Source organism: Xyrauchen texanus, chromosome 41 (assembly GCF_025860055.1).
Source record: "Xyrauchen texanus isolate HMW12.3.18 chromosome 41, RBS_HiC_50CHRs, whole genome shotgun sequence".
Taxonomy (NCBI): Eukaryota; Metazoa; Chordata; class Actinopteri; order Cypriniformes; family Catostomidae; genus Xyrauchen; species Xyrauchen texanus.
Window position 1 is genome coordinate 20499984 of NC_068316.1, and position 70503 is coordinate 20570486.

General features: G+C 38.1%; 7 protein-coding genes and 1 non-coding gene across 8 annotated transcripts in view; 2 read left to right on the forward strand and 6 right to left on the reverse strand.

Moving 5' to 3' along the window:
• Positions 1 to 566: 566 nt before the first annotated feature.
• On the reverse strand, positions 567 to 6279 carry LOC127633974 (B-cell receptor CD22-like). The gene is made up of 8 exons (XM_052113347.1): positions 6162 to 6279; positions 5811 to 5883; positions 5270 to 5653; positions 3456 to 3773; positions 3054 to 3317; positions 1589 to 1673; positions 1313 to 1373; positions 567 to 1213 (listed from the first exon to the last, which is right to left on the reverse strand). The coding sequence occupies exons 2-8, from the start codon at positions 5872 to 5874 to the stop codon at positions 995 to 997; spliced, it is 1395 nt and encodes a 464-aa protein (XP_051969307.1). The 5' UTR covers positions 5875 to 5883; positions 6162 to 6279; the 3' UTR covers positions 567 to 994.
• Positions 6280 to 11393: 5114 nt separating this feature from the next.
• LOC127634498 (flap endonuclease 1-like) lies at positions 11394 to 18969 on the reverse strand. The gene is made up of 12 exons (XM_052114088.1): positions 18905 to 18969; positions 18495 to 18593; positions 17850 to 17952; positions 17464 to 17566; positions 17281 to 17344; positions 17090 to 17199; positions 16794 to 16930; positions 16391 to 16457; positions 16144 to 16275; positions 13693 to 13844; positions 11883 to 11997; positions 11394 to 11626 (listed from the first exon to the last, which is right to left on the reverse strand). Exons 2-12 carry the CDS (start codon positions 18574 to 18576, stop codon positions 11549 to 11551), a joined length of 1143 nt encoding a protein of 380 aa, XP_051970048.1. The 5' UTR covers positions 18577 to 18593; positions 18905 to 18969; the 3' UTR covers positions 11394 to 11548.
• Positions 18970 to 19522: 553 nt separating this feature from the next.
• On the forward strand, positions 19523 to 30888 carry LOC127634323 (transmembrane 9 superfamily member 1-like). Its single transcript, XM_052113818.1, has 9 exons — positions 19523 to 19783; positions 20775 to 20995; positions 21555 to 21686; positions 21979 to 22101; positions 22983 to 23341; positions 24498 to 24652; positions 24972 to 25157; positions 25676 to 25949; positions 28897 to 30888. Exons 2-9 carry the CDS (start codon positions 20783 to 20785, stop codon positions 29288 to 29290), a joined length of 1836 nt encoding a protein of 611 aa, XP_051969778.1. The 5' UTR covers positions 19523 to 19783; positions 20775 to 20782; the 3' UTR covers positions 29291 to 30888.
• A 621-nt stretch (positions 30889 to 31509) lies between these two features.
• LOC127634520 (homeobox protein Hox-D9-like) lies at positions 31510 to 35933 on the reverse strand. Its single transcript, XM_052114117.1, has 4 exons — positions 35329 to 35933; positions 33183 to 33520; positions 32699 to 32818; positions 31510 to 32450 (listed from the first exon to the last, which is right to left on the reverse strand). Exons 1-4 carry the CDS (start codon positions 35678 to 35680, stop codon positions 32121 to 32123), a joined length of 1140 nt encoding a protein of 379 aa, XP_051970077.1. The 5' UTR covers positions 35681 to 35933; the 3' UTR covers positions 31510 to 32120.
• LOC127634700 (small Cajal body-specific RNA 11) lies at positions 32527 to 32658 on the reverse strand. The gene has a single exon (XR_007969395.1). It is a non-coding gene; the product is annotated as a small Cajal body-specific RNA 11 (non-coding RNA).
• A 2631-nt stretch (positions 35934 to 38564) lies between the features above and the next one.
• LOC127634315 (importin-4-like) lies at positions 38565 to 50941 on the forward strand. Its single transcript, XM_052113807.1, has 30 exons — positions 38565 to 38914; positions 39181 to 39267; positions 39379 to 39458; positions 39548 to 39589; positions 40369 to 40498; positions 40817 to 40996; positions 41185 to 41250; positions 41485 to 41586; positions 41729 to 41812; positions 42509 to 42658; positions 42748 to 42801; positions 42965 to 43074; positions 43166 to 43274; positions 43362 to 43491; positions 43593 to 43706; positions 43787 to 43900; positions 45631 to 45754; positions 45850 to 45961; positions 46208 to 46335; positions 46426 to 46503; positions 47055 to 47112; positions 47211 to 47316; positions 47656 to 47849; positions 48482 to 48532; positions 48658 to 48783; positions 48988 to 49214; positions 49330 to 49462; positions 49959 to 50063; positions 50145 to 50214; positions 50308 to 50941. The coding sequence occupies exons 1-30, from the start codon at positions 38849 to 38851 to the stop codon at positions 50436 to 50438; spliced, it is 3261 nt and encodes a 1086-aa protein (XP_051969767.1). The 5' UTR covers positions 38565 to 38848; the 3' UTR covers positions 50439 to 50941.
• Positions 50942 to 50992: 51 nt separating this feature from the next.
• On the reverse strand, positions 50993 to 55027 carry LOC127634316 (uncharacterized). Its single transcript, XM_052113809.1, has 3 exons — positions 54726 to 55027; positions 53898 to 54127; positions 50993 to 51534 (listed from the first exon to the last, which is right to left on the reverse strand). Exons 1-3 carry the CDS (start codon positions 55022 to 55024, stop codon positions 51422 to 51424), a joined length of 642 nt encoding a protein of 213 aa, XP_051969769.1. The 5' UTR covers positions 55025 to 55027; the 3' UTR covers positions 50993 to 51421.
• A 14253-nt stretch (positions 55028 to 69280) lies between these two features.
• The window catches only part of LOC127634144 (meiotic recombination protein REC8 homolog), a 21020-nt gene continuing 19797 nt past the window's right edge, over positions 69281 to 70503 (reverse strand). The window contains exons 16-18 of the mRNA XM_052113539.1: positions 70321 to 70437; positions 70079 to 70185; positions 69281 to 69381 (exon numbers count right to left, since the gene is read on the reverse strand). Of these exons, the coding sequence (XP_051969499.1) occupies positions 69305 to 69381; positions 70079 to 70185; positions 70321 to 70437 (301 nt within the window). The 3' untranslated portion in view covers positions 69281 to 69304. The remainder of the gene's footprint in view (positions 69382 to 70078; positions 70186 to 70320; positions 70438 to 70503) is intronic.

Sequence of the window (70503 nt, forward strand, 5' to 3'; positions counted from 1 at the left end):
TTATTTCCCCATCGCGGGTGTTCCTTTATGTTTGTTTAATTAATAAATATACTGCGTTTGGATCCTCAACCTTGTCTCCCTCGTTGTCCTCCCGCTATTCGTAACATTAAGACACAGAAGTGATTTGGAGAATAACTTTTTCCAGCAGAGCCCTTCATTTCTGGCTCCAATTTCATATGAAAAATGTAATTAATCAAACATATTTAAATAGCCACATTTCTATTTATCTACACAGTGTTTCTATAATGCTAACTTTGGTCAAAACAATTAGAAAATTTTATTTATTACTTTTCTAGGGATGTAATGATCTTGTTCATCCATGAGTATACTAACTACAGATTTCTTAATTAAAGAGCATTTTTAGAACAGTGAAAAGACACTCAGGGCTCAGGAAATACAGCAGCAGTCAAAGGTTTAGGCACATAAATCTGTAATTTACTTTTACTATATTCCACATTTTAGACAGATAAATAAATGAAAAAGAAATGGGATGGGATGGAGAAGAAAAATGACACGGCAAGTGGCAAAGGCTTAAAACAAGATTTATACTGTATGTTTTATTTATGTAATAGAATCATGGAAACCTGCCTTTGTTTTCATTACAACTAGTTGAACATGGAGAGGTTTTTTTTTCGACAGGCACTGCGCTCCAGTTGGCATAGATGATGCCTTCGCAGACTGACTTCACACACTATGTGAAAATTGTGAACAACTATGTGGATATACAATATTAGCCCTATGACTTGTAACATAAGCAATATTACACAGATGGGAACTACAGGATAAAGTGCTTTACATTAAGAAATATTTTTTAATTAATTATTTCAATTTTATTTTTAAAGTAAAGCATTAAAATTTACATTAAATTCAGATTTCTATCCGGATTAAACCAAAGTTGCTAAATATTATCTTCCCACAATGCACAAAATACACATGAGACAATCTAAGCTGACAAAATCTTCTACTGATTATGACCCATTTTATCTGATATAGACTAATCCATGTTCATCTCTTTCCCTGGGCTGCAAACCAAAGCATAAACCGTCTCTTGACCTAAGCCTTTCTCTGGAGTGCAGTTAGTTTTGAGGTTGGAAAAGTCGATCTCTCCATAGTGAATTACATCATTCTCATCCTTTGGAATCTCTCGCTCCACACTTGTCATGTAAGTACTATTATTATAAATGGAGCTGATCTGTACATGTTTTTTCTGGTCCTGAAAAAGAAAAATGAAAGAAAAACAGTACTGATATCTGCTTATGACAGTCCCTATTACCGTAATAGTGGCAGTAATCTGATAGAATGTAGAACATACCTGATCTGAGAGTTCCGTTTCCCCTATAATGGATTCATTAGATGCCTTTGTTCGTAGTAATCTGTATCAATAAGAAATACATCTAATACTGCAATAGACCATTATATTGTGGACACCATATTTTATTTATGTTGGAAAATGAAACTAGATAGCTCAGATTTGCAAACTGTTGATAAGGAGCTGAACTACTCCTTTAAGATTTTATGCCTTTTCTTTACACTCCTCAAATGACAGTAAATCAAATAGAATCACTTTTCAAATAATATAAGTCTCTACCTTCTGAAAGTCATTGCCAGTAGAAATAACAAGAATAAAACTAAAACTCCTCCGACACAGCCTGCAACCAAAGGTATGAAGTATCCTAAAATGAACCAGTTTAAATAATTAGGCAAAATTAGTTAGCTTGGATCAGTACCCATCATAAATAATATCAAATGAAAAAGTCCAATCATAAAACTGGGGCTACTGATGAACCTTAGTTAACATTTATTACACATTTCAATACATCATAAAGTTCTGATTGTAAATTCAGTAATATGAAACCAATCAACAGCCATCATCCACATACCAAACTACAGGTGCACCTCAAAAACAAATTCTATTGTGGAAAAGTAAAAAAAACATTTCCATAATTTAATTCAAAAAGTGGAACTTTCATATATTCTAGATTCATTACACATTAAGTGAAATATTTCAAACTTTTTTTTGTTGTAATCTGGATGATTACGGCTTACAGCTAGCTCATGGAGATAAAAAATCCAGTCTCTCAAAATATTAGAATAAAGATTTTATAATACAGAAATTTCGACCTTCTGAAAAGTATGTTAATTTATGCACTCAATACTTGGTCAGGACTCCTTTTGCACAAATTACTGCATCAATGTGGTGTGGCATTGAGGCAATCGGCCTGTGGCACTGCTGAGGTGTTCTGGAAGCTCAGGTTTCTTTGATGGCAGCCTTCAGCTCGTCTGTATTGTTGAGTCTGGTGTCTCATTTTCTTTTTGACAATACCCCAAAAATTCTCTATGGGGTTCAGGTCAGTAGAGTTGGCAAGCCATGATCAGCAAACCAGTTACTAATAGTTTTGGCACTGTGGGCAGGTACCAAGTCCTTCTGGAAAAGGAAAACAGCATCACCATAAAGCTTGTCAGCAGATGGAAGCATGAAGTGCTCTAAAATCTCCTGGTATACAGCTGCATTAACTCTCGACTTGAGAAAACACAGTGGACCAACACCAGCAGATGACATGGCACCCCAAATCATCACTGACTGTGGAAACTTCACACTGGACTTCAAGCATCTTGGATTCTGTGCCTCTCCCTCCAGATTCCAGGACCTTGATTTCCAAATGAAATGCAAAATGTACTTTCATCTGAAAAGAGGACTTTGGACCACTGAGCAATAATTATTTGCAGTAATTTGTGCAAAAGGAGCACAAAGCCATGTATTGAGCGCATATATTAACATACTTTTCAGAAGATCGACATTTCTGTATTATAAATTCTTTATTTTAATATTTTGAGATACTGGATTTTTGATTTCCTTTAGTTGTAAGCCGTAATCATCAAGATTACAAAAAAAAGTTTAAATATTTCACTTGATGTGTAATGAATCTAGAATATATGAAAGTTCCACTTTTTTAATTAAATTATGGAAAACCTTTTCCACGATATTCAATTATTTTGAGATGCACCTGTATACCATAAATATGAAGTATGTCAAATGTCTTTTATAAACTCACCTTCCACGATCAGCTGGACCTCTTCTGACTTCTGGGCACCATGATTGTTTTTTACCATGCAGAAGTACCAGCCTCCACTGGTTTTACCTACATTGAAGGTAATTTGCTCCCCAAAAGCCAGATGTTTCTGCTCTCCATGTTTGTACCAGGTGTAGTTCATATCATTTGATGGATTGGCTTTGCTTTTGCAGGTCAAAGTCACATTAGTGCCAACAGAGACTGAAGCAGATGGCTGAATGGTGACATGAGTTTCTTTTGGGGGAACTTTGGAGGCAAAAATAATACATTTCTTAGTAGATCCTTTACACATAAATCTTTGACAAAACTATTAAAACATTTTACATTACAGATTTGGAGATAATAAAGCTTATGAAATAGAGTAAACTCCTTCAAATCTCTTACACAGAACTCGCAGCATCATGGTGGTCTCCACAGTTGTGTCATTAGATGTATTTCTTGGATATGTAACAGTGCAGGAGATGTTCTTTCTGTGATCCATGTATGAAGCTTTAAAGGTGATTTGTGAAAACACTGACAGGGTTTTATCAGGTTTCTCCTGTAACTGGTTTGTATTGATGGCAGGTTTGGGGATGTTTGTCCAGGATAATGTAGGAGGCTCTTTGGGACAGGGGGCTTCAGCAGAGCAGCTTACATTGACTGTTGTGTTCTCCATTACTTCCTGCAGATCATTGGGTGTAAGATTAGGTGGCAGTGGCACATCTACAGAGCAAATAAAACACTGTTAAAAATACTGTTAAATTTAAGAAAACAAATAACAAAAACAACATTGTAAAGAGAAAAATGGAAAGGAGGAGGCGTGAACCAGCTTGATAATATAAATAATATTTTAATAAAACTAAACGAAAAGACACAAACACACACATAGGACGGACAGCTGCCTGTAAACATTCTCTCTCTGTCACACCACCATCCGCAGTCAGACTTTATCCCTCTCGAAAGCTTGATTAGGCTTAAAAGGGGCCGGCTGTTTAAAATCACAACCCGTCCCTGCCCTCCACCCTGTCACATTCCTCCCTTGTTCTCTCAGGCTGGGGAGCCTCCAGCATGAAGTACATCCCCTCCCCCTCTCTTTCCCTGGGGGAGGGCGTACCTAATGCCCCGTCTGCCGGCAGGTCATCCCTGCCTTCCTGAATCTGGGAAGGGACAGGGGGAGGGAAACAATAATGATGTTCTCATTCTCAGGGAACAGAAGGGGTCTCCCCTGCCCCTGGCAGTGGTTCTCCTGCTCCAGGTGGTCGGCAGTGAGCCCCTCCCCGCTTGTGTTTCAGCGGCTGGTAGGCGTCTCTTCCGCTCCTGGCAGCGGCCCTGACCACTCCAGGCGATCGGCTAGGAGCCCCTTCTCCCCTCACAGTCGGCGGCCGTTCCTCTGCTTCCAGGCGGCCGGGCGGCTGCTCCATTGGGATGGATGGTAGCGGAAAGAACTCCACTACGGTGTATCCCTCCTCCTTCCCGGGTTTCGGCACCAGTGTAAAGGGGACAATGGAAAGGAGGAGGCGAGAACCGGCTTGATAATATAAATAATATTTGAATATAAACTAAACGAAAAGACACAAACACGCACATAGGACGGACAGCTGTCCGTAAATGTTCTCTCTCTGTTGCACCACTGTCCGCAGTTGGCTTTTATCCCTCTCGAAGGCTTGATTAGCCTGATAACCTGTGTAAAATCACGACCCGGCCCCGCCCTCCGCTCTGTCACAAACACATGAAATGTACACTGATGTACACAATTTATAATAATAATATTAAAGCAGTTTAGTTTAAACTAAATATAAGTATTAACTTAAGTAGCAGTCTAGATGTGATGGGTCTTAGAGATCTTGGAATGCCCCTTTATTGTTTTTCACTGTAGTTCATCCAAAAAATAGCATTACCAAAAATGCATGTGATGTCTTTTTAGATACAGTGAATTGTTCATGATTATTCAATTCACAGTTTGCTAAACATTATTTGCATCATTCTTCCAGTCATGTCTTTTAACAATATTTTATAGTGTAAATAAGGTTAATCACAGTTCATAAAATGTTCAGGCATGTTGCAAATGTAACCAATACTGCAACACGTTTTAATTGATACTAAAAAGTTGTGATGAAACCCATGTCATTATGAGTGGCTCCATCTATTCTACAGACATGATTATAGATTATTTTTAAAGATATTATAAAAGCACATTATAGTTTTCAGTGAAGCTTTACCTGAGACAGATATGATGATTGGACTGTTGACAAATGTTGCTCTAAAAATATTATTCGGCTCCATTTGCACCCTGAAGAAGTACTTGTCTGAATGAGTCTGCCTGATGTCATAGAAAACAGTGGTGCATTCACGCCGACTAACATTTCCAAGCATCTCTATGTGACTAAATCCTCTGATGATGTTTTCACTACCATTGAAAACAATATTGTCTGGATTTGTTAGGTCGAAATGGTCTGTCGTCTTTAACCAGCAACCAAAAGTACTGTCCGCAGTCTGCAGACTGTTTTCAAAATCAGACACGTTGAATGTACAAGGTATCTCCACACAAGAACCGCTCAATGCTGTTATGCTACTTGGCAATATTGCATCATATGTTGGCTTTTCTGAAAACAGAAAATAAATCATACACAAATCTGTGAGACATCTTCAAAATATTTAAAAAATAAATTTGTGATTTAACACAAATAGTGCATAAAATAATTAATAAGTCTTCAGCTTTCTGATCACATTAGTTTCCGTTAGACAGCACTACGAACTCACCTGAGGATGAATGTAGCAGCTTAGAGGTGATGACAATAAAAACCATGAATGCAAAGAGAGGCATCTCGAGTGTCTAACAACAAACACAAACATTGAAACACTTCAGTTCTCACTATATGAAAGCATTCTACTGAACTCCACATGGGTGCCACACCTTTTTATAGCCATCCCATAAAAAGTATTATTTCTCTTCATGTCACTTGTTGATTTTTCATAAGCATTCTCATCTATTAAATAATGTGGATTTAAAAAAAAATTAAAACAAGACAAAATAGTAGCCTTGCAGACTGTCACTCAAAGAAAAGCAGAAACCCAAAATGATTTCTTGCTAGAACAGTAGATTACTTGTACCTTTACAACTATTAAGCAAATGTTTTCAGACTCAGTGATGATGGAGAGTATCTCTTTCCTGGACTGTGGTTTCCGCAAGTAAAGCTGTTGATATCTACAAGTACAAAGTCCAAATGAATCACCCACCCAATTTCACTAAGTGTAAATGCTTCAGAGATGCATCTAAACAATGAATGACATTTATAGATACATTTCCATCATCCATACTTCTTGTTTTCAGCATTAAACTGTCAGGCAACACTTATTATTCTGCCCACAACAGTCTGTTCTTCTTCCTCATTTGCAAACCTGTTTTTCAACCCGACAGCATAGACACTTTTCCATGGAGTTAATGATTATTAACTTTAAAATAATGTTGTGTTGAAGTATAATGGTTAAAGATCTGGGTTAGCAACTTAAAGGTTAAGTTGTGCAGTACCATGGAGTGTTATAAAAACAATATTGCTGTGACAAACTGTTTAGAAAAGGATGTAATGAAAACAGCCTGATCTCACATAAAACTCTGCAAGTGGGTGTCAATTTTTCTTTAGCCGAATTTAGTTTACGTTGACCGAATTTGAAAACAGGGTTATTGTTTCAGAGCATATACACAAGTACAACGTGCTAAAAGTTGTGCCACAAGGGAACGTTATTGTTGTTGAGCCATTCCAAATATGTCAGATGGGAGATAGGGCATGTCAGTGAGATGGCATACTGTTGCAAATCCTAGGGTACCGGAACATTAAAAATCTAAATTCAGATTTTAATTCAGATTAAACTAAAGTTGCTAAATGTTATCTTTTCACAATGCATTTGTACAAAATGCACTTGAGACAATCCAAGCAGGCAAAACACACTACTGTTTATTCATAACCTTGCTCTAAATTTTCAATCATAATCATAAGATTTTATGCGTTTTCTTTACACTGAATAACTGACGTAAACAATTCACAATCACAATTTAAACAGGTTATGAAATTCTTCTGAAAATCATAGCCAGCTGAAATAGCAACAGGAAAGCTGAAATTCCTCTGACACTACCTGCAATCAAAGGCAAAGAGGATTCAAATGATCTTAAAATGAACCAGTGTCAAATTGAAATCAAAAGTCAAAATGAGTCAGATTGGTTCAGTAAATAACATCACATGAGGTCAAGTCATTTGCAATGACAATGTCATATGATGTCCAGTCATCACTATGGCTACTCATGATCCTCAGTTTATGTTTAGTGTCTGTACACACTACACATTTTAATTGTTGATTTAGATACAAGAAATCAATGAGCACCATCGATATCAAGCTGTATACCACTCATAGGAAGTTTGTCACATGTCTGTTTTAATTTCACTTTCCAAAATCAGCTGGACCTCTACTGATTTCTGGTCACTATATTTGTTCTCTGCCATGCAGAAATACCAGCTTCAACTGGTTTTACTTACATAGAAGTTAATTAGTGTCAAAAGGGACTACAGTACATTGATCAATGATGATATGAGTTTCTTTTGGAGGAACTTTAGGGTAGAAACTAGGGGGCTTCAGCATAGCAGCTTACATTGACTGTTGTTTTCTCCACCACTTCCTGTAGAATCTAGATAATTGGATGTATGTTCAGGTGGTATTGGCACATCTACAGAGCAAAGAGAATAATGTTAAATAACACTGTTAAATTTGTTTTTAAAGTAGCGCATGTGAATGGTCATACAGATACATCTAAACATGCCCAAATGTTTTTCACTGTAAGTAGAAAGGCAATTAATCAAAAAGTTAACATTACCATTAAAATACATGTGTTGTCTTGTTTATTATATAATACAATTCCCACATTATATTGCCCATTATTATCCAATTCACCATTTATTCTGTAAAAATGTGTACATTCTTTTTTCCAGTCATTTCATTTAACAATATTTTTACATTGTAAGCAAGGTGACAGTTCAATTTCAAAGCATGCAATAAAGATAACCAATAATGCAAAAGAAAAAATTCTAATATTTACTGTATTTGTTATGAAACCCATGAAATCTTCAGTTTCTTCGTCTATTCAACATGATTATAAATTTGTTTAAAAGACATCAAAAGCACACTTTACATAGCTTGGCCAAAAAATTTTTGCATAGGCTACATTTAATATTTTGTTGTACTGCATTTAGCTTTGATTATGGAGAACATTCGTCGTGGCATTGTTTCGACAACCATATGCAACTTCATAGTATTTTTTTCTGTCCAGATTTTTGGCCGAGATCTTGTATTGATGACGGGAGAGTTGTAACATGTTAAATGGGGTTAAATGGAATTCCTCATGCTCCCTGAACCACTCAATCACAATTTGAGCCCATCAATGGAAAAAATCCATTGATGGGATAACCTGGTTATTTAGTACATTCAGGTACTGAGCTGAATACATTTTATTTCCGCATAACGTTGCTGAGGCTAGACCTGACCAGTTGGAGCAACCCCAGATCATAACACTGCCTCCAGAGGCTTATACAGTGGGCACTATGCATGATGGATGCATGCTGTGGAATAGGGTTAATCTGGACTCATCATACCACATGACTGTAATGTTTCTTATTTAATTAAAGAAACAGGTTTGTAACAGAACTTATATTTTATTCACTATCAGGTCGCGAGCAGGAACATTCACAACAACTTCAATCTTCTGACTCTCGGTCTGCCGGTAAGTGTAATGCTACTGACACCTAGTGGTTAGTGTCTGTACTCACATCTACAATTGTACTATCACTACAATGACCTTTTCCCATTGCTCCACAGTACAATCTTTATGCTCCTAGAAAATAGTTATTTTTCCAGTTCTTCACCCAATTCCAGTGATTTCAGCAATCTCTATAAATGTTTTTGTGGAGCGGAGGGGGGCGTGGCCGGGCTAGAATGTCTCACGCCTGGTCCCCAATCGGCCTGATGGGGCGCGCGAGGGATAAAGGCGGCCGATGACGACGGACGGGCATGTCCGTCATGTGTTTTGGTTTAAGTTTTCATTAAATTATGATTTATATTGACAAGCTTCACCACGCCCCCGCTGCCACAGTTTTGTTTGCTTGATGCAGGCCAATAATTTGCCCCTTCTGAAACACAGTGGCATCTTTTCCACAATCATGGGATACGTCTTACGACATGGTTGTTTAAGAAATGAGAAGCTACACACTGCATCAGTTAGGGTTAAAATAATTATTAGAAACATATTAATCACAGCAATAATGATCCAATCATAGGCTCTAAAGTATCTGCTTTTTTAAATCCAAACAGCAACTTTTTTTGGCCAAACAGTGTATGTAATTTCTTTCACAGGGCTGGATTATTGACTGAGGGCTAGTGCTTAGGGGCTCAAAGCCTCCCAAGAGTGCCAAAAGAAAACTGAAAACCAGGGCCTTGATGTGTACAGTGGCCCCTCTTTTAAGTATCTGCTTATTTAAATCCAAATGGCGACTTTATTTTGGCCAGGCTGTGTACTTTTCATTGGTGCTTTACCTGAGATTGAGACTAGACTGTTGAAAAATGTAGTTCTAAACACATTCTTTGGCTCCATTTGGACCCTAAAGTGACATGACACAAAGTAGATGTCTGAATGATTCTTCATTATGTCACACTAAACAGTGGTGCATTCACACCGACTAACATTTCCAAGCATCTCTATGTGATTAAATCCTCTGATGATGTTTTGACTACCATTGAAAACCACAATGTCTGGTTTTTCTAGAAAACTTATACATCATCTTTAGGCAGCAACCAAATACAATGCCTGTATTCTTCAGTCAATCTTGAATGTACAATGTATCACCAGACAAGAACCGCTCAATGCTGTTATGCTCCTTGGCAATATTGCATCAAATGTTGGTGCTTCTAAAAAGAAATACACAAATATTTGTAAAACAAATTCAAAAATCTTTTTGCATCACAACAAAATTGTGATGCAACTCAAATCATGCTACATTATTTAAAGTCTTCAGCTTTCTGATCACTTCAGTTTCTGTAAGACAGCAATAGAAATCTCTTACAGGAATCTCAAATCTCCTACAACAGACACAAACATCACAAGACTTTGGATCAGTACATGACAGCATTCTACCCATCTACCCACTTATATATATATATATATAGACATCTTTAAATGTGCACTCAGCAACTTTTGTATTTGTGTCATCTTGGACATACACCGACACCTAGCAGCTTGAATGCAGCATCATTTTAATTCACTAGTTTTCAGTTTCAGATATCATTGTAGAAATGTAGTATTCACTGTCAACCATGAATACTTTAATCAATGAGTGAAAGTGTCAAATTACTGAGCGGTTACTGAGATTAAGCGAGTAGTACGCGAGTAGTACTCAGTTGGTCATGTGATTTTAGCATGGCAGCCCCCATGTGTGGACCCTCTCCATGTAGAATAAAACTGATTTTAGAAGGTTACTGATATGACGGGAGTCTTCATTTTAATGTGAGTGGTCATAATGTCTTACATATATTGCAAAATTACAATTCATGTCTTTAGGTGTTCAACTTTTTTTTATGAGGAAATAATTACAGCGTGCACCTTTAAGGGAGAAAAGTATTATTTCTCTTCATTTCACTTATTTTGCTTTTTCATAAGCATTCTTGTTGATAACCTAATGTGAACATTTCTGAATGAAAACTGAATACAAACTAAATACATCTGACAGAGATGTCATACCTACACTTTTACTGTGTCAAAGAAAAGCAGAAACCCAAAATTATTTCTTGTTCGCACAGTAGACATTTTTGTACCTTTACAAGTATTCAGCAATTATTTTCAGACACAATAATGATGGAAGTTAACTCTTTGCAGGATTGTGGTTTTCAAAAAAATAATTTCACATTAACAAATAAAATTAACATGAACCACCCAAGCCCACAAAGTGTAAAACATTCTTCAGTGTGTGCATCTAAATGAAATTGCAAGTAAAATTATAGGTATTTAAATTAAATCAGTAGAATTCATGATTATTTTACCTAAAATATGTTGTTCTATCTCATTTGCAAGCCTATTTTTTTAACCCGAGAGCAGAGACATTGCAATGGAGCTATTTATTATTAACACTAGAATAATGGGGCATTGTAGAACAGTGGTTAGAGATGAATAACGAAAAGGTTGTGTTCAAACCACAAAAACGTTTCTGTTATTTGTGTTCTTAAAACTGTAACAGTGTCCTGTCCTACCATGCCAGCATGTGTGCCAAACAAACCAATCAACAAAAAATAAAAACACAGTCATTAAATAGTTCTTTATTCAATGTAGAATGTAAACAGAAAACAGGGTATTTAAAACTTTCCCCCGCAAGTGCATTAAAAGATTTTCGAAAGATAACAAAGTTTTGATCCTCAATATGACTAGAAGTCTGACAGTTATGAACTCCTTATCTGACTGAAATATTTTATTTGCCCTTTTTGAATTTGCCTGGTGTAGCACCTGTCTTCTGCTTCTTCTTGGCAGAGCCCTTTATTTCAGGCTCCTGTGTAAATAATGAAAGAAACAAAATTAGCTTTAAAAAAAATAATAAGTAAATTGCCATATCCATAATGAAGGAATTCAAGTAAGGAATTAAATGATTTATTACAAAAATCTTAGAATACATATACTGCATAAAATAGAGGAAGTTTGAAACACAGGTAATAAACAATTTAAACTATACATATATTGTGCCATCTTGCTTTTGCATGCATACCAATGATATCTTACATTTGTCGATTGTCCGTAAAACAACTTACTTTGCGTTTGGAGGAGATTGATCCAGTAACAGAAAAGAAAGTGTCGAGTCTGCCCTGGGTGCTTCCTTGTCTACTCTTCATCATTTTCTTGCAGCCATTACGGATACGGTCCTCACTGACAACAAATGAGTTCAACACTTTACACATCTGGCACAACTTTATTTTAAACATTCATCACAAACATAATGTTAAGACCTTGATTTTTTTTCTCCCTGTCCTATAGTGGCAGATTGGGACCATTTTGAGTGATTAAAAGCATTGTTTAACGATTTAGGCTCAGAGGGTGTTTTTAAAGACTTCCTGTTTCAGTGACATAACCAAAATTAAAGGCTTATGTCAAAAAACAAAGAGGGTCAAGTGTTTGGTATCATTGTAAAGAAAACAAAATATATAAATAAATAAATGATATAGATTATGATTATGCAGAACATAGAGCTGAGGCTGCAGTGGGCCTACCATCGGTGTACCTCAGCACAAATTGGTATTTATCAGACTAGGCTGTTTTTCCAGTCTTAAACTGTCCAGTTTTGGTGAGCCTGTGTCCTGTGGCCATATGTAACCATCAACAATCACATGACTCTCTGCCCAAATATGGATGATTTTTGCACTGATCTCAACCCATTGTCAGTGTTGACAAATATAAGGGAAATTGTTACATGTCTGTCTGAACCATAAGAATTTGGAAGCAATGGTTAAAACAACAATGTTGTCGATTACATTTTTTTAATACTGTAAATTAGTCTTTCAGTGTGGGTCTAACTACTTGCGCCACACGTGTGTGCCCTGCCCTCTGCCTGGCTGGTCTGAGAGGCTGTTACTATGGTAACGGAGTTCATAAGGTGATTGTCTAGGTAAGGTGGGGCACGTGCAGAACATGAACTATCATCGCACGTGAAACTCTCAAAATGAAAACATGGCGGAACGACGCAATCTCCCGGAGTTATATCCACCAAAGTAGCAAATTAAACTAGCCATTTGGGAGCATTTTGGCTATCTAAAAAATTACACAGGAGTTGAAGACGGGTAATCCAGTATGCAAAACGTGCAGACGAAAAGTGTCAGCAAAAGCAGTGAACACATGTAATATGTTCCAGCACCCGAGGGATCACAATCCAGAGATTCATGCCCAGATGAAGGTAACAATTTTACAAACACAGTAAATATTATATGTAGTGTACTACATACCTTTTGGTAAAGTCAAACACTGAATTGAAACCGTAAATCTGAAGAGTTGTATATTTTAAGTTTAAAAGGAGGGGTTCAGCTTTATATTGTGAATGTGACACTTCCAAATAGTTTTTCCTACCGAATAAGATTTCAGAAAGCGTAAAAGTGCGGTGATTATCCGGCTGATCGTTAGATTACTGAATTAAGAAAGAAGGTTCTCCTACCCTGACACCATTTTATTTTAAACATGGTTTAAGTTATAGATTTATTTTTTAATTTATATATTTTTTATATATATTGAAAGGGTATACATACTTTTTTGTTGAAAAGGTACAGTATGTTTTTGTGTCAGAGGGTAGATAGAAAAAATTGCACCTACTTAAATACAAGTACTTTACCAACTTGTTTTCAGTTAAAAGTAGTAACATATATTTTAACTGCATGTCCTAATGAATGCTGCAATAAAACGTAAGTTGTGAAATGTTTGTGGAGGGTTTTATTGTTGCTTAATAGGTAAATTTGCAGATAATCATAAAAAGTGATTATTTTTTTTTATCAGACAATAATCGTACCATTAAAAAAAAAAAATCACATCGTGACATCCCTATTTGAGAAGATTCCAGATGTTTAATACAAGTCATACCTGAACTGTTTTTCAGCACACATGAACTGAATCAGTCCCTCCTCGTCAGGTTCATTCCACTTGAGATCAACAGAGCTGCAGTCTACGACATCGGGCTCCAAGAAGAGTCCTCGAGCCTCTTTATACAGCCAGTCCTCTGGAGCTGGGTATTTCTGCAGGACAAATCAAAGACACACAATATTTTAAAGACACCCAGCCTTGTTAAAAGATGAAGACCGGAGATAGCAGTGGTTAAAAATGCAGTTCCATTCATTTGAGTGAAAGGCTTGTTGTGGGTAAATTGCCTTCAGAGTAATGTGGCCAGGGTCTAAAATTAACACTTGCCAAGTGTAAGTAAAAATGTAACAAAACTTTTACCACCATGGTAGCTTTACCATTAGATGTTTATTTAGGATGCATAAAGTAGTTTTTTCCAGAAATCCATGTGGTGACAGATACACAATCAGCCACAACATTAAAACACCTGTCTAATATTGTGCACGTCCCCCTCGTGTCGCCAAAACAGTGCCAACCCAAGAATAGCCTTCTGGCCTGGGCTCATATTCTGAGCCCCTTCACCACAGAGTTCAGCCCAATACCACTGCTATCTGTGAAAATTGCTACTCTACATAAAACTGTACTGAATAAAAAAACAACTTGGTGTTTCACTGTCATTATGAAGCTTGAGTCTGGAGTAGTAGGAATCAGTGCAAGTGCAAAACCATGTGAACTGTCTATTGAAACAACCCCCCTCCCTCATTTTACTTTTGATATAAACATTTGAGAATACGGACCAACTAAAAATATGTATTTATTTTATAAATGCTCTTTATTTTAACAGCCAGGATAGAAATCTTCTATGCAATAATATAACGGTGATGAATGGTTTATGTATTTATTGCACCCTCTTGTGGACTAAGGAAACAACATCAATTTAAAAATCAGCTGACATTAAAATGTTTATATTAGTTCATATATATATATATATATATATATATATATATATATATATATATATATTAATATTTATATATTTCTTTCATTAAAAAAAATTACAATACAATTTCATGGTTTAGTTAGAACTTTATTACAAAATTAAACCGTACTATTTAAAATTTAAAGCACTATTTTACTTTGAAGGTTATTTTTTCATTCAATTTAAAAAAAAAACTATTGGTTAGTTGTTGGTATCTGTAAAATCCACTATCGGTCGACCTCTAGTTTCATGTAGAGTGAGATTGGCTCATTACTGTTTGTCATATATACACAGATGTGTAATATATATATATATATATATATAAATAAATAATAAAGCTAAATCCCATTAAAGGGACATTTTTTTTTTAATTACAATAAAGCTGTCAGAATTAACACAACGCATGCAATTAAATAAAAAAAAATTCTTAATCACGATTAATGCATTTACCGTTAATACAGCATAAACACTGGTGTGAAGGGTGGTAACTTTGCAATGTGTCCGCCCAGGGTCATTACACTGACACAGTGCCAGAGAACCTACAAGCTTAGTATAAAATAGCATAATGCAGTGATCCCATAGACATTCTCTCCTATGATAGAGACAGGTGGTTGTTATCTCAGTATATAAAAGCTTCCCTGTCAGTGATTAAATGGAAAAAGGACCTCTTAACGCTATTTGATGTACAAAACATTTTGTTTTTTAAAATTATGAATTTTCAGCCTATGTAAGCAATGTTTTAATTACCATAGAAGCACATTAAATCTTACATATAAAAGGCAGAATAAGACATTTTTGTTGGCAAGCACATTTCTTTGGGAGTTCAAAGTGGCGCACCACGTTGGCGTTGCTGCCCTGACATGAATCATGAATGCAGCTTCATTATTGCTGTAGGAAAGCAGATAGCAACAGTCTACTGGCAGATTAATACTGTGGAGGATGAGTTTAAGAGATTTAATGTGCATATGCAACCAATGTGGGGACTAGTTTTTAAATTCGTCAAACTTTCACTAAGACTCCGGGAAATGTTTAATGTTACTTGAATTGGTGATAGCTTAGTGCTTTGTCTTTATATAGTGGAGTATTTTGTTTGGAAAATGTTAATAAAGCATTATATTGCTACATATCGTTTTGTTTCCTTTCCTAAAATGGAAATAAATTAATTTTGATAAGAAAAGAATTAGAAGAATGGTGTCAAATTTAAGCACTTAAAAAAAATGCGGTTAATCATGGTTAAAAAAATAAAATAAAATCGACTGACAGCACTAAAAACAATGTAATATACAATTTAATAATGGGTAAGAAATATTTATGCCTGGTAACATTTTGTAATACCCGGACCACAAAAAACAGCAACACACTGACAATCACAAGAGGTAACTACAAGAACAAAGTCATCCTGGATATGTGATTTGGAATTGCACCACTACACTATGGAATTACCACTTTAATAATGCAATGATCTAAATTTAGCAAGTGCCTTAAAATATACTTGCATTGGGGTCAATGTTATCAAGAATCTCTTCAATAGAACCATGCTGTTTAATGAGGTCAATGGCTCTCTTGGGTCCAATTCCTTTTATAGTGCCACAGTAGTCACAGCCGAGCAGGATACATAAGTCGATGAACTGAGGAATACATTGAAACATACCAGTAACATCTACACAGGGTAGGTATATTCATGTACAGAAAACAAGAGAATGGGAACTGCTTCAGTAGTAATTGGAATAAGTCATGTTTTACCTGCTGGTGTGTCAGACCCATTTCTTGCAGAATACGACTGAAATGAAACTCCTGGATAGGGAGCTTTCTTAAATTGGGGGATTAAAAAATTAAACATTTTAAATCTGCTCGTGCAAGTCCAAACTAGGGATGTGCATGAGTAATTGACAAATCGTGTGCTCGTTCTGCACACAGTCAACTATTAAGAACACTACACAAATATCGCAAACTATTAATTTCATGTACATGTCATACCTTTTACATTTTAAGAGAAATCGATTACTCGTTTTTTTGTAGGTTAGAGTACTTGACTACAAAATCACTCGATAATGCCCATCCCTAGTTTAAACAGCTCCATATAAATACAGAAAGATAACATTTGCATGAAAAGAGACACTCAAATTTAATGAGCATGCACTCATACTTTGCTTCACTGGCAGTTAAGTGCCTTAACAGGACTGAAGTTCCAAATGTCAGACCGTCCATATCTTCTGTTGCTGTTCCGTACACCTTCCCTGCTTTTACCAGAGCTGCACAGCTAGCCTCAGCCTCACATGGAGCCTTAAAAATGAAACGCATCACATTTTACTCATATGGGAGCATACACATTTCTTAAAACAAATATAAGTACATCTCATTTACATTATTACTAATAGTACGCGTGTATAGTTTTGTTTCTTTTTATAGTATACAATTGACCTCAGGTGGTTAATGCAGTACCTCGATGTACGGCACTCCCATTAGACTAAGAAGCTTCCTGCATTCCTCATTGTGTTGTTTGGTGACCTTAACTAAGCGCTTGCTAAACTTGTCAATGTTCTCCTGTTCACCTGTGAGAAAGGAGAACGGCATCAGGACAAAAATCTTATATTATTTTCTTTTAAAAAGTGCTGTTTTGAATGTGCCTGTACCTGCTTCTTGAGCCTGAGCTAGAAGTTTCTCAGCCTCTGCTCTTCTCTCTCCTCTCTTATCCAGCTGCAAGGGGGAAAAAGGGAAACATCTTAAAAACACATGAATGCTCTCAAGCACAGGTAACACGTAATTCATCACTCCCAATGTTATATTGTTAAATTGATTGAAATTCTCTGAAACACCTCTCCTGACTTCAGCTGAGGAGGTTTCCCATCAAACACATAAACCGGCTTGATGCCACTCTCAAGCATACGGATGGTCCTGTAGAACATGCCCATGAGGTGGCTAGGGAGACAGAGGGGCAAATATTCACCTAATATTATAATGCAAATGTCAAGAGGCATGTGGCTTATGTAAAGTATTTGGCTTTTTGTATTTATAGGATAGTACAGGTAGAGAGATTGAATAGTTTTTTAGGAATAGGATTGAGACAAGACACATGCCAGACTTGAACATGAGTCAACAGTTTTGTATGAGTGCGCCACAGCTTTAACATAAACAACACATTTTATCTCAGTTAACTTGTCGTTATAGACAAGGACAGGTGGTAGAAGACAACTCGACATACCTAGTGGTCTCTCCATCCTCATTCTGCAACACATTACCGTCTTGTCTGACCGCGATTAAAAACTGGTAGATGCACATGGATGCATCAATGGCGATCTTCCTTCCTATATGCATATCAAAATTTTAAAGTTACTCAGAGGTCCTTAAGAGGGCAAAAATGTCAGCGTCAAAAAACTGCCATAAAAATTGTAAATATTAATATTATTTTCACTTTCACCAATGTTTTTAACCAACATCGGTCCTGATAAATATAACTACCAAACTTTCATTCATTTTCAGGATTTTAACTCTTTAAAAGCCAGTTTGTTTATATAATGCCACTGTTGTTTTTTTATGGGGGGAAAAATACACAAAAAAATAATTTATTTTCCATATACTAAATGCTATGGGGATTTTTTTGTTTACAAAGTGTATTATAGTTTGAAATATCAAATTCCCCAAAACATACACCTTAGGTAAAATGTATGCCATTGGCATTAATAAAGCTAAAATTAGCGAAAAATATTAGGAAAATGTTCCTAAGGTTAACGGTCCTAAAAACAGACACAAATTTATTTATGTGAAGATGTATTTTAAATTTGGGGTGAAGATGTGCTCGACGTGTTCATCTTCAGATTCACCCAGAAAACTAAAGAGAATGGCTCACCAAAATAGTTTTTGATGTCTTGCTCCTTGATGGCTGAAGGCGCGTGATCGGCAATCAGTTTTGCAAGTCCGTGAATTCCCATAGCGATGAACTGTGTGACTACCAGACACATATATAGGATAAGAACAATAACTTCAAAGAAAATAAGTATATATCTAATAAGTGTATATATATCCTCAATGACACATGAAAGCGTCTTTACTCGAAAACTGCGACCAATACGAACCAAAGTTCATCCATCGGTTTAAATATTAGAGAATGTAACAGCAGTTATTATAAAGCTTTAAAAGCCCTAAAGTGCCTCATAAAGCGGGTTATCCACATATGTCACGTTTCTGCTTCAACGTCTTACAAATTACAAATCTTACACACAAAAAAAACGTAAATTACTGACATAAAAGTAAACTTACCAATGAAAGTATGTGTATAGTAGCTCACTGTTCAGCGATATACACTTTTTCGCGCGAAATCCAAATGCAGGCATTAATAATCAAATTCCTCAACACGATCTTTGGGAGACGATTGAATCGATTTCTCAAATCGTTCAGTTTAGCCTTCGCGAGGATGAACAACAGAACACGCATATCGATCGATTTTCCCCACTCAAATTGTATTTGTTTAATGAGTTTATACATAATGAGGGAATGTGCAAATACATAATACTGAAATACAAAGAAGATATGTAAAATAAAAATTAATTAATAAAAATAATAATAACTAATTAATATGACAAATGTAAACAGTTTTGAAGATTTAGGGTTCCGTTTTAAAATATTTTCAAAGAGATTTCATGTTAATCTTAAAATAAAATTGAAAAAATGTGAAGGCTTTTCATGCTATTCTCACATAGATCGATTTGAAGCGATTAGTCGGGCCTGGAGAGAAATCAGCGAAAGCGAGTGAATGACACAGATGTTGCTGGTAATGTTTATCAGGTATCTAAATCGATGCTAAATATTTTCTTTAATTAAACCTGAATTTAAAAATGTTAATTAAATATTTAAGAAATTATTAACGCTGAAGCAGGTGCAGGTGTAATATTGTAGCTCCGCCTACCCCGGAAAAGTCCGAACGAGGATATTTTTATTTTTAAGGTGACGTGGATTCGTCTGTTGTGCTGCTGCTCGCTACATTTCGGCTCTTTCTTCGCTTAAAAACATAGATCGGGTTCTCCTGCGCGTCTTTCCATGTAATGTCCAGATATGTTATTCCATATACGCGCATGTTGTTGACTGGATTTTGAGAAGAAAGCAGCGATTCTGAGGAATCCGAGGAAGCATCTGAAACAGGTTTGGTCCATTTCTCTGATGCGGAAGTGTTCAAAGCAATCCTTCAAAATACCGAGATTGCTCGATTTGTTTCTCATTTGTTTTTTTCTTGCGATATGTACCCGGGATTAGTCTATAATATTATCTAAATAAATCGAGGGGAAGATGGAGGGAAAATTGGTGCTGTCAGAATATTTGGACACCCAACAGGATCTGATTTGGTTTCAGTTGTAAAGCTTTGCGTTGTGGTTCGTTTATATATCTATATCACGATCCAATTACAATAATTATGTAAATGATTTTTTCTGTATTAAAGCCTCGCATCATGGATGTGGGTAATTTGAAAACAAATATTTTATTTTAAAATAAGCATGAATGTTTGGGAAAGTGTATATTATTGAGCTGTGACTGGTTTTTACAATGGAAGTGAATGGGGCCAATTTTTTGGAGGGTTTAAAGCAGAAATATGAACCTTTTTATAAAAGCACGTTCATTAATTCTTCTGTTAAAAATAGTGTATTATTTGAGCTGTAAATTTGTTTAAATCGTCATCATCACTAAAATCATGTAAACGCACATATTGTGTCTATACTTTTGAAACAGTGAGTATTTTAACACTTACAGATTGGCCCCATTTACTTCCATTGTAAGTGCCTGACCTTAAAACAACTTTAAAAACAACTTTACAGCTCAAATAATACATGTGTTTTATCAGAAGAATTAATGTAAGTGCTTTAATAAAATGATAAGCTTCATATTTCTGCCTTAAAACCCTCCAAAAATTGTCCCCATTCACTTCCATTGTACGTGCCTAACTGTAACCTTGACGTTTGCTTTTTTAAAGAAATTGAGGGGGCGGGTTGAAATAATTTTTTGTGTTAATCAACATTATGCCACAAATGCTGTCGATTGAGCTTAACTTGTATTGAACCCAACTGTGAAGTCAACTGTGTTGTTTGCATAGTTGTTGACTTAAGTTGCCCTTTAACTGTCTTGATTTGCTTTCTTACAGGTGTTGTCATGACAGCAAGACTGGAATGTTTAGGACCGCGAGTCGCTGGTCGATCCATGAGTTTCTGTGTGCTGTTTCTTTGCCTGCTGCCTCACTTTGTCTGTGCAGTCAGTTACAAGCAAGGAGAGCCATTGATTCTTTATGTTAATAAAGTTGGGCCATATCACAACCCCCAGGAAACCTATCACTATTACACTCTGCCAGTGTGTAGACCTAAAGAGGTGAGTGTGCATTACAAGAATGATGTGTTAAAAAAAAAAATTTGTGCATTGTCTGCAATTTGTGTTTTGTGTCCTAATTTTAATTATTACACTATTTGTTTAAACTCTGTACAGCACTTTGGCCAACAGCTGTTGTTTTTAAATGTGCTTTATAAATAAATATGACTGACTGACTGATTGTTATTGTGCTGTATATGGAAAATTCCCCAACTGGGGGTAGAACTCACTGTCATGTTGTTCCAAACCTATATTAATTTCTTCCATGGAACACATAAGAAGGAATTAGGCATTTTTCTCCTTGTATGGAAAAATATTCAATGAAAGTGCATGGATTAAGGGTAACATTCTGTCTAACATGTAAAGTCTCTTTGTAAAGTCATAGATGTTTTTAATTACATGAAAGTGAGTAAATGGTGACCAAATTTTCATTTTTGGGTGAACCCTCTCTTTAATGTTTGATATTGTGTACTTTGATTTATTTAGACCTATTAGTTTCAAACACACATGTGGTTATCTCGTCTGGGTTTTTGACCTCTGTGGATGATTGATGTGTTTGCAGGTCCATCATAAAGCCTTGAGTCTGGGAGAGGTGTTGGATGGAGATCGTATGGCAGAATCTCTTTATAACATTCGCTTCAGGGAAAATGCTGAGCGACAGACACTGTGCCAGCTCACTCTTTCTGAGAAAGAGGTATACAAATGGGAAATTAATATTAGTCTTGCTTGAGGCCTACGCTTGGGAGATGATTAGTGCAGATTGTTTGAGCCAGATAATCATTTGTCAAACTCTGTGGCAGGGATAGTCCATCCTGCTTCTGCAGGGATGCCTTCCTGTGGAGTTCAGTTCCAACTCTTAACAAACATAGCTAAACCTGCTAGTCAAGGTTTTCAGGTTCATTAGAAGATAGGATTCTTTGAATGTGGTTCCATTTCAAAAGGATTGGAATTACTTCAGGTGTCTTTTTTTATCTGTGAATTTACAGGTGGACCAGTTGCGAGAGGCCGTTGAGGAGCTGTATTACTTTGAGTTTGTCCTAGATGACATTCCCATCTGGGGTTTCGTGGGATACATGGAAGAGAGTGGATTCCTACCTCATAGCCACAAGGTCTTTTTCAATGCCTGTGTCACTAATCTAATGTAATGACATGTATACAATAGTTAGAATAGTTCACCCAAAAATGAAAATTCACTCCTCATTTACACATTCTCATGCCATCACAGATGTGTATGACTTTCTTTCTTCCGCTGAACACAAAGAAAGATTTTTTTGAAGAATATCTCAGCTCAGGTCTATACAATACAATGCAGTGGGTACCAAGATTTTAAAGCTCCAAAAAGCACAAAAGGCAGCATAAAAGTAGTCCATCAGAATCCAGTAGTTTAATCCATGTTTTTTTAACTGATCCAACAGGTTTTGGGTGAGTACAGACCAAAATATAACTGCTTTTTCACTGTAAATCTTGCCATTTCAGTCTCTAGGCACAATCATAATTTTAAGCTCAATTACACCTCCTAGCACTCTGCATATACATCAAGTAATCAAGCTTTAAATCATGATCACCAAGGAGACTGCTGATAGATTGGATAGCTTCAGAAGACATGGAATAAACCACTGGAGTTTTATGGATTACTTTTATTCTGCCTTTATGTGCTTTTTGGAGCTTCAAAATTCTGGCCACCATTCACTTGCATTGTATGGACCTACAGAGCTGAGATATTCTTCTAAAAATCTGTGTTCTGCTGAAGAAAGTAAGTCACACATCTGGGATGGCATGAGGTGAGTAAATGATGAGAAAAACTATCCCTTTAAGTGTGCCTTAAGTAGTCAGATAATTTGGGTCACTGTATAGCTCTTTAGTCTTGGCCTTTTTAGTTCAACATGTCTCCATGCTGCTTTACACTATTTGACAACATTATGTGTGTTTGACTATGTCTCCTAAAAATGTTGAAAATATCACGTTTCTCTTTATTCACACTGTTCTTCAGGTTGGGTTGTGGACCCACTTGGACTTCAACATAGAGTACAATGGCGACTCTGTGATCTTTGCCAATGTGTCTGTGAAGGATGTAAAGCCGGTGCCATTAGAGGAAGGTGGGATAGGGGCAGGCCATGGTGCTGCTGGTGGCAGTAGTGGTTTATCCATCACCCACACCTACAGCGTGCACTGGTTTGAGAGCTCGTTGGCCCACTCGCGCCGGGCGGAACGCCTTAGAGACTATTCCTTTTTCCCTAAGACTCTGGAGATCCACTGGCTGTCCATCATTAACTCACTGGTGCTGGTGGTACTTTTGCTGGGCTTTGTCATCATCATCCTCATGAGGGTGCTGAAGAATGACTTTGCCAGGTGAGGAGTGATCAGAAGTGAATTCTATACAAGGATGTATGTTTTTCCTGGTTCAAAAACTTTGGTAGTAGCTTACTTGGTCATTCACATTTCTCACTTTCTTGGGTGATTAAATAATTGCAATTAATTTACATATTTGTAATGTATGTTTCCATAGGAGATTTTTAAGAATTTTGTCACCCTGACTAATTGACACAGATTTCAACTGTTAGTCTGTCTCTATTTGTGAGTCTGTCTGACATATTTTGAATATATTAACAAGTGTTCAGGGCTTTCTTAAATAGTCGATACTTAAAAATGAAGTGTAAAATTGCTGTTCCACTAGTGTCCCAAATAGAATAGCAAAAAACATGATTGGTTGAGCCAATGTTGTTGTGTCAAGCTGGATGGGATGCTAAAACCAGCAGAGCAAAGTTTTGAAAGTGCAACTTTTGAGGGAATCGACCTACAAATGGCTTACTTATAGTTAGCTGTCTCTACTATATAATATACTTGAAGGAATCAATTAAAGGTGGAATTTATTTCACCTTTAATTTTATTCATTTACATGTTGAATTAAAAAAATATACTTCATTAAATTGTAATTTGCTTAATAAATTCTGAAATAAATGGCATGTTTAATGCAAATTCAATTAGCAGCCCAAGTGGTACACCAGGGTGCAAATGTTTGCATTTGTCATCTATTAAATGTGTTATTGTTGTTCCCTGAGCAACAACTGCACACAAACAAGTCACCATGGAATTAATGGTGTTTGCTGTCTTTAAACATTACATTAGATTTGTGACTTATACATTTTATTTGCAGTCAGTTTTCCTTGAACAAGATCGTGAAGTCTCTAGGAATGCAGAAAAATGTGAACAATAAACAGAGCTCATAAATGGTTTATAACTCTTGCCGTTTCTTCTCTGTGTTGACTTTATATTTGATGCAAGTATTTCAGGTGAAAGCAATGAAATGGACAGGATTTTGCCCACATTCATAATCAATATTGGGGAGGGAAATAAGATTATAATCAGCAACTGTTACCCAGAGATCATTAATGATGATGTAAGTCTCTTTTGTAAGTCGCTTTGGATAAAAGCGTCTGCCAAATGAATAAATGTAAATGTAATGAACACTGAAATAATCGAATGCTGCCATTCTCTGTTCCTGCAGGTATAATGTGGAGGAGGATGGGGGCTGTGATGACCTTGATCAGGGGGATAATGGCTGGAAGATCATCCACACAGATGTATTTCGCTTCCCACCATATAAGAGCCTGCTGTGTGCAGTATTAGGAGTCGGGGCACAGTTTCTGACTCTGGCCACAGGTGTGACAAGCTGCATCATAGCATTTTTTTGCATGAGTTTTGCAAATGTAAAAGAACAAATCACAAATTCAGAAGAGAGTGTTTTATTTGGTTTGGTTTTCCCTATGTGTGTGTTTGTTTGTTTTTTCAGGGAGTTTTATTTGTTGTTGTTGATTTCTCCATATTGTGAGTAAAACAAGCATGCTAAATTAAAATTGAAGAGAGAGAGAGATAAATAGCTGACCATAGGGTTGAAGAATAGAGTTTCATATATAAAGAAATTGGCCTTCAGATAACTCTTAACCTTTCATCCATTGGATCTTCTCTCTGGTTGCTTTAGGAATCATAATCATGGCACTTCTGGGAATGTTTAATATCCATCGTCATGGTGCCATAAACTCTGCAGCGATTGTTTTGTATGCTCTGACCAGCTGTGTGTCAGGTTACTGTTCCTGTAGCTTCTACACACAGATTCAGGGCCAGCGCTGGGTCTGGAATATTATCCTCACTTCTGCGCTATTCTCTGGTGAGACACTACAGTCTTCTATGGGCAAAGCATATCTGTACATATAGCTAATGTACTGTATATTCCATGCATATTTTCTGAATTACCTGCCCTCTGAATAAATCAAGTAGAATGCAGTATGTATATTATGTGGAATACATGAAGTATACAACAAAGTACACAACGTGGGATACTGTAACCCACTATGTGATGCACTCAACTCAACCTTAAATTTAAAGTGTGACAAATTACCTGGAAGCAATATCAACTGTGATCTTTAACATTTATACACTTAATTGGTTTCAAAATGGAAAATAACCATAATTATTTCCAAAATGATAACTGGACGGCACTTGCTGAATTAAACATGAGGTGATGTGACAACATTGTAACACACTATTATTTTGAAATGTGTATCGTTGCTTACTGCTATTTGTATACTGATTAAAAAATGTATGCAGTCCAAATGTTGCCCCTGTCATAATTATTAATACAGTTTATTGAAAACATATGGTAAACTGATATTTCTCCTCTTCTAGCTCCTCTCTTTTTCACCTGGAGTGTGGTCAACTCTGTTCATTGGTGGAGTGGATCGACTCAAGCCCTGCCTGCCACCACAGTGCTTTTGTTGCTAGGCGCCTGGGTGCTGGTGGGCTTCCCTCTCACGGTCATCGGTGGAATCGTTGGAAAGAATAGAGCAGGAAACTTCCAGGCCCCGTGTCGCACACGCAACATACCCCGCCAGATCCCTCAGCAGCCCTGGTACAAACACACGACCGTGCACATGGCCATCGGAGGGTTCCTGCCATTCAGGTGAACAAAGAATCTAGTAAAAGATTCATTTCCAAACATTTTGTGAGATCTCAAACTTCCCTCAGCTGAAAAATGATCAAGCCCTCTTTGGTGTTGTTTGTATGAAGTCAGAATGACTCTTAATCAGGCCTTAATGGCAGGCAGTGAGATTCTGCGAAGGTTTTGCAGATTTTCAACAAAATAAAAAATTACACCGGTCAATCCAAAAAAAAATGACACATTCCCCATTTGTTGCATTTGTATAAAACACTCACCTAAAGGATTATTAGGAACACCTGTTCATTAATGCAATTATCTAATCAACCAATCACATGGCAGTTGCTTCAATGCATTTAGGGGTGTGGTCCTGGTCAAGACAACCAATTGGACCAACTCCAAACTGAATGTCAGAATGGGAAAGAAAGGTGATTTAAGCCATTTTGAGCGTGGCATGGTTGTTGGTGCCAGACGGGCCGGTCTGAGTATTTCACAATCTGCTCAGTTACTGGGATTTTCATGCACAACCATTTCTAGGGTTTACAAAGAATGGTGTGAAAAGGGAAAAACATCCAGTATGCGGCAGTCCTGTGGGCAAAAATGCCTTGTTGATGCTAGAGGTCAGAGGAGAATGGGCCGACTGATTCAAGCTGATAGAAGAGCAACTTTGCCTGAAATAACCACTCGTTACAACCGAGGTATGCAGCAAAGCATTTGTGAAGCCACAACACGCACAACCTTGAGGTGGATGGGCTACAACAGCAGAAGACCCCACCGGGTACCACTCATCTCCACTACAAATAGGAAAAAGAGGCTACAATTTGCAAGAGCTCACCAAAATTGGACAGTTGAAGACTGGAAAAATGTTGCCTGGTCTGATGAGTCTCAATTTCTGTTGAGACATTCAGATGGTAGAGTCAGAATTTGGCGTAAACAGAATGAGAACATGGATCCATCATGCCTTGTTACCACTGTGCAGGCTGGTGGTGGTGGTGTAATGGTGTGGGGGATGTTTTCTTGGCACACTTTAGGCCCCTTAGTGCCAATTGGGCATCGTTTAAATGCCACGGCCTACCTGAGCATTGTTTCTGACCATGTCCATCCCTTTATGGCCACCATGTACCCATCCTCTGATGGCTACTTCCAGCAGGATAATGCACCATGTCACAAAGCTCGAGTCATTTCAAATTGGTTTCTTGAACATGACAATGAGTTCACTGTACTAAAATGGCCCCCACAGTCACCAGATCTCAACCCAATAGAGCATCTTTGGGATGTGGTGGAACGGGAGCTTCGTGCCCTGGATGTGCATCCCACAAATCTCCATCAACTGCAAGATGCTATCCTATCAATATGGGCCAACATTTCTAAAGAATGCTTTCAGCACCTTGTTGAATCAATGCCACGTAGAATTAAGGCAGTTCTGAAGGCGAAAGGGGGTCAAACACAGTATTAGTATGGTGTTCCTAATAATCCTTTAGGTGAGTGTATATAGGGCTGTCAATTTAACATGTTAATTCAGTGTTTTTTTTTTTTTTTTTTTTTTGTATGATTTACAAAAAAAAAATGGAAAATGCAATTAATCATGACCCGTGCATAAATTCGATACCATAGGAGCAATTCAAGCTTGCAGTACATGTGTTTTTACGAGTTGCGTCAGTAGAGGGCAACTGAGCGCACCTCACAGGCAGCAGAATGAGAAAGAAGGGTCTCCTGTCTCCATCCTGCATGACTACTACAAGTTACATACTCTTCAGAAAAATGGCAAAATGCTGAAGTCTTGCAACAGTTGAATGTCACATTTATATACTTTGTTTGTTCTGTTTATTTGGAGTCCCACAGAAACCCTACAACTACCCTTAATCCTAAAACTAACCACAAAGATTACTAAATTAAAAGTTTGTATAATTATTAAATATACTGCAACTCAAAAGTTCTATTGAATACAGTCATACCGCTGGTGACGGTGGTGACAATGAAGAGAAACGTGATTAAAATGAAGGAGAGAAGAAGCTGAACCACAGTGTATCTAGCAGGCTAATTGGCTCTGCGGTATGCTAAGCTAATAGGCTAACCAGTTAGCTTGTGAGCTTACTGAAAAAAACATAATAGAGAAACATTTAATTTCACCATTTATATCTTCAGTTTAAAAATATGATATGTGACATCATTAAAAGTTATTCTTTGTCATATTTACATAGTTAAGACAACATGAATCATACAAAGATTGCATTAGAATTTAAACATTTTTTTCAGCCAATAGAATCACTTTGTGATCCAAGAGGGGTGTTACTTGGAGTGGTCGTGTGGTGTGGTCACACAGGATGTGTACTTGTCAGCTGGATGAAGTACTGGGATACAGAGATCTCGAGGCACGATTTTCAAAGTTTTAACTACCTTCAACAGCTCTTATAATGCTAAAAATCCAAAAATGAGCAGATGGAACGCAAGAACGTGTCCTGTGAGAACAGCACAGACTGACCAACTCAATGTAAAATTGATTACAATAATGCAATATATTTCAATCTGAATTATTGTACTTATTATTGGCCCTACATACTATAATTATAATTATTATGTATCATTTATGTTGAATTATATTTATTTGGTGTTTTTTTTTTTTTAGCAAATTCGTTTAATTCATCGACATGTCATGTAACTAATTAGATTTTTTGAAATGATCGATTCACAGCCCTAATAATAAATATTTTTGCATATTTAACCACGAGTGTGGAACATTTGACACAGCTACATTTAGCTGTTGATGTCAAAATGTAAACCAACATACATACATTTATTAAGCTTCCAGAATGCTGGTAAAGGTGTTTACATGCAGAATGAAATCAGGGTAATGGGCAAAAATCTAGGCGTGCTAATCAGTTTTTACTTAAAGTTTAAAGGTGTTTACATATTAATAATTGTTAACTTGTTCATTGTCTAGAATTACATTTATCACTCTTTGTCTTTGCAGTGCCATCTCAGTAGAACTGTATTACATATTTGCCACTGTGTGGGGTCGTGAGCACTACACACTCTACGGCATCCTGCTGTGTGTCTTTGCCATCCTGCTCTCCGTGGGTGCCTGCATTTCTGTGGCCCTCACCTACTTCCTGCTCTCAGGCGAGGACTATCGCTGGTGGTGGCGAAGTGTTCTGAGCACCGGCTCCACCGGCATCTTTATATTTGTTTACTCTCTTTTCTACTACCACAATCGCTCCAACATGAGCGGCCTTGTTCAGAGCGTTGAATTCTTCGGATATTCTTTGCTCACTGCGTTTGTTTTCTCACTCATGTTGGGAACAGTCTCCTTCTGGGCTTCTCTGGCTTTTATCCGTTATATCTACCGTAGCCTTAAGATGGACTAATGGGTGGAAGCTGATCACTTCCTCTCAAACTGCGCAAAATGGGGAAGATCAAGACACTTATGGACCAACCTGCATGTGCAGGTTTTGTGTTGATGATATATATTAAACTATCAAATGTTTCTGATGCCAGTTTAAAGGGTTAGTTCACCTAAAATGAAATTTCTGTCATAATTTACTTACCCTCTCATGTTGTTCCAACCCAAGTGAATAGCTTTCTTGCATGGAACATGAGCTTGGATTTCTGCTAGATACAGATCAGATCTCCATTTTGTATTTAACACTAGAAAGAAGGTAATGCAGGTTTAGAATGGCGTAAGTAAATGACAGAATTTTCATTTTTGGGTGCATTATCCCTTTAAGAGGACTAAAAGATAGGGGATAGAAATAAAGTGACTGACAAAAGACTAATATTTTCTTTTCCTCACCAACACCCTGATACTTAAAATGCAGATACGTAGTTGCTCAAACAAATACAGGAGTATTTTAGACTCATGTTCTGCAAAACAATTCAAATGAAACTGTTGCACATTTTAAAATGTGTTGCCTACAATGTATCCAAGCCCAAAAAGACTTAAGTTCTTTTTCTTCTTGGATTTTGTTTAAGAATGTCTTGAATGATGAAAATTATTAAATGTTAAATTTAAATATTGGGGGGGTAGAAATCAGAGGCCTTCAAAACTAATGTTCACTGTACAATTGAGGAGCACTTATACTGCAGGTGAATTTATTTACAATGAATATATGGAAGGGAAGTATCTTTGTTAAGAGAAATGTCATTGTATGCAATTTGTGCAATATACATATCTTTGACTGTAAGAGCAGTTTGAAGGAAAATCTTAAAAGCAACCAGATGAAGAAATTAAGATTAGGTTCTAGTTATGGAAGCAATACAACAATCTTAAGTCTCCAACGGTGTTTGGTTGAAATGTAAATATACATTTTCAATAGTCATTTTATTACGTTAAGAGAAATAAATGTGGGTGAAAAGAAACATGGGTTGTGTTTATATAATCACTGTGTGAAACCTGAAATGGTAAAATGATTCAAAGGTTGTGGTCACACATGCTTTGCTCTTTGGGCCTATATTCTCATATAATTAAAGGGACAGTTCAACCAAAAATGAATATTCTGTCATTTAATCACCCTGAATTTTTTGCCATACCAATATGACTAAACACAGGAGATGGTAGGCACAATGATATCCACCGGCATTCACTTTCATTGTTTGAAAAAGATGCAATGAATATGTATGGTGACTTAGGCCTTCAGTCCCTAACATTCTGCCCAACATCTTGTTCAACAAAATTCTAATGGGTTTGGAAGAACATTAGGGTGAGTAAAAGACAGAATTCAGGGTGAAATATCCCTTAAAGAACCATTTGGATCGGTTTGAAATGGCCGTACCTTGTATGCAAATTCCTTGCATGCATATCATTTCAGGATGACCTACAAATAATATTGAATGAACAATATTTAAGAGATTACAGTATGAAATACTGTACTATACCATTGTTTGAAACATTTATTGCAGAATAATGTTGGTTTCACTGAACACTTTTAAGGAAATACTTCACCCAAAATTGAAAATAAACTCCAGATGAAACCAAACTAAAATCCCAGATGTGTATGACTTCTGATGAACACAGATTTTTAGAAGAATATCTCAGTCCTTTCAAGCTCAGAAAAATCACATAAAGGGGTTCTAAAAGCAAGACTCCAGTGGTTAAACCAATGTCGTGAGAAACAAATATTTAAAAGCTTTTAATTATTAAAAAAAACTCAACTTTCAGAATGTAAAGGTGGAGATTAGTAAAAGGCAATTGCATAGTTTCAGAACATATTAAACCACTGGAGTCATATGGATTACTTTTATGCTACCTTCTTGTAATTTGGAGCTTTAAATGTTCTGGACACCATTAACTTTCATCGATAGGAACAAAAGAGTGGAGATTTTCTAAAAATCTTTAGAATCTAAATTTTTTGGGTGAATGATCCCTTTAAGTAGGCCACATACTGCTTTTAATGAGCTTTTCAGCAGACCATACCAAAGCCATTTATGTAACCATTAAAGCAACGGTTGCAGATAATGTAGCCGTTCAAAACCTGCCAATAATTAACCAATTTATGATATTAAAACTACAGCAATATCTAAACGAAACTTAAAACATCTGAAAGTAGCATGCAGAAAATAACCCACCAAGTTTAGGAACATCAGATAAAACATTTATTTTTCAAAACCTATGTCTCACAGAAGAGTTTGTTCAGGCAGGAGTACTTTTGAATGGCAATTACAACTCGGAAATTGTTGTTCCATTAGTACGGACCAGGCACAGGTTAGTGAAGACTCTTCTATACAAGCAAACACACATTTGATAAGTGAAATTTAGGGAATGAAACAGAACATAACTCAATGCAGTACAAACAAACTTATCCAGTGCACATAAGATGTAGACCAGTGCCATATATACAAATTCATGGAACTCCACAGGCTTGCATTGACAAACCAACTTGTCCTGACTAATCAAAAAAGGTAGAAGCACCTGGAAGAGCAAGGGATCTATATAATAAATACCCTGAAAAGTTACATTGTAGTTATAAAACGCACTGGGATTAAAAAGGTGAACTTTATAAGGTAAAAAAAAAAAAATAGACAGGTCTCATTTTGCCACTATTTAACAACTTCTGACATCACTGCCTAAAGAACCCACTGGACAACGGTTTGTTGCTAAAAAAAATATATTTACAAGTATGGTTAAAACAATAGGCTGTGTGGCTAAAGAAAAAAAATATATACACATACACACACACACACAAATACACAGAGCCAGAGTCACTCTTGCGTTGACCGCTGGGTGGCACTAGGGACAGCTGGCATTTGAGAATAACTGCTCGTTTGGTTTACTGCATTGCCACAATCATTGTTGATGCTGGCGTTGGCACAGGCTTGCATGTAGCTAGTACAGTTAGGGGACTCGTAGTGTGTCACATCTGGGGGCAGAGGCCAGATTCTTGGGGGTCTTGTGGTGACCAGGGAAGAGGAGCATGGTTGTGGGCAGCTGGGGTAGAAGGGCATTTGTGGAGGACTCCTCTTGAAAATGGCCTCTCTCAACTGAGGGTTACTGTAGTGGTCTTGGTTTGGTTGGGGGGTATTGCTCTGAAACTAAAGAATAAAAAAAAAAAGAGACGTGAAAATGTGTCAATGACATACTAGGCAAATTCAAGTTCACCATGGGTCATTTGTATCATCATGCCTTTAAGACATTATCCAAACTATTGAAATGCCTCCTTTGTAGATGATAATTTTGCTCTGCGTCCACACTGATTAGTCCTTACTACTAACAAGACAGAACAAGCAACAGTGTGGACATAATGAACCATAATAGATGAAAAGCATGATCCCATGCATACCTGAGTGTGAGGAGCTGGCGTGTTGGGCACACCATTAATGACGTATCTCTCGGTCATCCAACTACTATCTCTTTGGTTCCTTTTGAGTTTTATCCTGCGGTTTTGGAACCAAGTTTTTACCTTTGGGAAAAAGAAAAAAAATAGATCAGTTCAATAGCCAGATAGGGCACAATAATATTTTTAAAGAGCATACCTTTTTTTTCCTCTTCTGTTAAGCCATAGCCATGAGGTATGACTTGCATGTGGTATTGGAGGAAATGGGCATTCTCAAAGCATCTTCTTTGAACTGATTGCACTAAACTGATGTCGGTTTTCAAAAAGAAAAAAATATGCATGCGTGTAATCTTTAAAAGTTACTTTAGTCAACTTTTAGGATGCACAAGTATGTTGATGGCTTCAAAGCCAATAGACATGGATTAAAATCCACCCAATTTTAATTTCATGGACTGTTTAACGACTTTTATACCAATTCATTTTTTTCAACCTGTTTGTACGTTAGTCCTGTCAATCCAGAAAGACTCTTCATCTCTGCAGGCGTCAGGTATCTCTGGACATTGAACCGGTGGATTAGGGCATTCATTTGCTCTTCAGAAAAGGCTGCGCGGGTCTTTCGGGTTTGGGCTGGAGTACTGGACATGGACACTGGAGGCAAACCATCCAAACTCAGACTTGCTGAATCCTCTCCCTCCACGGACTGAGTGTTTGAGACAAGTTCTCTCCCATCAGGACTCCCACTGTCCATTTCATTGCCCTGATCTCTCCAAGGGAGATTCAGGTTGGTCAGAGCGCTCCCCTCTCGACTGCTCCCAGAGCTCCATGAATCTATATCAAAATAAGACAGAAGCTCTTGTGAGGCAAGAATGAATGTCAAAACTAAAAACTGTTTTTGGCACCATTCTGAGTAAATTATAGAAATCTAATCGAAAGCTTGTGGTACACTACTAAAATATGAAAATATAGCTCTGCATGTGTTGTGTAATTGCCATTTATTTAACAGATAGGCTTCTAATCAAAACCCAAACTGATGTGGACATAGTCAGAGTAAAAATACTAAATATCTCAGACTATTCTTCTCACCACAATTGTACAGCGCATTTATCGGAGTTACCATAGACTTCGCCATTTCGGACCAGTCTGGCCATTCTCTGTTGGCCTCTCTCATCAACAAGGCATTTCCATCTGCAGGACTGCTGGTCACTGGATGTTTTTGGCACCTTTCTGAGTAAATTCTGCAGACTGTTGTGTGTGAAAATCCCAGGAGATCAGCAGTTACAGAAATATGTAAACCAGCCCATCTGGCACAAACAATCATTCAATGGTCCAAATCACAGATCACATTTTCCCATTCTGATAGTTGATGGTAACATTAACTGAAGCTCATGACCCAAACATGGGTGAGTTTATGTACTGCAGCCACACCATTGGCTGATTAGATAATCCCATGGATGATGTGGGTGCCAGATTGGCTGATTTGAATATTTCTGTCACGGCAGATCTCCTGGGATTTTCACACACAACAGTCTGTAGAATTTACTCAGAAAGGTACCAAAAACATGCAGTGACCAGCAGTCCTGCAGATGGAAATGCCTTGTTGATGAGAGAGGCCAACAGAGAATGGCCAGACTGGTCCGAACTGGCGAAGTCTATGGTAACTCCGATAAATGCGCTGTATGCAATTGTGGTGAGAAGAATAGTCTGAGATATTTAGTATTTTTACTCAGACTATGTCCACATCAGTTTGGGTTTTGATTAGAAGCCTATCTGTTAAATAAATGGCAATTACACAACACATGCGGAGCTATATTTTCACATTTTAGTAGTGTACCACGTTAGAAGTTTGCCTGTATAATTACAGCATTAGCCGAGTGATTTTTTTTATATGCAAGCAAAATGAAAAATATCAGAATCGTATCAAAATCTAATCGAAAGCTTGTGAATCGGTGTATCGAAAAACACTATTCCAGGCCTGAAAACAATATTCCCTGAAATGTTCAGTTTGTCCTTCAGGATGTGAAACATATGGCACATTATACATTACAGTACAATAAGTTTATAATTATGGACAAAAATATATATTTGTAAAGTTACAAAAACGCTACGTTATGCATGTGTAAGATTTAGAAGTTCATATTTCATATTTGGAAGTTGTAATGCTCAGAATTTAATATAATTTATATTTGAGTAATTTACTAGGAATGTATTTGCAATGTTTAGTTAGTTAATTATTTACGTGTTTACATATTTAACACGGTCAGGATATTCTGCTGAATATTCTCTCATGTTTACCTCAGTCTAAGTTCTCGCTTCTGATTGGTTAGTTCAGTCACGTGGAAGGTCTGAACAAGGAAGTGTTGTAGTTGTGATCGGTGTTCAGTAAAGTACTACTTTGGAAAGTCCTCCGTCTAGATTCTGTTGTTTATTATCATAAGGAGTGATCCACCACTACATACAGAACCCTCACGTTACACATGTTTGCATCACATCTTAAAACGTAAATACAAATTTCTAGTCAACCCCTCTAAACGCCTCGTCTACGAAGCAATAATTTTCACTAAGTCCAACTGTTGGCCTCTCTCATCAACAAGGCTAAACATCTAGGCTAGTTTGGGGGAGATGAGGAGGTGGATTACCTGGTGTATGAGCCTCCGAGTCACTGGGTATATCGCTCCCACACTGCTCCGCATCTTTCCCTTTCGGGTCGGCCTCAGTATTGTTAGAAGACAGGAACATTCCTCCGTTCTGCGTGTGGCTCGTGTAGTTCCCATAGTTGCTGACAGTGGGGTTCTGTGGGCTCCATGGTGGCGACTGCTGGTCAGTTTGATCGGAGAAACTCGCCGTGACCCCGCCGGCGTGAGTGGACGCGGCCTCGTCCCAGCTCACATTCGGGTGGCCGTCTTCAGACCCTTGCGGGTACAAGAGCCCATAAGCATAAGCATAAGATGGGTTGAAATTGTAACTCACTGGCATTTTCCAATTAGCCATCTCCTCGTTAGACGCGTCTGGTGAACGAGTAACAGAATTTAATTTAGTTACACCCCGTCCAAAAAACTAAAACTACTACTCTCAAAACCAGCTTCAAACAAACGCTATTACCACATAATCGAACAGATATATCTCAATGACAACACTTGACTGTGAAGAGTGGTTATCCTAATTTATAAAGCCAGGTAAGTGGGTGTGGGTTGGGTGGAGCCGGAAGAAGATGCTCGGACCAACCAGGTGCAGCTTTTGAAAGTGGAAGACGCTCATAGGTGCTGATGGAAACCACACCCTCATTTACCTGAGCCAGGTACCCCAATGTTTTTAGGTTTATGTACTTTTATATTAAAGAAAATGTATTGAAATGAAAATGCCTTTAAAAGAATCAAATGACTAAATAATAATAATTATAAAGGTAAAAATATAAACAAATTTTAAGTAAAGCTTTTCGATGTATAAAAACAGTGAACTGTTCAACACTCAATATCAGTCATTGTCATGCCTAAGTATTGCATGTATTTGCCTATTTTTAATTTGCATTGTAGGCCTATGTGGAAAATAACATGAATAAATAATATGTATGTTGGACATTTGATTTATTTAACCCATGATTGTTGGTGTCAATAAGCAATCAGGTTTAGATTTTTGAAAGATTATTTACATTTTAAAACCTAAAATAGGCTATGAAATTAGTACAGCTTTTTTATGGCAGTTACAAGCTCACCAATCATTTATTTAGATTAGCATGATTAATCATATAAAAGTCAGATAAAGCCTCGTGTGGACTGGTTCATTTAAAAGTTCTCCCATCTAAACCTATTTAACTTTTAAAATGTTTTTGTATTATTTGTACTGGCAGGACTGCCTTAAGCAGGTTTGCCTTCAAATTACCATCTCAATGGATGAGTCCACCCTGTCTGCTGTATTAGAAAGGAATATTTCTGTATGAGGTGCAAATATGAGATAATGATGAGCCTTAGGGTGATTGGATATCTGTTTATGGGACAGAGGTGTGAATGGTTGGGTGGGGGTTGGCAGCAATACATCTGTCTTTTGGTCTTGTTTACAAATGACCAATGGCAATTTTAAAAATATGTTGCTCCTTGAACTGAATTTATATGGCCTAAAGTTACATTTGTCAGGTGTCTGTTTTGTTATTATTGTGGTATTTTAATTAAAGTTTGATTACAGAAGTACAATCCATTTATCTTAAGTGATTTATCTTAGTGTTAATACTGTTTATGTATACATTTTGTTTTTATAAATGCATAATAAATACACATGTAAGTACTTTTATTGTTAAAGGAAATGGGAAAGTAAATACTTTTTGGCTTGTTTTTCAGTGCAATGTGGATTTTCAACGATGAAGATGATGATTGTTTTTCATCTATGCAGTGAATTTGTTTCTAATGGAGATTCAAATGCAAATAACCAGTTAGCACCTCATCATCTATAGTGAACATCTGCCTCAACATGATCTATGTGAAACGAAGGAGAAACAACCATAAAAACAACTTAAAGGACTTTGAATGGCACAGAAACACAGAAGAAAAGTTTTCAAATAGTTTATGCACAAAATATTGATAGTAAAGGTTTAAGTCTACCTGCATTTAAAATGTATTTGAAGTATTATTACATGTTAGAGAAAATTACAATAGTTCAAACTGGTAGAGAAGACATGTTTCTGAGAAAATTGACAAAAACAGTGACCTTTTTTTTAATTAATTGAGATTAAGTGATCAAATGATGTTTTATATATACAATTATAGTTGTAAGCTAGTGCATTTTGTATATGTAACTGTTGTACCTTTATGTTTCAGCTTAAAATATATTTTATTTATTTTATTGTATTATTTATTTTTATCTTGGAAGAAAAAAAGATGCATGAATAGCGGTCTAAGAAATGTATAGAATATGCCTTTTTATGTGTGTAAATTTTTGTTGGGTATTATTTATTTTTATTTTCTTACTGTATTAATATTTTTTGTGACACTGTTTGTGGTATATTTTTGTTGTATGTGCAATGTGATATTAATATTGCAATATATATATATATATATATATATTACTTATTTGAATGGCACATAAACACAGAATAGTTTCCAGATGGTTTATGCATAAGCTTTTGAAAGTACTGGTTTAAGTCTTCCTGCTTTTATTTGAAGTATCATCATACATGTTAGAGAAAATAACAATAGTTCAAACTGGTAAAGACATCGAATGAGAAAATTGACAAAATTAGTGACCTTTTTAGCAGATTAATTGAGATGAAGGTTTTTCATTTGACTGTATATATATATATATATATATATATATATATATATATATATATATATATATATATATATATATATATATATATAAACAGTTTTCTTTCTTTCCAGATAAAAATAAATACGTAAATAAAATAAAAATAAATACAATTTAATTTAAGCTATAACTATACTATATAATTGTAGGTCTTAGTGCATATTATATTTGTAACTGTTGTACCTTTATGTTATAGCTGTAATTACATTTTATTTATGTCTTTATTTTTATCTGGGAAGAAAGAACATTTTTATATAGCTTGTCTTTTTATTGTTGTTGAGACTTTTCTTTCAATTTGTTTCACTTTTTTTGTTATACTGTTTGTAATATATATTTAATTTTGTTGCATATACAATGTGGTACTAAAAATAAGTTTATTTACATATATACATTTTACTTTTTATTTTAATTCCCCTGAAACACACAATCTATCAATCTCACTACAGCTTGTAAACAGGATAAATTGGATTTTGTCATCCGTTACTACAGTAGGCGCTGTTGCAAATGTATACGTCTCGCTGGATCAAATCTAAAATGTTGTTGGTGCTGCTGTCCCTTTAACGAATGTCAAACTCACGTGGCGTTCTTTCCCTCTATCCCGCGTGTTCACTGGGAACTCGCATATGCATATCGCTCGAGCTGCTACTGAGCATTTTCCTCTTGACAGTTGATTTAGTTTAGAATCACCCTACCATCTGATAATTTTAGTAATGTTATAAGTTCAAATCTGTTTCTAAATATTGTAACTGTTTCCAGTTTGGTTACCTGTCATCTGATCTGGGCTGTTTGCCGGTGAAGTTTTCATTTTTAGTATACATTTTGAATTAAAGTGTATTTAACGGTTAAATCAACATTGAAATAATGTCGGAGGAGCTCGAGCGCATCCTGGCGCAGCTGACACAACCGGACAACGCTGTTATTCAGCAGGTAGACACCTACATCACGATTTCATCCTGTGCCAAAGGCTTGACATTTGTGATGTAACTTTCTATAATGTCGTTTTCAGCTCTAGTCTGTGTTGGTTTAATTGGTAAAACCACTCTAAAAATAGTTTCCTTCTTACGTTTTGCAATTCCATTAGCTCAATTTGTAAATTATTAATGACATCGTCTTTGTTTAGTATTGGCATGTTATATATAGCCATGGTTTCTTACTCTCTGGTGAAAATACTGTTATGTCAATGCTCTTTTCAGGCCACAGCTCAGTTAAAACAGGCATTTAAAGATCCAGCCATCATCCCTGCATTATGTGCAGTCATGACTGGTTCCCAAAACCCACAGGTAAACTCACTGTTAACTGTAATTCATTCTCAGCCCTAATGTTGTACACTTGTAAATATATTAGTCTTGGTAGTGTTTGTCAGCATTTAGTGCCTTTGATGTTTGCTGTAGATTCGTCAGTCGGCTGCAGTGATGCTCAGAATGAGAGTGAGAAAACACTGGAAAAAAATCAGTCCAGACCACAGGGAGAGGTTAGAGACTTCTTATTTAAACCAACAAACTAAGACAGTTATCTCTTCTGTGTTTCATTGTACATTTATATTTTGTCCCCCTCTCTCAGCCTTAAAGCAGTGGTGCTGCAAGCGTTCCAACAAGAAACAGAGTAAGTCCGTAATCAGTTGCACTATAAACCAGAGAACCCAAGTAAAACCATCCTTTGTGCATTTTACATTAGGTGTTAAAGTGCTATTTAATTTTCCAAAAATGGAACATTTCTCATCATTTATTCACTTTCAGGCCAGATGTGAAGTTTTTGTTTAGTTTTAGAAGAATATTTCAGATCTGTTTTTCCATATAATGCAAGTGCCTGGTGGGCAGAACTTTGAAACCCCCAAAATCACAGAAAGGCTACTTAAGAGAAATCTTTACGACTCCAGTGGTTAAATCCATGTCTTCAGAAATAATATGATAGGTGTGGGTGAAAAACAGATCAATATTTGAGCCCTTTTTTCCCCAGTAGGTGGTGATATGCAAAATGTTTTGTGAATCTCAAAAAACTAAAGAAGAGGAATGTGAAAGTGGAGATTTACAGTAAAACAAAAAGGACTTAAATATTGATCTGTTTCTTAACTGCACCTATCATATTACTTCTGAAGACATGGATTTAACCACTGGAGTAGTAAAGATTACTTTTATGTTGCTTTTATATGCTTTTTTGGCCTTCAAATTTCTGGTCACCATTCACTTGCATTGTATGGACCTACAGAGCTGAAATATTCTTCGAATTAATCTTTGTTTGTGTTGTGCAGAAGAAAGAAAGTCATACACATCTGTGATGGCATGTGGGTGGGTAACTGATGAGATAATTTTTATTTTTTTATGAACTATCCCTTTAACCCTCACTTTTTCCTTAATATTTGTCTTTCACTGTTTATTCCACAGGCACACTGTTCGTCACTCACTCTCTCAATTGAGTGCTGTCCTGGTAAAGCACGAGACCCCTGACCGCTGGCCTGCTCTTCTGTCCCTATTGAACCAGTCCACTAAAAGCAACAACCCACAGGACAGACAGGTAAACCAGCTAAAGTAAACCCTGTTACAAAAAGTACTGTGATGGTACCATGATACAATGAGGGGATAAGATGGTAATACCATTGTACTTGATTGCATTTCATGGTGCTGAGTGATTTCCGTATTCATTTAACATGGCATTCCAGGGAGCTTCAAAGAATAATATTGTACTATCATGAGTAATTTCCAAAACATGGTATTACCATAGTAAAAAAACACGGTAGCACCCTACCCTACTTTTTGATTATTTATCATTAATGATTTAAAAAATGTCAATAATGAAGGATTAATCTAGTCTGTTCCCATATTTATATTCCAGGTGGGTCTTTTACTGCTCAGCAAGGTGGTGGGATCAAACCCGGAGCCCTTTAAGCCCCACTACAAGCAGCTTCTCCAGTTGTTTGGGGCTGTACTCCAAGACCTGAACAACCCCACTGCCCTCTACTACTGCATTCTTGCCCTCACTGCCATCACAGCCTACACAGGCACAGAGGAGATGGTCTGTTCTGCTTTCTCTGTCTGCTGTAGTTTGCACAACAATTAAAGGAATATAACGGGTTCAATACAAGTTAAACTCGATTGAGCTTAACTTGTATTGAACACGGGATATTCCTTTGAAGAGTTAATGTAGTATGCATACTACTGAAGAAAGATAGAGACCAAGAGAGTTGTTTTTCTCTCTTTCAGAACTTGATGCAATCTCTGATCCCCAAACTGCTCATTGCTCTTAAACACCTCATTCAGGCTGATCAGGTGAGAATGCTTTGATCATTCTAGTTGTTCATATGGTAATGCTCCAATCATTATTTTCTGTATGCTCCTCAATTATGTGCTAATCACTATGTGAGCGGCATTACTGGTTAATCTGTTTGCAGAACAGCCTTTATGATTTAAGTGACTACATTTTTTTTTAAATGAAATTATTTTTTTAAATAAATTTATTTTATTTTTTTAAATGAAATTATATATATTTTTTATTCTATTAAGGATCAGGCCAGTGAGGCACTGGAAGTTTTTGATGAGCTGATGGAGAGCGAAGTGTCCTTCATTGTCCCACACATTGCTGAGATTGTCCAGTTTTGCCTGGAGGTTTGTCCATACAGTTTCACAGCAGTTTATGTATGCTTGAAGTCTTCAAAACATGCCTCTTTCAAATTGGTTTGGTAATCTCATCAATAAACATGTCATTATAAGCATAATCAAAATAAAGATTTATTGTATTTTTTTCTAGATAAGTGCAAACGTGACCTTTAGTGATTCTCTGCGTGTAAAGGCTCTGTCATGTATTGCTTTTCTCATCAGACTTAAAAGCAAGGTAATCCACAATTGTTTGCTTTTTCTAACCCAGTAAACTGTATGAATTTAGGGTGTAAATTACACCTGGACACATATATGTATTAAACTTTTTTTTTTTAAAGAAATAATTAAAGGGATAGTTTACCCCGATAAACTCCGGTAATTCCGATAGCAAAGCAGCATTACTCACCCTCATGCCATTACAGATATATATTACTTCCTGTCTTCAGCAGAACACATTTGAAGGAAAACAGAATAATATCTCAGTAGGTCCTTATAATGGATGTGGAAAGTAATGTGATTTTTATGCTCCAAAAAGCACAGACAAAATAATGAACATTATTTTTCTGACAACAAAGCCCTTGAACGCGACGTAGTCGTAATTTCCACTTCAGAAGTGGGAAGTAGGATAATTCCATTAGCACACGAAGGCAGCATAAATTCTGAGAGAATTTTCATTTTTGGGTGAACTATCCCTTTAAATGCACTATTTGAAGAAATTATTTGTTGTTAATTATTACAAAGTTTTAAAGCATTTTGGAAGCTAATATTTTACATTATTTCTTTATATAAATATTCTTTTCTCAAACTTTTATTGTTTGTTGATGGACTTGTTTTTCACATCCTAGTTCATTACATCAGCCTTATTGTGTCTGTGATGATATAAAATGATTTAAAATCTCATCAGTATCATAAACTTCTGTCTGTTTTTCAGGCAGTATTAAAGCAAAAGCTTTTGCAACCGATACTGCAAGTTGTGTTTCCCATACTGAGTGCTGCGCCCCCTCCTGGTAAAGAGGACCCAGAGGATGAGGAGAATGATACTGAGGGCGATAGTGAGAACCCCAAACACTTTGCTGTTCAGGTTGTTCTCTTTACGTGGTCTCTCCCTCATACTCGTTCTCCCCCCTCACCTCAGTCTCTGATTTGTTCATATGTCTGTGTCTCCTGCAGGTTATTGACACCATGGCTCTTCATATGCCACCTGAAAAACTCTTCAACCAGCTGGTCAGTATAGAAGCAGTACAAGAAACTTGAAACTCAGTTACATACATGTCTAATCCTTAGAGTAAGACACAAAATATCCCAGTATTTTGAGTGGTTTATTTTCTCATTGTAGCAATACTTCAGTGATTCAATTCAAATGTATTTGACTTTTTGTATGCTGCAGATGCCTTTCGCTCAGACCTGCCTGGCCAGTGAGAACCCATATGAGCGTAAGGGAGGGCTTATGTGTCTGGCTGTGCTGGCCGAGGGCTGTGCAGATCACATCCGCACAAAGTAGGCCTTCCTTTACATCCATCCAAACATACTACTCAATCCATGATAAAGCAATCTGTTCAATGCACTGCTCTTTCTTTGTGTGTGTCAGGATGTTATCATCCATGCTTCAAACAGTGTGTCACAGTCTATCAGACAGTAACCAGGTGGTCCGCAGTGCAGGGCTCTTTGCCCTTGGACAGTTTTCGGAACACCTGCAGGTTGGATTGATATATAATTTCAAGAAGGCCTAGTTTTCTTTGCTTTTTAAAAGTTTCTCACTTTAATTTATTGATTTTGTCTCTTAGCCAGATGTCAGTAAATTCCATGCTGAGCTGATGCCACTGTTGCATGGATATTTGTCTGCAGTGAACCAGACCAAAATCGGACACATGACCAAGGCCTTCTATGCTCTAGAGAACTTTTTGGAGAACTTGGGTTAGAATACAGTGTATCATTTAAGATGTTTTTCCCATCTTGAATGATGGACATGTATCCAACTCTTCTTTTTTCCCCCTATCTCTTTCCTTCTCGATCAGGTCAAGATATTGAGCCCTACCTGCCCACTCTAATGGAAACCATGCTGTCAGCCCTTAACAACACAGAAAACCTCAAACTGAAAGAGCTGGCAGTTAGTGCAATAGGGGCGATAGGTAACTCCTCCTTTCCATTAAAACTGCATATTATGTGAAAGTTAGGCTCTAACACTGAGATCTCTATTTCTGTCTTTTAGCAAATGCAGCCAAAGAGCTGCTTGTGCCTTACTTCCCCCCGGTGATTGACAGTCTGAAGGGATTTCTGACGGACACGAGAGATGAGATGAGGGCTCTTCAGACACAGGCTTTGGGTAAAAAAAAAACATTTCAATGTTTTGTTACCAGTGCATCCGAATGAAAAAAATAAAATACAAATCTAGGATACAAAATATAATTTTAATCTATAAATAGACAAAGTTTTAGGATTGAAAAATTTGAATCAAACGTACTTTGACATAAAACAAATATAATTTTTTCACCCTCATGCCTTTATCAGATGTGTATGACTTTCTTCTGCTGAACACAAATATTTTTTGAAAAATATCTCAGCTCTGTTGGCCAATACAATGCAAGTGACTGGTGAACAGAACAAGTGAATAGTGGTCCAAAAAGCACAATGGCAGTATAAAAGTAATCTATATGACTCCAGTGGTTTAATCCATGTCTTCAGAAGTGATATGGTAGGTGTGGTCGAGTCCTTTTTTACTGTAAATTCTCCTACCTGCCCAGTAGGTGGTGATATGCTTGAAGACTGTGAATCTGGGGGGAAAAAAAGAATAAGAATGTGGAAGTAAAAAAAATTATTTGTTGTAAAATCTTAAGTGTTGACCTGTTACTCACCCATGTTTCTGTTGCTTCAGAAGTTATGGATTTAACTACTGGAGTCTTATGGATTTATTTTATGCTGCCTCCTATATGATTTTTGGACCTTCACGTTTTTGGTCACCATTCACTTGCATTGTATGGACCTACAGAGCTGAAATATTCTTCTAAAAATCTTCGGTTGTGTTCAGTTGAAGAAAGAAAGTCATGCATATCTGGGATTGCATTAGGGTGATTAAATGATTCGAATTTTCATTTTTGGGTGAACTGTTCCTTTAAGATTCTGCACCATTTCTAGGTCACTATTCAAATAAACAAATTTGTTACACTGACCATAATAAATCCTTTGTACAGAAGGTCAGATTTCTTAGTTTCAAATGAAGCACAAAAAAACGCTCATTGTAGCATTCTCAAATTATGCTGGCATAACATGGATCATCAGGGGACAGTTGCATAAACTTAGCCATTAACTTAAGACTTCATGAAATAATTAGTCTGACTAGCTAAAGATGCCACATAAAGCCTTTTGCATAAAACAAGCTCACTGTTGTCTTAAGACAGTCTAATTGCCATTGCATTTTGGGAGAAGTAAGACACTGAACAGCTTTAAAAAAATGACCGACAGTGGATGTTCAATTCAGTTTTCATTCGCTAAAAATATTTGCTTATTAAAGGAATAAAATGCTTCAAAATGTATTCTAATGAACACATTTAGTGAGTTTAACCCAAATTATTAAAAAAAACATTGTTACCATCGAAGTCAAATCTTCCACAAAGTCTCAACTCAAGCTCATTTTAGACTTTTAACTGAAGCCCCCACTGGCTCAGCTGACACTTATTTTCCATGGCAACATGGAAAGTAAACAAAAGTTAGCTTAGGTGTATGATGTCTTACATTCTGGTCTTAAATTAGACCAATCTAGGTTTTTATGCAACTGGCTGAAAAAGTTCAGACCAAAACTTACTAGACGACTAACAAGTAAGACTAGTCTAAAACAGTTTTATGCAACCAGCCCCAGGTTTTTTACAAGCTTGTAGAGTTAATGGAGTACATGCTGTTTTTAAATCAAAAGGAGGACATACGAAGTACTTCTACATATTCTTTTATTTCTTGCAATTCACCCTTTCAAATCTAAATTTTTTATGCAGATAATATATTTTGTAATGATAAAATATATCATTACAAAAGCCTCACTATAATTTTTTTTAAATGTTTCAGACACCCTCTCTGTGTTGGCACACACTGTTGGTAAGGAAGTCTTTAGTCCTCTGGCAGCAGACTGTGTGCAGCTAGGTCTAAACCTCACTGATGCAGTGGATGACCCTGACCTGCGCCGCTGCACGTATGACCTCAAGAATCCTCCACATTTAAAAAATACTCAAACGCACATACTCCAAACAGACATCCATTCAATATCGCTATTTTTCTTCTTTCCAGGTATAGTTTATTCTCTGCTTTATCTGAAGTGAGCCCGGATTGTTTAACCCCTCATCTAACTCCTATCACCACGGTGATGCTTCTGTCACTCAGATCCACTGAGTGGGTGACGGTCAGTACAGAATCTTTTTCTCACATGTACATAGCAGAGCAATATTAACACAAACATGTGACTTGGGAGTTTTTCTTAACTTAAGGTGTTTTTAGGGCAGCAGTGGAAATTTTGGCTTAATAAATATGATCTATTCCTATCTGCCCTAAAACTCTTTTAAGTGTTTTAATTGTTACATATTGAAACATGTTACACTTACAGTGAAATATTTTCTGTCAACACTGTCATACTTTGTCTACCTCGAAGTCTCATTTAGAGGAAGACAAACAGTTTGTGCTTCTGGATGACGATGATGATGAAGGTGAAGAGGGTGATGTTGTTTTGGATGAAGATGGAGAGAATGATGGAGAGGTTGATGACACAGATGTTTCAGGGTATGTCCGTCCCTCTCTGTTTGCCCCTCTCGATTTAGTTTACTCTAATGTTAGAGCACTCATCGATATTCTTTCCATTCTCTCGTTCAGGTTCAGTGTAGAAAATGCTTACATTGATGAGAAGGAAGATGCTTGTGATGCTTTGGGTGAAATTGCATTCAACATTGGGTAAAGTCATGTTTTACATGAAACAAACTCATACTCATGCATTTGCAACATAGAGGCTTACATAAGACATGCATAAGGTTCCATTATTTTTCTCGTGGATTTGACTGCAATGAAACAGAATTCGCAACACATTTAACATGACATTTCAGAGTGAAATAGGATTTTCAATGGGATCAATGTAGGGTGTGATGTAATATTATATATCAGGATTTCAAACTGCATTTAGCTTATTCTTTTAAAATTATATTACCATATTCATTTGGAGACTAAATGGAATATATTGACTTTTAAATATTAACAGGACAATATAAAATGAACTTGCGAAAACAAAAGGTTCATTAAAAAAAATTATGAGAAAATATACACCTACATTTTAGATTCAATTTGAAACCATGCTTTATTAAATTTGCATATACAGTAAATTTAAACCTAAAATCCAGATATGTTATTACATATGTGGAAAGCTTCATGCCAGCAGACAGGCCACAACATCTGTATTAGTTTATTACCATGCACAGTACTGCAGCTAACGTGGTTGTCCTGTTTCTCAGAACTGCGTTCCTACCCTTCCTGGAATCCAGCTTTCAGCAGGTGTATGAGCTCCGGGATGTAAGTGGCATGAGTGTTTGTATGTAAAATGCTTCCCTCTGAGTTTAATCCATTGTGTTATAGAGCTTTGTGGCCTTTTGTGTATGTGCATCCATTAGTTTGCACATCAGGACGTGAGGAGAGCTGCCTTTGGTGCAATGGGCCAGTTCTGCCGAGCTCAGCATAAAGTATGGCAGGAAAACCCAACAGAGGCCAACCACAAGGGTATACACACACACACACACACACACACACACACACACACTTCTACTCCCCTCTGACTGTTTCATTTGAACCCATTTGATATTCTCATCACTCTCTTTGCTTCTTTTCATCTACTTTGTCTCTGCTTCATTATTGATGTCTCCCAGACAAATAATTAGGAGGATCTTCACTTGACGAGATGATTAACGTTTAACTCCAGGCTCACAACCCTTATTGTTTCTTTTCCTCCAACTCTTTTAGTAAAATGAGTTTGTCAATATGAAGAGGAAAGATCTTGTAAGTTTTAATTACTCAAAAACCTTTGATCAACTTCTGGGTATCTCTCTCTTTTTCTCACAGCGCTGCATAAGTTGTTGGATGTGGTTTTGCCTTGTTTTCTGGAGGCAGTGAGGCAGGACAGGGAGAGGCAGGTGGTGATGGCCGTTCTGGAGTCAATGAATGCTTTGATCAAATCCTGCCAGGGGGAGGCACTGCAGGCTCCAGGGCGACTGGCTGAGATCAGTAACGCCATCAGAGACGTACTCAAGAAGAAGGTCAGGGCACACCGGGTTTAGGATTACATTTTAAGTCGAGAACTTTCTATCTGCAAAGCTATCATATGGCTTCAGAAGACTCGGAAGAATATAGCGCTCAAGTTATGTGGACCTCATTTATGATATGCACCCCCACCCATGTACTTTTATTGTATGAAACAGGCATCCTAGACATTTAGCAAAATAACTCTTTTGTTTTCCACAGAAGAAAAAGTCATATGTGTTTAGAATGACATGAGTGTTATTTAAATGATTACAGATTTGTTTAAAAAAAAAAATTGTTAACTATTGCTTTAAGGGTTTTATTTTCAGAAAGTGACTTGGTATTTGGTGGGAGTTAGATGAGATTTCTTCTATGACATCTGCTGCAGACAAATGAGGACAGAAATATCACAGGAAAAATAACCCTTTGGAAAATAAAAGCCTTTTAAGTCAGGAACAAACCTTAATCTGTGTCAAGGAAAATGGGCTTTAAGTAATCGAACGGCATGACCGCACTGACATATACTGGCTTCAAACAACAGCTTATGCTCATTTATTAAAGGCATTACATAAGTCTGCAGTCATAAGTCGTGAATTATCATTTTTTTCTTTATGCTTGTAATCTTATATTCTCTCTCTGTCTTGCCCAGACTATGTGTCAGGATGTGGGTGGGGATGAAGCAGACGATGACGACCAGCAGGTTGTTAAAATAATTACACAGTTTTTATGATTTAGTCATAGTTCACTCTCAGCAATGGCACAATTGACTGTGACAGATTTTTGGTGAATGTGTGGAGTTATTGAGTGTTTGTGTGTATGTCTTAGGCGGAGTATGATGCCATGCTGCAGGAGTTTGCTGGTGAGGGGATTCCTGTTTTAGCATCAGCTGTTCCTGCTGAGACATTCTACCCTCACCTCAATGATCTGCTGCCTCTAATCATGAGCAAAGCTGTGAGTCTTTCCCTCTCAGCACAAAGATGGAATACTAGGAATGGAGTAGTTGCATGCTGTGCAATATATGTACTGTGTACTACTGGATTTTTGGTATTAAAAATACCAGTAAATACCGGTTATTTTTATTCAGTTTTGTTCAATTTGTCCAATGTCTTTCATTTGTTACAGTTATTTTTCCCATAATTCTCTCCATTTCTAAAGAAGTCCTCATGCACTGAGGCAGACCGCTCCTTCTCTGTTGGTACGATTAGTGAAACCCTGCACTCATTGGTGGGCGTGGCTGGAGGCAGGGCTGTGGCTGGACGCCTGTCCAATCGGCTGCTGCCGGTGCTTGTAGCTGGAGTTAAAGACAGTGACCCAGAGGTGCGCAATAACAGTGTGTTTGGCCTGGGAGCTCTCGCACAGGCTGCTGGACCCATCATTGCCTCGTATCCTTCACAGATCGTGTGTGTGTGTGTGTGTGTGTGTGTGTGTGTGTGTGTGTGTGTGTGTGTTGTCTGACCTCTGTGTCTCTGGCTTTAAGCTTTAACCCCATTGATTCAGTGACTACCCCATGATGCTGTCCATCTTCTCTAACCTGCTCTCTAAAGAGTCTGACTTGAGAGTGATTGACAACTTGTGTGCTGCCCTCTGCAGGATGATCATGAGCCATGTTGATGGGGTCCCACTCGAGCAGGTTAGATGAATATCTAGTTATTTCCATTTTCTTTATGGTAATTTTTAAGGAATGTGTAATGTTAGCACAAAATACCACAATTATTTTTGTCTTGTCCCTTATTATAATAATTTGCAGTTATCTTAAGTCACTTACAATAGATGTCTGTATGGCCAGTCCATAAACATTCAAATACTCACTGTTACAAAAATATAGCTACAAAATATAAACATTATATATGGTAACATCATTCTAGTGTGATAAAATCAGGGATTTTCTGGTATTACGGCATTTACCCGATTTCAGGGTTTATGTCGTCATGACAAATAAATTATAATATTGGCTATAACCTTACAGATTCAATGTTAGAAAGCGATTTTATCACACAAAAAACATGTTAACATGTATAATGTTTACATCTTGTGGCTATGTTTGCAACCGTGTGGGTTTTAATGTTTATGTGCTGGCACCATACATTCTTACTGTAAATGTGATTTTTGCCCTTCCTCACTCCAAGGTGTTTCCTGCTTTGGTGGCTCATCTCCCTCTGAAGGAAGACATGGAAGAGAACAAGACCATCTATAACTGTCTTTCCTTCCTCTACTCACACAACCCAGTGCTGGTAAAAGCCTCTACTCCCAATATGCTCCGCTCATCGCTCCCTATAAAAGGTTGAGTAACTTTTATTTGTTTCCCTTTCTAGGTTGTTGGTCAGCTCAGACCAATAATATCTGCTGCTACTCATGTACTGGGTACAAAGGTCATTGATAATGGTAAGAATGTGTTTGGCTTTGTTATTTTAATATTATTTACATTAAGGTTGAGAAAGTTCAGAATGTTTATATCCAATATTTTACTCTTCTCAGAAACACAAAATACCTTGCTAGTGCTGCTCCGAAACGTAGCCCAGCAATACTCACAGGAATTTGAGAAAGCTGTGATGTCACTTCCTGATAAACAGAGAAACAATATGACCATGGTGGTAACTCAATCATAGCACCTGCCTCTCATCCTAAGTATCCAACCCCCCACTCCCAAGAGGCCTTGCAGTCTTGTGAAAGCCAGCCAAGAAATTGACGGTTAAATTAGCAGAGTATATGTTCAGTGGAGCACTTGGCTTTAATACTGTATTGCAGTAGAGATGTTGAGAGTGGTTTCTCTTAATTTATTGCCTTGTTCACTTATTATTCTTGTTAGTTTTACTTTGTTCTACTAACCTGCATGAAGGAATGAGTTTCGTGCTTCATTATTGTTTACTTTGTCTATTATTTATTCGTATCAGTTCATTTTGTGGATATTCCATGAAATTCTGGCTGGATATTTGAGTGTGAAGATTTGAATTGCCCTTGCAGTGAAAACAAATATATTCTATGAATTGTTCATTATTATTCCTGTGTTTGTTTAATATGAATCATACTTTTCATCATTCTCAGCCTTTCTCTAAAGCATTTTCACTGTTCAGTTATACAGAATTACACGAAAATAAATATTGGCATATAGCATGAACATGTTGACCTTGTTATCCAGACTTCCTTCTAATGATCCACTGTCTTTCTGAAAAAGCTTTAGATTTTTTTTATTGGAAACATGCAATTTATAAGTGCAGAGCTTTTAGATTGCAGGCATTATAAAGGATATGTTTGGATGTGGGTTTATACAACTTTTACTGTCTGTTTTAACAACACAGTCTCTTAATATCAGCATAATATAGATTCAAATGTATAGATATTACAGTATGTGTAGTGGAAGATATCCCAGATTAAATGACTGTTATTATAAAATACAAAAATAGGGCGAGAGATATGCATCTTCAGATATCTGCCACACAAAGCAATGTCAAAAAATCAATATTCTTATTACAGCACAGCATTTCGGAAATGCTCCAGTAGTTGCTATACTTAGTATGAAGTACCAGTTTAATACATCCAAAACCTAAAATTGCAATATATCTGTCATGTGAGGCATTAGCCTAGCATTAACCTAGATTTCTCCAGTCACGTCTCGTTTCTCTTCTGTCTTCTGCCATTTGGACGTGGACTCTGACACTGTGTCCAAAGCTAGAATCATTTCCACAGGCTGGAGTTCATTTTCAGCTGAGGGGGGAAAATATTTGCCATGTTTAGATTGAGTGGTATTTTTATGTACATCAGAATTCCTTGATACATTCTACACACAAACTGAGAATTATTTTTTGTGGTTGGAAAAAGAGATGGAGGGGAAGAGTGAACATCAAACACTCCACACACCCACTGAGAGAGTGCTGAGCCTGCGAATACCAAACACACTTACTCAGCAACCATGCAGTTATGTTAGCTCACCTCGCTAATCTACTGATCTCATTTGTTAGCTAACTGTCAGGAATTAAGCCATATATTACTGCCTGACACTGTGGCCTAATGGAAAGTGACAGACTGAAAAAAAACCTGAAACAATTCTCTTTAGCAGGACTGACGTAATATTTAAGTGAAGAGTCTTTGTAGAATGAAAAGGTCTGTGTGAACTACAATTGCGTGAAGCACATTTTCTTATTTGTGTGGTAAAGCAAAGAGTTAACTTTAATAGGGACTTGAATGTTTATAGCTTACATTTAACTATGCATCATTTTTAATGTAAATATTTCAAATTATATGTGCTCTGACAGCTGATTACTACAAGTGGTTTCTCAGCAGGATTTACTAAATAAAACTGTTACCTACATGCCAGAACAGATCAGTTTGGGAACTCAAAACCCAGTGGGGAAAGAGTTATCTTGATGAACTTCTAACTTAAACAGTGCAGTCAAATCCAGCAAATATCACACAGTCCTTTTGTATAATGTATGCAGATACACTGAGAACATTGCTGAAGATGAAATCCTGTTTTGTTTAAAGAAAAGTACTGTGGAAACCAAATTTAACCACGTTCAGTTATTAGCTTTTATCAACACATAGTCTAAATTAAAATGGTTAATTATAAACAGCCGACTACTTTATTGGTACATCTGAAGGCCTATTTATTCATGTGATTATCTAATCAGCCAATCATGTGATGGCAGTGCAATACAAAAAAAATCATAAAGGTACATGTTCATCATGAGCTTCAGTTAATGTTGGGGGGAAAATGTGACCTCAGTGATTTCGGCTGTGGAATGATTGTTGGTGCCAGACCAGCTGGTTTGAGTATATTGAGTTTGTGTATTTGAATGTTGTGTGTGAAAATCCCAGAAGATCAGCAGTTACAGAAATACACAAAGCTTGTCTGGCACCAACAATCATGCCACAGTCAAAATCACTGAAATCAAATTTTTTTTTTACCCATTCTGATGGTTGATGTCACATTAACTGGGGGTGTTAGCTGTCCTTTTCTGCATATCATGGTGCCGTTTTGTCGTCCGTGCTGCATAACGCGGCGGCGCATTTGACCTTATCGCAGCACAATTTTGCACATTTTTCAGCTGATCCAGCGGCCTGCTCAGTTCTCCCGATGTCCCTGATCGGCCCTGAAGTGCGTTGGCCCACCGGAAAAATGCCCGGTATTCCAGATTACCAGCTCTGCCCAGATCTGTGCCTCAACACAATCCTATCTCTGAGTTCTGCCTGCAGTTCCTTTGACCTCGTGGCTTGGTTTTTGCTCTGATATGCATTTTCAGCTGTGAGACCTTATAAAGACAGCCTTTCCAAATCATGTCTAATCAATTGAATTGCCCACAGATGGATTCCAATATAAGTGTACAAACATCTCAAAGATAATCCAGAGAAATGGGATGCACATTAGCTAAATTTCAAGTGTCATAGCAAAGGGTCTGAATACTTTTGTCAATATGATATTTCAGTTTTTTTATTTTTATATATATTTGCAAAGATATCAAAAATCTGTTTTTGCTTTGTCATTATTGGTGTGTAGATTAATGTGAAAATAAATTATTTAAAGCATTTTAGCATAACGCTGCAACATAAAATGTGGAGATAAAAAATGAAGGGGTCTGAATACTTTATGAATACGGTGTATAAGCAATAGTGCATTTTTGTAAAAGCTGTTGGGTGAACTTTCTAAAACCACACAGCCATACATTCATGCAAGGGTCAACTATATAATGAAAATAATGAGTTTTTAACTGAAAGCTATAAAAGTTTTTACCAGAAGGGTATTTTTCATTAATGCCAGGTTGGGGCAAGCTGTCACATGTTGTAAATTAAAATTTCTGTTGGCCTAAACAATGGTATCTTATTTTCTTTCACCTTTCCTATTTTTGCTGTTTTGTGCTTTATACCCCATGTAGTGTGACAACATGTCCTGTTATAGGTTTACAATATGTCAGGTGAACATGTTAAATGATTTATCTTTTTTTTTACTTTAAGGTGTGTCTATGTAGAATTTGACCTTGAACCTACCCTGAGAAATATTCACTAGAGTTAAAAATGTGACAATTGCCCCGGTGTACCCTATATATTTATGTACAGTGCCTTTGTGCACCCACCTGGCTGTGTATGTCTCCACGGCAGGATGTCCACTCCGCTTCTGCAGAAGGAGCGATCAGTGTGAGACTCTGTGCTGTAGAGCACCTCCTGACTCTGACGCTCTCCAGGGTGCTGCGCTTTCACACGCACCTCCAGAACTGTCACCTCTTTCTCCTTCAGCTTCCCAGACTTCCCCTTCACCTGCGTGCGCTTGGAGTCTACCCAAACTACACGCTCCTTAACTGCCGATCTGGGAAAACATGGATATATCAGATATAAGCAAGATATTAGCATGTCTCCAATGATGGCAATGGGGAATTTAAGTAACACTTTATGTGTGGGCGCATCACACATAACTGACACACAGCTGACACATAAAACTGATAAACAAAAAGCTGATACAGTCTAATTCATGAGTCATATCTTAAAAACAAACAGTCATCATGACATTTAGAAGTGGAAAACATGTTTTACCAACTGTGTACAACTGGCAGACTCACTAAGATAAAACGTTCCTTACAAGACCACACCTGCTGGGGTATAAAAATTATTTAAATATTTTTTAAATAAAAAATACCAGCTTAAACCAGCCTAAGTTGCTTGTCTAAGCTGGTCACCAAGATGGACCAGATTGTATTTAACTGGGTCTCCCAGACTGACCAGCTGAATTACACCCCACCCAAAATTACTCAAACTATGATAACAGACCAGGGAGACCGCGTGGACCACCTAAAATAATATTATAATCAATATAAAAGATTTAAGTTTCAAATCATATAAAAAGACATTTATATACTGTATAAACACACACACACACTCATCAAATACACCTCTCAGCTTGAACTTACTCTTCGATTCCCAGGTCAGCGAGTGTGGCATTCAGGAAGGGAAAAGCCTGGTCAGGGTTGAGAACTTCAATAGGTAGGGGGACACACATGGGTACCACCCATTCCAGCTCAGCCCGTACCATTTTGCCATTGGTCGGGGAGTCCAAGTGATTCTCCTCAGTGTCTCCATTCACCTGAATCTCCTGGGGCCAGTCCCCATGCTGGACCTCTTTTTCCTGGCCTGCCAGTTTGACTCTGTTGTCTTTAACTGAGTTGACTGGCAACCGTTCACTTTTTCCTTTGTTTACGTCTATGATCATTGAGTTAATTCCTCTTACAGCTCTCACTCAAGAAAAGTCTCTCTGGTTGAAATAATAACCCTTACTTTCTCAACAGATGTTCCCCAAACTTGAGACCAAATGAAGACAGAATCTTCCCAGGTGCCTATCTCTCTCTCTCTCTCTCTCTCTCTCTCTCTCTCTCTCTCTCTCTCTCTCTCTCTCTGCTGTTGGGTTGTGAAGAGAGCCAGTGTGAAACTCCGGGGTATATTCAGATGTCCAGTGGAGATTTAAATGGTTGATGTGAATGTGTGTAATGTGGCGCTTATCTGCAAGGTTTATTAGGCTGTCAGAAGCTGACAAATTAGAGTATGGAGACTTGTTTACGTTCTTGAACCATCTTTCCCCTTTGCATTGCCTTTTGAAGGGTGAGGGTCAAAATCCCTTGTCTCTTCAGATATATCAATACATATATATATATATCCTTTTATAGCAATATCTATCTGTATTCTGTTGCTTAACTTCTTTATTAAAGTTAAGCAACATGATCACATAATCAATTCTATTTTCTTATGCATAACTGAAATATATTTTGAATCATATGTGTGTTGAATGCTAACTAGTCTCTTTTAGGAACATTCCAGAGTCTTTCTCTCTGTCCTGCACATAGGCTGAAGGTCTTTTGGGGATAAGCTTATCTGTGATGCTCTCCAGCCTCTCAGGGGAGGGGGCAGGGAGAATGCGTTAAACATAGGTTCCAGATGTATTCTGTGTTTGATTGTTACCTTTCCATGACTAATTATATGGTTTAAAGTCCTATGTAATAATACCTGAATAGTAGAAGTGTGATTTTCTCTTATTATTTCTTTAGGGAAGAAATGTATGTTATTTCTACCCCTCTCCTCTGCCCGAGGAGTGAATATTTTATCTCTCTGTTTTGGTTTAAATGGCCTGATAACGTTGTGCTCTGGCTCTCTTGTGCCCAGAGAAGAACTGTCGTTTGTCAGTGTTTTGTGTGTGCGTTTGACCTTCTACCCAGGTTTTGAACCCAGGGATGCACACCAGGCCGACTCGAAGACGCCCCGCGACCATCTGCGAGGTCACTTCAGATGTAAATCTCGGGCTCGGACGACAAGTGCGCTGATTAATGTTGATAGGCCGCATAGCTGTCTATATGTTGTGACTTTATGGTCTTTATGGAATGTACGTCCTTGCAAATGGTATAACTGATGTAAGATTTTGTGTAAGGTACGAGTTGGCTTTCGATCTCCTCGTGAGACTTTGCCACTGGCTCTACCAATTTCACTGCAGACTATACTTCAGTAAATTTTTGATTCTTTAATTGAATTTCTCGACTCCTGGTCTTCTTTCTCCATATCTGGTCCGGATCATAACTGTTATACCCCTAACAGTTTGGTGGAGAATGCGGGCAATCACTCCGTGGTGACATCTCTGGCAAATCAGCAAACAAGTTAGGAAGCTTTTATTAATTGTTAGGGCTGTCTGACTGGAAGAGATTTTGAAGGGGAGCGGGAGAGCTTCACTCCGACGAGGCGAGTGAAGAGTAATTTAATTATACTATTGAAAGTATAAGAAGTCGCTGAGAGAGCTGTTAAGGGTTAAAACAGCAAACAGTGCAAGTGAAGCGTGCTCTGTGGGGGGCCCAGGTGGGCATTGGTGTAGCGCCACCCTGGCAGAGTGCGTCCCCGGACGGGAGGTCCAGTGGCACCGTAAACCTGCTCAATCTCTTCCACCTCAGATAGGGGTACCCCAAGCTTAGTGAATCAGGCAGTTAGGGATTCAGATATTAGGTATAAAATAAAATAAAATACAATAGGGATTGTTTTGCCAGGGATGCATCAGGAGCGGTACCAAGTAAATAAATAAATTATGACCCGAATTGGTATGGATCAGTATATGTGACCAGGATGTTTGTGAAGAATACTTTGTGGTGTATTGTATAGAAATCCAGTATTGTTGAAACTATAGTTAATTTATCTGTGTAAAATATTTGCTGCTAAAATCTTTTCGGTAGTGATTTTCAACTGTGACCAAGAAAAATGACTGATAAAGGGAATTTTCTGAGTAGTTCTGACCAAAACGAGGAGGGCACACGCTGTAAACAGCTCTGCTCTGATGAGCTCAAATCAAATAAATGTGCACAGCTCATTAAGAAAATGGTCAGTCAGGGGTTTGATTCTGATTGGAACGTCATGCAGCAGATTGACTGGCTGCAGAACAAAAAAGACGCTGATAGGGCCAAATATCTATCCGTGTTTGCCTATTCATGGATTTGTAAACTGGGTGGTATACCTTTAAGCCATGAAAAGGCAATTCCAAATATGATGGACGGATGGACTAGTTTGATTGCCCAGCGTGATAGAGTGGCAAAAATTATTGGGCAGGAAGTCGGCTGTGATCTGTGTAGTTTGAGTAAGGGTTTTGAGGCTGTTTGTGAGAAGGCAGAAAATGCTGTGAAAAATGAGACAGTTCCCCGTGCTCCATTGGCCCCCACCTTCTCTTCTCAGACTGCTCAGGCAGCTGCTGCTTTCAGCGCTGCTGATCAGACTGATAATCAGAACGATGGGCCATATGCTGAGGCGCGCGGATTGTTGAATGTGGCTGTTTCGCGCCCCCCACCTTATGACATTTCGGAGATTCCTGCCGTGCAAGCAAAGCAGATTAAGCAAAAACCGGGGGTCGGAAATCTTAACTTGTCCCCCAGAGAAATGTCTAAACCCATTGAGACGGCATTCGCCGCCCCAATCCGACATCAGGCTTGGGGAGCATTGAATACTGAGATGGGTGCTGGCTGGGAGGATGGTCAATGGGTCAGACTCACAGCGGCTGAGAAAAACAGTTTGCTTGCAGGGTTGGAACCTTTTAAGTTGTATAACCCAAACAAAATTCTATGGGACAGGCTAGAGGCCGTTGCTAGGCAACAGAATCTGGGGATGGCAGATATACAGTCTTTGGTTGAGGGTTTGGTTCCCACCAGCAAATTAAGGGCGGTTCAGATTGCTCCTTTCCACCCCAGAGTCCCCACAGATTGGCCTGAGTTTTGTGAAGCTTACTCAGATTACAAGTTACGGCGTGAAAGATATTTTGGGTCGGGGGTCTTTTCCCTGGACCAGTGTGACACAGATTAAACACAGGGCTGGCGAAAACCCCTTAGAATACATTGAGCGCTTTCGCATAGCCTATGAAACGTACTGTGCTGCAAACAACAACGCAGAAGATCTTGATTCTGCCATAGTGATAGAATCCGCTACAGGCGGATTGAATAAACAATACCGAGACATGTTGTTGAACAGTGCCATTGACATCAGATATTGGGAGGATTTGCTTCGTTGGTGCTCTGTAAGCTGGAGCCGTTTGCAAACACGTGATGATGATGTTAATGTGGGTAAAGTATCTGCTGTGTCAGTTGAAGTGGAAATGAGTCCCCGCAATAACATAACCTGCTATAATTGTGACGAGAGAGGTCATACCTCTAGAGATTGTACCAAGCCTGTTGCCAGATGCAGAAATTGTAACAGAGAGGGCCACATTGCTAGACATTGTCGTAGTGGTAAACAAAAAAAATCACAGAAATGAGAAAAAGGAAGGTCCTAAAAATTATATTTCTGTCAACAGTGATGCTCCGAAGCTTAACTCTCTGACTACAGCTGAGCTCAAAAAGCTGAGGCAGCTGATAGGGGACGAATAGGGGTCAGCGGCCTCCGGTTCATGTAATTATGCAGACACCCGCCCATTCATACATGCGTTGTTAGGAGGCCGGCAATGCCTTATTTTGATTGACACGGGCGCGACTGTATCAATTACAGATCTCGATCTTGAGATCCCTTCTGAAACTTTGTATATAGAAGGTCTAAATGGCACAAATGTATATCATAAATCTGTTCCTATCCCTCTAACCATTTCTAACTCTGAAAAAGTCTATTGGACTGAATTTTGGGTAGGGAAAAATACTGTAGGGACTCTAATTGGTGTTGACATTCTGAAAGAACTCGAAGCTGATGTTTTGCTTTCTCAAGATAAGCTAGTGCTTGGCTGCAATGAAACAATTCACTTATCTCAGAGTGGTCCCCACCATGAGCAGAGATGTGCAGTGGCTGAACCTGCTAGTCTAACTGAAACTCGCCCTGAGTGGAAGTTTATAATTTCCAAATTTCCTGATGTATGGGCAAAAGATAAATATGATTGTGGTTTAGCACAGATTCAGCCACTGAGCATCCCAGGTCCTTTGCATGAAGCCAGAAGACAATATCCTTTGAAAAATGAGGCTCGAGAGGGAGCTGACACTGTTGTAGATGAACTATGCAAACAGGGGATTGTGATTCCCTGCTCCTCTCCCACTAACTCTCCCATGTGGCCTGTCAAAAAGCCGGATGGGAGCTGGCGTTTGACCATTGATTACACTTCTCTGAATTCAGTGTCTGAGAAAATGCACCCTCTGGTGGCCAACCCCGCAACTATCCTACACGAGATAGGATCTGAACATTGTCTTTTTACTGCTTTAGACATTTCTAACAGTTTTTGGACTTGTCCCCTAGCCAAGGAGGACCAAGGCAGATTTGCTTTCACCAGCAGGGGTCGCCAATGGACATGGAGTCGTTTGCCACAAGGTTTCTGCAACTCACCCACACTGTTTCATCAGGTACTAGCATCCTTCATCGATCCGGTAAGAAAACAAATTGAATATGACGGATCTGTTGTCCTACAATATGTGGATGACATTTTAATTGCTAGTCCAACCAAGTTCAAACATTTGACTGCTGTACAGACTGTTTTGAATGCCCTCCAAAACGGGGGATTCAAAGTGAAATTGAAGAAAGCACAGCTAGCACTGCCTGAAGTGACTTATTTGGGGCAAATTGTGGGTGTGCACGGCAGACGCATCACTCCTGAACGAGTTAAAGCTATCATTGAACTTCCAAAACCAAACACGGTTACTGGTCTAAGGCAAGTAATGGGTCTTTTGAATTACTGCCGCCAGTATATTTCTGAATACACTGAACTTTCTAAACCACTCACAGAGGCGCTGAAAGGAGGAAAACCTGGATCAGAGCTGATCGACTGGACTGTGGAGATGGAGGAGGCATTTGTGAGTATCAAAGAATCTCTTGCTTCCTCCCCAGCATTACGTCATGCCGATGCCAGCAGGCCGTTCCATCTATGGACATGGGTGGGAACTCGATCCTATTCAGCGGCCCTGGGTCAAAGGGTTCCAGGAAGAAACTCCTATGGGATGGTAGGATATTATTCTGCTCCTATTCCTGTTTCAATGGCAGGACAGCATCCGTGCCTGTTGATATGCGACTGTGCAGAGTGGGCTGTAAAGATTACCGAGGACATTGTTACACATCAGAAGGTGATACTGCACACTAGACACCAGATTCTGAAATTGTTAACAAACACTCGTTTAGGCGCTATCTCTAATCAAAGACGAGCTAAATGGGAGGCCACTCTCTTGAGTAAAAATGTGGATATAAATATTGACATTGAAACTGCTATCAACCCTGCCTCCTTACTTCCAGAAGAAGGAACTGCACACAACTGTGCCCGACTGATCGAGACGGACAGCCAGAGCCCTCTTCAATCTGAACCACTTTCTGATGCCATGAAGTTGTTTGTGGATGGTTCCAGCTTTCATGAACAGGGAAAACGCTTCACTGGCTGGGCTGTTGTAAATGAACATGGTGAAACTGTTGACTGTGGTTCTCTTTCAGGAGGAGGGGCTCAAGTGGCCGAGCTGGTCGCATTGACACGAGCATTGCAGTATGGCCAGGGGAAACGAGTCAATGTTTACACTGACAGCCGTTATGCATATGGTGCTGTTCATGACTTCGGCCCTGTGTGGAGACGCAGAGGATTTCTAACCACTGCCGGTCTGCCGATCTCTCATCAACAGCAGGTAAAAGAACTTATGAATGCCTGTGATCTTCCAGCAACAGGAGCAGTTATCAAAGTCACTGGACATGCAACGGACAATTCTCCTGAGGCCACAGGAAACCGAGCTGCTGCCACAGCTGCCAGAGAGGCTGCAACACGGACTGAGACTTGCGTGAGTGTGATGTCTCTTGCTCCTCAGGAGAGTGAGACCCCCAGAGACCTTTTTAAACTCTATGATGAGGATGACCCTGAAGAGATAGAACAATGGACAAAATTAGGAGCTCAGAAAAATGCAGAAGGACTGTGGAAATTTAATGAGCGTTTTGTTTGTCCTGTTTCTGCTAGAACTGAACTAATGTCTTTGTATCATGGTTTGGCACATGCAGGTCCTGAAAAACTACATGCAATGATTTCCAAAACCTGGTGGTGGCCCCGACTGAGGGCTTCTTGCAATGATTTTTGTAAGAGATGTCTAGTATGCCTTAAGGTTAATTCTTCTTCTAAGCTGAAAATTCCCTTAGGACATGCCCCTCGATCTCAAGGGCCGTGGACACACCTCCAAATTGATTTCATAGGTCCACTGCCCCCTAGTAGAGGTTTTACATACATTCTAATGATTGTTGATCTGTTTTCCAGATGGGTTGAGGCATTTCCACTGAGAAACTGCACCGCAGATGCAACCGCCAAGATTATGTTGAATGAAGTTTTCCCAAGATGGGGTTTGCCCTTACAAATTGATTCAGATCAGGGTACACATTTTACTGGGAAGGTGATGAAAAATGTCATGAAATTGATGGGGGTGAGGCAACACTTTCACATTCCATTTAGGCCCCAATCTAGCGGATCTATTGAACGCACTAATCGTACGCTGAAAACTTCATTGAGAAAGAGATTGTTGGAGTGGGGGAAAGGGTGGCATGCGGCTGTCCCAGCGATTTTGTTAAGCATGAGAGCCAGCCCTAACAAGACTACACAGCTCAGCCCTTTTGAGGTAATGACAGGTCGCTACATGCGGCTGCCCTGGGATGCCCCCTTGCAACATGAGGGACCATCCAGGCCTTTGAAAGACGCTTTACAAAATTATCTGAAAGCTTTGGATGACAGTCTGCGAGACACACGGGTTAGTGTTAACACACGACAAGCAGATCGAGATAATGTTGAGCAAAAAGACATGCCTGCTTTGCCTGAAATAGGTGACAATGTAATGTTACAGTGGGAGATAGTTCCCCCCTTAGGTCCGAAATTTGATGGGCCTTATCAGGTGGTATTGACCACTAACACCTCTGTTCTACTGGACAGGGGGGTTTTGGGTACCGTATGGAGACATTGGTCACAGGTGAAACCACTTGAAAAGTGTAACAACTTACTACCTTGGGATCATTAAATGTCTGTCGTGTATGTTAAAATTCTAGAATTCTAGAACAAATGTTTTATCATTACAGATGGCTGAATCCGACGACATACTGAAGCTGCTAATTCTTCAAGAAGAAGTGCATAGTGAGAGACGACTGAAAGTGAAACGAGCTTTCATCCGATTGGTACTTCCGCCTCGTTGGTATTTTTAATTCTGATCGCTTTATCATTTTTGATGTGGATTCAAATTTCAATTTGGACAGGGAGATTCCATGCGTTTTCAACTCATTGGGATTGTGAGGAGATCGAAAACCGTCCATCATGGGTACAATACCCATGTCTAAATTCAACTGAGGGTCTAAATTTAATTCCGACCATGTACCAAAAGGTAAATGATCGTTGTTATCGTCTGGACGGAAATGAGACAGTGACCTATTGGCTTGGTCACTCCCCAAATTATCCCGATACTACCCTCATTATGCAAAAAGGTCGGTGGATGAGGAGTGGAGGCGTTGACCTGTTTGAAGGAGATTTCAGTTCAATGAGCTGGATCCCTGACCACATAGCTCGTGAAACATGAGTGCATGCTCTATACGAATGGATATGGTTAATCGATATTTGTTAAAATCTAGAAAAGGTGAGAGTAGAGCAGAACAAAGGAGGCGTCAGGTAGCAGATGTGAATGACTCCCACATGATTTTAGGTGGAAAAGCAGTGAAACTTCCGTTATACCCAAGTGCTCCTGATCCTCGCCACATCATGTCATACTATCTTCCCAAAGCTAAGAATGAACTTGGTTACAACAAAGTCGTTAAAGATGTAGCCCAAAGCTATATATACAGCAATATTGTGATTAGAGAAGAGCCGGGGTCTGATGAGTATCAAACAGCAATAAATGATAAGGATTTGATGAGATGGGAGTTAGTCCCAACTAAATGCCACATGATCCGATGGGACACTAATAGGGCTTACGGTGCAGTCTGTGATAGGTTAGGACAGATAGATAAAACTGACAGGGACAAGTTCGATCTGAATGGCAGTAAAAATGGTTTGCCTGTTATTAATGCTTTGTCCCTCTCTTGGCCCAGGTACACTAGATTCGATGACCCTTGGAAGGAGACTGCACATGTTGAGCATTGTTTAGGTAAAGAAATTCAACGGTGGTTTGTTAAGATGTTTCCTCCTGGAGATGTTGATAAATGTAGAGAAATTTCTGAGAAGCTCACCGGTGTGAAGATGATGGAGATACCCTGGGAGGTGTGTAATGCTTCTTTTGTTAAGTCAGGTTACACTTGGGCTAGTTTTTCTGATGTGTTGCACCAGTATGAGTTTGCTAGGAACCTTGCTAACAGAACTGTTTTCAACATGGATCACTTGCATGATTACCTTGAAGATAAATGTTATAATCCTACATCGATGGCTTATAATGTGACAGCATGGATGCACTTGCAAGTGTTTAAACTGAATATTGAAATGATGTACACTCGAGCAAAGACTAGTCTGGTACCTTTAAAGTATGAGGAGCTGTTGTGGGACAATTATAAATCATTTCAGGTGAGGATGTGGCCTCAGTTGTCCGATGTAGCTACTGGAGATGAGTGGTTTGACAGGGCAAAACAATTTAGACAATTTCTGAGTCCAATTCCTTCAGTACAGGAAATCAGAGATCTAGAGTCTAAGACTCCATCAGAGGACTGTGCTAAACACAGGTTGACACACCCCATGGGTCCTGCATGGCGTCCAGTTGATAAGAGTAAGAAAGCTAACGAAGCAGAGCTGTCTCTTTGTGTTGCAAAGTTGAAGCAGAAGACTGAATATTTTCCTCAGTTGAAGGCACAAACAGCTCGGCAGAAATGTATCACTGCATTTCTGGAACAGATAAAAACTAATGATCCATTTGCAGGTTATGAGTATTTGAATTCTGTATGGCTTAAATCTAAGGGCACTCCATGGTATACTGATTCGAACCTCCGCCTGCTATAGCAGTAGCATTGGTTTTGGCTTTTTCGGTAGGAGCAATATTTACTGACATGACGGAAACAGTGGAGGAATATGTGGAGGAAGCTTGGGAGGAGTTTGTGGCTGCGCCAGAGGATTTGGTCATGGGAGCTGTTAAATATGTGTTATATGCTTTTGGAGCTCTTTTGGGAGTGGGTGTCCTCTGTCTGTGTGTGTGGATGTGTGTTCGTTTCTGTTTTTCTTATGTATGCAGGTCTGCTTGCAGTAACTTGAACCCTTCCGAGGAGGAGAACCGACTGAGAAAACTGACGACACGCTTGAAAGAGAAACTTAAGAAGGATAACATCCATGCCCTGTTGTGAGTGGAAGGTGGGAGAGCCTTCGCGTGGGGACTGGGAAGTTTTAGTATCCAGCATGTCCGCAATGAGGCGAAGAGACAAGTGTGACCCGTCAGGGAAGCATGCGTTACCACTCCACCTTCCGTAGTGACCTCACTTGGTAGACCAGACGTGGCGGTATTGGACCCACGTTGGTCTAAATCGGGGGACTGAAGGGTGAGGGTCAAAATCCCTTGTCTCTTCAGATATATCAATACATATATATATATATCCTTTTATATCAATATCTATCTGTATTCTGTTGCTTAACTTCTTTAATAAAGTGATGAATTAACTATATGCATGATCACATAATCAATGCTATTTTCTTATGCATAACTGAAATATACTTTGAATCATATGTGTGTTGAATGCTAACTAGTCTCTTTTAGGAACATTCCAGAGTCTTTCTCTCTGTCCTGCACGTAGGCTGAAGGTCTTTTGGGGATAAGCTTATCTGTGATGCTCTCCAGCCTCTCAGGGGAGGGGGCAGGGAGAATGCGTTAAACATAGGTTCCAGATGTATTCTGTGTTTGATTGTTACCTTTCCATGACTAATTATATTTTTTAAAGTCCTATGTAATAATACCTGAATAGTAGAAGTGTGATTTTCTCTTATTATTTCTTTAGGGAAGAAATGTATGTTATTTCTACCCCTCTCCTCTGCCCGAGGAGTGAATATTTTATCTCTCTGTTTTGGTTTAAATGGCCTGATAATGTTGTGCTCTGGCTCTCTTGTGCCCAGAGAAGAACTGTCGTTTGTCAGTGTTTTGTGTGTGCGTTTGACCTTCTACCCAGGTTTTGAACCCAGGGATGCACACCAGGCCGACTCGAAGATGCCCCGCGACCATCTGCGAGATCACTTCAGATGTAAATCTCGGGCTCGGACGACAAGTGCGCTGATTAATGTTGATAGGCCGCATAGCTGTCTATATGTTGTGACTTTATGGTCTTTTAGCCAATCAGGAGTAAAATAATGGAATGTACGTCCTTGCAAATGTTATAATTGATGTAAGATTTTGTGTAAGGTACGAGTTGGCTTTCGATCTCCTCGTGAGACTTTGCCGCTGGCTCTACCAATTTCACTGCAGACTATACTTCAGTAAATTTTTGATTCTTTAATTGAACTTCTCGACTCCTGGTCTTCTTTCTCCATATCTGGTCCGGATCATAACTGTTATACCCCTAACACTTTGTGTCCCTAACTAACTAACTAACTAACTAACTAACTAACTAACTAACTAACTAACTAACTTTGCACCAAATATTAACTACAGCAGCTACATAATTTTACAGATATATTTTGGGGGTATTTTAGTGTCATTTATAGTTACTATAATAATTTTGCACAACTAACTAACTAACTAACTAACTAACTAACTAACTAACTAACTATGAACTGACTGATTGACTGACTAACTAACTGCTTCTCTTTACGAAGGTATTCACCAAATAGAAGCTAACCAGATAACAAGTTCTAAACAAATTCGCAAAGATGTTTTGGGAACTCGTGTAATTTCTTCTCACAATTTCTTTTCACAGCAAACTGGTATGTGCCGAAGTTGAATAAACTCAGCAAAAAAACACTGGACACTGTATTTTAAAGATAACTTTGTCAAAATCCCAAAAACTTTACAGATCTTTATTGTAAAGGGTTTAAACAATGTTTTCCATGCTTCTTCAATGAACCAATTCATGAACATGCACCTGTGGAACGGTCGTTCAGACACTAACAGCTTACAGACGGTAGGCAATTAAGGTCACAGTTATAAAAACTTAGGACATTAAAGAGACCTTTCTACTGACTCTGAAAAACACCAAAAGAAAGATGTCTCAGGGTCCCTGCTCATCTGCGTGAACGTGCCTTAGGCATGCTGCATGGAGGCGTGAGGACTGCAGATGTGGCCAGGGTAATAAATTGTAATGTCCGTAGTGTGAGACAGCTCTACAGGGTGATAGGAAGGACAGCTGATCCTCCTCGCAGTGGGCGACCACGTGTAACAATACCTGTACAGGATCGGTACATCCAAATATCACACCTGCGGGACAGATACAGGATGGCAACAACAACTGCCCGAGTTATACCAGGAATGCATAATCCCTCCATCTGTGCTCAGACTGTCCACAATAGGCTGAGAGAGGCTGGACTGAGGGCTTGTAGGCCTGTTGTATTGCAGGTCCTTACCAGACATTACCGGCAAAAAAGTTGCCTATGATCACAAACCCACCTTCTCTGGACCAGACAGGACTGGCAAAAAGTGCTCTTCACTGATGAGTCATGGTTAAGTCTTACCAGGGGTGATGGTCGGACTTGTGTTTATTGTCGAAGAAATTATTTTTACACAGAGGCCTGTACGCTGGAGCGGGATCGATTTGGAGGTGGAGGGTCTGTTATGGGCTGGGGCGGTGTGTCATGGCATCATCGGACTGAGCTTGTTGTCATTGCAGGTAATCTCAACGCTGTGCGTTACAGGGAAGACATCCTCCTCCCTCATGTGGTACCCTTCCTGCTGGCTCATCCTGACATGACCCTCCAGCATGACAATGTCACCAGATACTGCTCGTTCTGTGTATGATTTCCTGCAAAACAGGAATGTCAGTGGTCTGCCATGGCCAGCGAAGAGGCCGAATCTCAATCCCATTGAGCACATCTGGGACCTGTTGGATTGGAGAGTGAGGGCTCGGGCCATTCCCGCCAGAAATGTCCGGGAACTTTCAAGTGCCTTGGTGGAAGAGTGGTGTAACATCTTGCAGCAAGAACTGGCAAATCTGGTGCAGTCCATGAGGAGGAGATGCACTGCAGTTCTTAATACAGCTGGTGGCCACACCAGATACTGACTGTTACTTTTGACTTTGACCCCTCCCTTTGTTCAGGGACATATTATTCAATTTCTGTTAGTCACATGTCTGTGAAACCTTTTTTATGTCTTAGTTGTTGAATCTTTTTATGTTCATACAAATATTTACACACGTTAAGTTTGCTGAAAATAAAAGCAGTTGAAAGTGAGAGGACGTTTCTTTTTGCTGAGTTTATATAGAGAACCGTATAAAAATTCTTATTTTTGAAGGTCAAGAATAATTTTTACTTTGCTAGTTGATCAGCTTAGAAAATAATATGCAATGCAAAAAAAAAAAAAAAAGAAAAAATCTGACTGGTGATTACTTGGACTGACTGATTTACTGTGTGCTTACAGCAAAGTGCCACATTTGAATGCTCTAAGAAAACATGTCACCCCATAACTCTGCATGTTCATCATCATAGGACACGTGTTATAGTACTGCAGAACCTCTGTTTCTCTACTCTTTCACTGTGGCCTCTCTACTCATACAAGCTGGTTGGGATATGTGACATTTCAGTTTGTGTTCGAATTTAGATTTACTGTCCTAAATCTAAATGTGATTGTCCTGTCATTGAGTAGTTTTAATGTAAACATCTCTGATGTTGTGATTGGGGTTCCCTTGACCATGCGCAGTCTAGGCATTGAATGATGTGTTGAATAGTTTCCACACAGATGGTCTACAATTCATAGCATCTGTGCTATGGGCTGGGATATTGGTTGTCCGAGGACAATGTGAAGTTGTTGACCTCACATAGTTTTACAGTGACACTTCATTTGCATGCAAACTACCTAGCCATACAAGTCTATTCTACTTACGTCACTCTTAGTGCAGCAGCAGCATACTATGTTAGCATTCATGTTATTGTGCCCAGTTGCTGCTGATTGAATGCTGGTGTGTTTCATTTGTGAGAAATGTTTCACCACTCTAGTTTAATAGTGTAATGCAAGTCAGGCATGAGATCATGACCTCTGAGATCACTGTCAGCATAGCACAATTATATGATTTCTGCTTACAGGGTAAATTGTTACACTGATCCAATATGGCCCCCCACAGAATGCAATAGATAGGCGGTAATTGTAACTTATTTTTTTGTAACTAAACTCAATTGATAGAAAACATGTCATTCTATACCCAAAGATCTTTATTGGCCTTATGACAGAGATGACATGTACACATGTAAAAGAACCTTCATTTCTGTCATGTGATGGATGACTCAAACAACAGGAGCGTAGAATGTAATCTGACAACTGACAACAAATGCTGGTAACCTTCCATAGCACATATAACAGAAACACATAATGAACATCACTTTTGATTGCATTTTTAGTATGTTAGTCTATTGCAATAGCATTTCAACATTTTGTGGGTGATTAACTAAACATGTCTCACATGACAAGAAAACAGCTAAACCTAACTCTTTTACACAACTTTTTCTCACTTTACATTTAAAAAAAAAATTGTTTAAAAAAGAAATATAAAATGTAAAGATTTTTAAATAGATATTTAAAAAGTTTTTTTTAAAACAGGTACTAATAAATTCATTTAAATATATAAAAACCAAACCATTACAAACATACAAACAAGTTCATATATTAAAACAAAAATGATTTTAAAAACATTAAAATTCATAAAAATGTAAAGATAAAAATTACAGCAACTGATTGTTGTGTTTTGATAGAATATTCCCAACATTATCAAAAAGTATTTTAAAATGAAATAATTTCTATTTGCTCTGTTTTATTTGTGAATATTTCATATTTCTAGACTATAAATGATGCTAACAGTGTGTGTGTAAAACAATATTCTAGTCCCAATTTGCTAGTGATCTAGATTTGTTTTGTGTGATTGAGTGTGTGTTCAAAAGTCAGTATGTTTGCACTTAAGGTGTGTATCTTCTTCAGTGGTCCATGGTAATGGTGATCACTCCAAACGGTTCAGTCTGACATGCACTTAGTTTCTGAGCACAGATCAGCTCTGTAGAAGAAACAAATCATATACAACAATAATCTCATGAACCATGCATCATCCTGAGAAAATGCCTTAATGGAAGTATTTTAAGCTGTGAATATCTCAACTGAATCAACTGTATAATTCAACAATTTCATCATTAAAAATTCAATAATAAATATTAACCTTCCAAAATTCAGCTCTGATTGTTTTTATTATATCTTGATTATTAAACAGTAATATTCAGTCCATTATATTTCACTTTGCAAATTCACCTCTAAAATTTCTAATTTGGTTGGAAATTTTATTTTGTACATCCTGGCATTGCCAGAAAAGCAGTAGAGTGCCGATGCACAATCTTCACTCTCTGCTACTGGGCTTCACCACTAAGTGGTGCAATCGGGTGTTGATGAAGATCAAGAGCAACAGAGAGATGGCATGGACATTTGCCAGTTTAAAAAAAAAATTATTCAACTAACTTGACAATAAACAGAATAATTTCTTTAGTTTGACACGCCACTTTACTATGTGTATCATCTTCCGTTTTAATGTACAACGGTATCTGAGTGATGCAAAATGTCCAATCATATGAAATATAGCATAACCAAAAAAAAAAAATAAATGCAAGCACTGATAATGCAATGCATTTATTTTTCAATTAGTGCAATTCAGCGTGCTTTTTATTTCCAAGACATTTGTCATTAATATTCTTCCATTGCCTCACCCAGGATTTTGTAGAACAGATGAGCTGGAGTTCTTCGGTCTGCCTCTGGGGGCAGCAGTGAGTGAAAGGAGACCTTTCCAGAGTGCTTGATGAAACTAATGATCAATCTGTGGATAGAAACAATGACATGCACCCTTCACAATGGTCAGTTTACACACACTGTATATGCAGCAGACAGTCTGAGCAAGATCGGCAAGCAATCTGTGGGTGTTCTGTCTGAGGCTGAGATTAATCTGCATTACCTGAGGAGCTCAGAGGTGGTGATATCTCCTTTCTTAGGCTCTGTCTCTCCCTGTGGCAGTTCAACATTCTCTTCTAATATCACCTCCATAGAGACAGTAACCTCTTCAATAGGAGACCTAAAACCACATAACTTGAATTTCATAAAATCTTTTAATGCTTGCTTGTAAAGTGTTCTTGTTACA

Coding starts and splice junctions, on each gene's coding strand:
- LOC127634520 (XM_052114117.1), bottom strand. CDS start 35,680: ATGGCTAATTGGAAAATGCCAGTGAGTTACAATTTCAACCCATCTTAT. Junction 33,521..35,328: donor CTCGGAGGCTCATACACCAG/GTAATCCACCTC, acceptor ATTTTGATATAG/ATTCATGGAGCTCTGGGAGC. Junction 32,819..33,182: donor CAGGACTAACGTACAAACAG/GTTGAAAAAAAT, acceptor TTTTTCCCAAAG/GTAAAAACTTGGTTCCAAAA.
- LOC127634498 (XM_052114088.1), bottom strand. CDS start 18,576: ATGGGAATTCACGGACTTGCAAAACTGATTGCCGATCACGCGCCTTCA. Junction 16,931..17,089: donor TGGGAGTGCCGTACATCGAG/GTACTGCATTAA, acceptor TTCATTTTTAAG/GCTCCATGTGAGGCTGAGGC. Junction 11,998..13,692: donor TGTGCTGAAAAACAGTTCAG/GTATGACTTGTA, acceptor ATTTGTTGTCAG/TGAGGACCGTATCCGTAATG.
- LOC127633974 (XM_052113347.1), bottom strand. CDS start 5,874: ATGCCTCTCTTTGCATTCATGGTTTTTATTGTCATCACCTCTAAGCTG. Junction 5,654..5,810: donor GCTGCTACATTCATCCTCAG/GTGAGTTCGTAG, acceptor TTCTGTTTTCAG/AAAAGCCAACATATGATGCA. Junction 3,774..5,269: donor AATCATCATATCTGTCTCAG/GTAAAGCTTCAC, acceptor TTTGCTCTGTAG/ATGTGCCACTGCCACCTAAT.
- LOC127634323 (XM_052113818.1), top strand. CDS start 20,783: ATGACAGCAAGACTGGAATGTTTAGGACCGCGAGTCGCTGGTCGATCC. Junction 22,102..22,982: donor TCCTACCTCATAGCCACAAG/GTCTTTTTCAAT, acceptor ACTGTTCTTCAG/GTTGGGTTGTGGACCCACTT. Junction 23,342..24,497: donor CTGAAGAATGACTTTGCCAG/GTGAGGAGTGAT, acceptor CTGTTCCTGCAG/GTATAATGTGGAGGAGGATG.
- LOC127634316 (XM_052113809.1), bottom strand. CDS start 55,024: ATGATCATAGACGTAAACAAAGGAAAAAGTGAACGGTTGCCAGTCAAC. Junction 54,128..54,725: donor GCTGACCTGGGAATCGAAGA/GTAAGTTCAAGC, acceptor ATGTTTTCCCAG/ATCGGCAGTTAAGGAGCGTG. Junction 51,535..53,897: donor GTGGAGACATACACAGCCAG/GTGGGTGCACAA, acceptor TTCCCCCCTCAG/CTGAAAATGAACTCCAGCCT.
- LOC127634315 (XM_052113807.1), top strand. CDS start 38,849: ATGTCGGAGGAGCTCGAGCGCATCCTGGCGCAGCTGACACAACCGGAC. Junction 47,317..47,655: donor AACAGAGGCCAACCACAAGG/GTATACACACAC, acceptor TTTTTCTCACAG/CGCTGCATAAGTTGTTGGAT. Junction 49,463..49,958: donor ATGGGGTCCCACTCGAGCAG/GTTAGATGAATA, acceptor CCTCACTCCAAG/GTGTTTCCTGCTTTGGTGGC.